The sequence below is a fragment of the Salmo salar genome, chromosome ssa12 (assembly GCF_905237065.1).
Source record: "Salmo salar chromosome ssa12, Ssal_v3.1, whole genome shotgun sequence".
NCBI lineage: Eukaryota > Metazoa > Chordata > Actinopteri > Salmoniformes > Salmonidae > Salmo > Salmo salar.
In genome coordinates this window covers 24,514,117-24,586,205 of record NC_059453.1, presented here as the reverse complement: position 1 = coordinate 24,586,205, position 72,089 = coordinate 24,514,117, and the positions used below count along the sequence as shown (strand labels likewise).

At 43.3% G+C, this 72,089-nt stretch overlaps 3 protein-coding genes across 11 annotated transcripts; all 3 read right to left on the bottom strand.

Annotated features, from left to right (window-relative positions):
• Positions 1–29,579: 29,579 nt before the first annotated feature.
• rs15a (40S ribosomal protein S15a) lies at positions 29,580–37,441 on the bottom strand. Of its 3 annotated transcripts, none has more exon segments than NM_001140687.1 (5): positions 29,580–29,893; positions 35,572–35,657; positions 35,903–35,982; positions 36,277–36,414; positions 37,430–37,441. In NM_001140687.1, coding segments are annotated over 4 exon segments (393 nt in total). In that variant the 5' UTR covers positions 36,410–36,414; positions 37,430–37,441; the 3' UTR covers positions 29,580–29,799.
• Positions 37,442–38,488: 1,047 nt separating this feature from the next.
• On the bottom strand, positions 38,489–47,641 carry LOC123725465 (carboxylesterase notum2). 3 transcript variants are annotated; one of them, XM_045691145.1, is made up of 13 exons: positions 47,528–47,641; positions 45,736–45,809; positions 45,157–45,473; positions 44,573–44,625; positions 43,667–43,762; positions 43,402–43,462; positions 43,017–43,114; positions 42,809–42,911; positions 42,176–42,364; positions 41,863–41,963; positions 41,363–41,510; positions 40,556–40,603; positions 38,489–39,585 (listed from the first exon to the last, which is right to left on the bottom strand). In XM_045691145.1, exons 3-13 carry the CDS (start codon positions 45,459–45,461, stop codon positions 39,279–39,281), a joined length of 1,509 nt encoding a protein of 502 aa, XP_045547101.1. In that variant the 5' UTR covers positions 45,462–45,473; positions 45,736–45,809; positions 47,528–47,641; the 3' UTR covers positions 38,489–39,278. The 3 variants fall into 3 exon arrangements, with proteins under 3 accessions (XP_045547101.1, XP_045547102.1, XP_045547100.1); XM_045691146.1 differs by having other exon boundaries at positions 45,736–45,806; positions 47,528–47,639; XM_045691144.1 differs by lacking the exon at positions 47,528–47,641 and having other exon boundaries at positions 38,490–39,585; positions 45,736–45,972.
• On the bottom strand, positions 47,621–65,668 carry LOC106564609 (5-demethoxyubiquinone hydroxylase, mitochondrial). Of its 5 annotated transcripts, none has more exons than XM_045691149.1 (8): positions 65,551–65,668; positions 61,610–61,791; positions 61,238–61,352; positions 60,840–60,979; positions 60,326–60,394; positions 59,701–59,779; positions 59,321–59,355; positions 47,621–47,647 (listed from the first exon to the last, which is right to left on the bottom strand). In XM_045691149.1, the coding sequence occupies exons 1-6, from the start codon at positions 65,651–65,653 to the stop codon at positions 59,702–59,704; spliced, it is 687 nt and encodes a 228-aa protein (XP_045547105.1). In that variant the 5' UTR covers positions 65,654–65,668; the 3' UTR covers positions 47,621–47,647; positions 59,321–59,355; position 59,701. The 5 variants fall into 5 exon arrangements, with proteins under 5 accessions (XP_045547105.1, XP_045547103.1, XP_045547104.1 ...); XM_045691147.1 differs by lacking the exon at positions 47,621–47,647 and adding an exon at positions 57,586–58,486; XM_045691148.1 differs by lacking the exon at positions 47,621–47,647 and having other exon boundaries at positions 59,125–59,355.
• Between the last annotated feature and the right edge of the window lie 6,421 nt (positions 65,669–72,089).

Genomic DNA, 72,089 nt, shown 5'->3' with positions numbered 1-72,089 from the left:
ATCCAAAACTCACATTTACACAATTTCCCCCTCTTATTAAATCATGCTTATAACATTCTGGGGAGCAAATAAAATGATAAGAAATATAATTGTCTGAGAATGAGGGAAAATGTGACAACACAATGGCCGGGGCAGCCAACACTGCAGGAGGTGTGTGTGTGTGTGTGTGCGTGCGTGCATAATGTTTTTTTCCATACACCACTCCAGCTCCAATGTCATGACATAAAGTGTACCCCATAACTCTATGTACGGACTTCCTACTCCCTCCTTGACAGGAAGTGACATCTCAAGGGCTTTGTATTCGTTTTTTAAAACACATGAAAAATGTCCTCTGGTTCAGGGAACATACATTATGTGGCCCGTATACAGGAGACAACAGGGAAAAACAACCTCCTCCCTGTCCTTACTGTGTACACACATCATATGTCACTTGGGGCTGCGTGTCATCTGGGCCCATCTAGTGCATCAACAATCATCCAGGGAGGGACTGTGTTCTAGAATGTACCGGTTGTATATCATTCCACATACCCTGAGTCGCTATTCACGTCATGAACAAGTAGTCCCCTGAGCAACGGCTACCGTTGGGGGAAAGCAACTGCGGTTAGCCATCTGCGCCCATTCAACACAGCCTAGACTTAAGTCGTTATTTCTTCTAAACAAAAACACTTTTGTGCGTCATCATACCCTTACAATGTTGTTTTTATTATTGCTTGAGTCGCTAACATTATATTTGATTGTGATCTTCGTAAAATACCTATTTTGGATGCAGGAGTTGCTAGCTATTATATTAAGCAGGACATTCATACACGTCTTACAATCCAAAAATGAGTGTGAAATGCATGTGCATGGAGGATTTTTCTGCTGGCGGTGTATGAGACCTTCCTCATGGTTTCAGCCTTTCATGTGAAAGAGAATAGTATCATCGGATGGGGCCACAGTGTCTTCTGATCCCTCCTGTCTCAGCCTCCAGTATTTATGCTGCAGTAGTTTATGTGTCGGGGGGCTAGGGTCAGTCTGTTACATCTGGAGTATTTCTCTTGTCTTATCCGGTGTCCTGTGTGTATTTAAATATGCTCTCTCTAATTCTCTCTTTCTCTCTTTCTGTCTTTCTCTCGGAGGACCTGAGCCCTAGGACCATGCCTCGGGACTACCTGGTATGATGACTCCTTGCTGTCCCCAGTCCACCTGGCCGTGCTGCTGCTCCAGTTTCAACTGTTCTGCCTGCGGCTATGGAACCCTGACCTGTTCACCGGACGTGCTTGTTGCACCCTCGACAACTACTATGATTATTATTATTTGACCATGCTGGTCATTTATGAACACTTTAACATTTTAACATTTTGACCATGTTCTGTTATAATATCCACCCTGCACAGCCAGAAGAGGACTGGCCACCCCTCATAGCCTGGTTCCTCTCTAGGTTTCTTCCTAGGTTTTTGGCCTTTCTAGGGAGTTTTTCCTAGGGAGTTTTTCCTAGCCACCGTGCTTCTTTCACATGCTTTGCTTGCTGTTTGGGGTTTTAGGCTGGGTTTCTGTACAGCACTTTGAGAATATCAGCTGATGTACGAAGGGCTATATAAAAATAAATTTGATTTAAATTTGAATAGTTATTCAATCAAACATTATGACATATGACATTGTCATAAAGTTGTTCTTACACGACAGAAAAATGGGTTATAGAGCTAGACCATTGACTGCCTAAAACAACACAAAACTAATTTCAATGTGTTTAAATGAATTACTCCACACTGACTCCTAGTTGGACCCTCCCAATAATATCTACTTATGAAGTTTACACTCGTTCACTACTTCCCACAAGTCTTAAAGCATTGGATTGGTGGTGGAATAGGCCTGAGGGAGTTTTCTTTTACCAGTCATTTCCTTTCAAATCGGTGAAAGGAAGTGAACAAGTGCACACTTAGGGAGGATAAGGGAGATAATGGGGAGACAACCCAGCCCAGGAGATGTGCGAGAGGGGAGCCCAGGAACAGGCTTAACCTGACAGAGAGATGGGGACATTCAGCGGAGCCTAATGATGGACTGTCTGTATTCCCTCAGTCACCATATTCTCTCAATAACCTTACCTGTCTCTCTGGCAGGCTCTCCTCCACAGTCCTCACCCTACACACTGACTGTGATGCCCAGCCCAGACAAACCTGTAGACAGGGCTGCGGTGGGTGACAGAGAGGGATGGGGACATTCCTGCGGGGTACCACTTAGTGCATACTGGCCTATTCTCTCCTCCACACCCTCTGAGTCCCACAATCCTAGCCCAGACAGCCTCGTCGACAGGAGACAGGTGGGTGACAGAGAGGGATGGGGACATTCAGCGGGGCCTGCTAGTTAATGAAGGACTGATAAGTCTCTATTCCCAGGGCCAGGGTTAATTGCTCCACAGCAGATAAAGGTAATAAATTATCAGGGGGGTAATGGCAGGATGCTCCGCTGTGTCCTGTTCCACATTCATCATGGCTGAGCACTTACACACCGAGACAGGACAGATCTGGCTGGGCCACACCGAGACAGGACAGATCTGGCTGGGCCACACAGAGACAGGACAGATCTGGCTGGGCCACACAGAGACAGGACAGATCTGGCTGGGCCACACAGAGACAGGACAGACCTGGCTGGGCCACACAGAGACAGGACAGACCTGGCTGGGCCACACAGAGACATGAACAGGCCAGGCTGGGCCACACAGAGACAGGAACAGGCCAGGCTGGGCCACACAGAGACAGGAACAGGCCAGGCTGGGCCACACAGAGACAGGAACAGGCCAGGCTGGGCCACACAGAGACAGGAACAGGCCAGGCTGGGCCACACAGAGACAGGAACATGACAGGCTGGGCCACACAGAGACAGGAACAGGCCAGGCTGGGCCACACAGAGACAGGAACATGCCAGGCTGGGCCACACAGAGACAGGAACATGCCAGGCTGGGCCACACAGAGACAGGAACAGGCCAGGCTGGGCCACACAGAGACAGGAACAGGCCAGGCTGGGCCACACAGAGACAGGAACAGGCCAGGCTGGGCCACACAGAGACAGGAACAGGCCAGGCTGGGCCACACAGAGACAGGTGCTTCATTCCGGTAGGGTTGATAAAGAGGTGGGATGGAGGCTAGTATTCTTGAATGTAGGATTTACGCATGTTTTAACATGACAAAGCTCTTTTCAGTCACTTCATGTTAACAATACAATACAATTTGAATACACAGAACATTCCATCTCAAAGAGCATTTCTCTCTCTGTCCCTCCATAGATACAAAGAGACAAATGCCTGCCTAGTCACAACAATGATGGGAACCAGGGTTGCCATTCACACTGTTGGATCAATGCAGTCCGGGTCTAATCACTACCAGCCAAATGAACGATGCCATTGGCACCAGCATCTGGCAACCCTGGCTGGGGGACTCTGTATGACGTTCCATTGCAGAATGGAGGATTCTTATAAAAGCCCACAATCAATCGGGACCCAAGCCAGACTTCTTATTTCCAAGCCCATGGCATACCAACACACATAAACATACACACAAACGGACATGTCTCCAGTATGGCAACTACTCGTGTAATAAACTGCTGCTTGTAAATATTATTTAAGAGTATGAAACAGGAAAATGAATGTAGCCCTCTGTCTCTGTCCGATCAGCCAAGATTCAGTTGGATGTTGACAGCATGACTGAACAGAGTGGACATTGAGGAGGCAGGTTTTATATGTATCCATAGAGGTTAAAGAGGTGGTCTTTACCTTTGGACGTGAGCTTTATTCCTTGGGAGTCGGAGAGCAAGTCATGTGAATTAGAGGGTGACGCGGGAGTGTAAATGACAACATCCCTTGGCCGTTGCCAACTCTATGTGAAACAGTACACAGTTCTGTCTTCCCAAGCTTAAATAGGAAATCCAAAATGTTTTACCCTCATAGCATCATACTGCTATGGTGCTGGAGGAATGGTGCTGGACATAATGAATATGAAGTTGAAAAGTGGTGGATTTCCCCTTTAAGATGAAGTGACTGCAAATAGAAGAGACATGGAATAGATACGGACTTATCTTCCAAGCAGAATGGGGACTTTCCTGTTGACTGTTCTTCATTTGAAGTAACAGCACTGTTGTAACTACCCATCGTCTTAGGGTAAGCTTGGACGATAAATCTGTATGCTGTAGAGTGAAAGAGTCAGAGTTGAATCACAGCATACCCATGTATATGCAAGACCTCTGTTTATCTTTCTTCTACTCTCTCCCTTGACATCCCCCCAAGCTGCTGTGTACAGCTGTGTGAGTCCTGTGTGAGCCCAAAGGAGTGTGTGCTTGTGTGTGTGTGTGTGTGTGTGTGTGTGTGTGTGTGTGTGTGTGTGTGTGTGTGTGTGTGTGTGTGTGTGTGTGTGTGTGTGTGTGTGTGTGTGTGTGTGTGTGTGTGTATGTGTATGAGAGAGCATGTGTGTGTGTGTGTGTGTGTGTGTGTGTGTGTGTGTGTGTGTGTGTGTGTGTGTGTGTGTGTGTGTGTGTGTGTGTGTGTGTGTGTGTGTGTGTGTCTTCCTCTGAGTGTTATCCTATGTGTGTGGGTATCCATCCACAACACTGCTATGTAAGACACCTATATAAATCCACTGTCACCAAGATACACTTCCCTGTTAGCGCTGATGCTAACACCTCCACGCAGCACCTGCTAAATAAAGTTTAATATCTGTAATATCCTGGACCAGGTGGGAAGTGCCCATGAAGATATGGTGTGCATCTCAAATGGCACCCTATTCCCTATGGTCGCCCATAGGGCTCTGGTAAAAGTAGTGCACTAAATAAGAAATAGTGTGCCATTTAGGATACAGCCTGGATATACATCCCAAAGGCACCCTATTCCCTATGTAGTGCACTACCTTTGATCAAGGCCCATATAATAATAAGACCATGGTGCACTATGTAGGGAATAGGGTGCCATTTGGGATGATATCATGGAGAAGCCAGGGGGTACAGGGATCAGGAAGAGACAGACTCCTGCTGCTATACTGATAACAAAATAAACAAATAGTTCCAGTCAAATATCCAGCCTCGGCGCTCGTATCCCTCCACCTTCTGTGCTCGTGTCCCTCCTCCCCAAAATGCAGCTTCACTCCATGTGGGCGACGATTAGGAATCGTTTTTAGACACGCACCACAGCCAACTGAAATGCTAACACTGACTTATGCATATATACACTGAGTTTACAAAACATTAAGAACACCTGCTCTTTCCATGACAGACTGACCAGGTGAATCCAGGTGAAAGCTATGATCCCTTATTGATGTCACTTGTTAAATGCAAATCAGTGCAGATGAAGGGGAGGATACAGGTTAAAGAAGGTTTTTAAGCCTTGAAACATTTGAGACATGGATTGTGTATGTGTGCCATTCAGAGGGTGAATGGGGTATGGTAATAGGTGCCCGGAGCATCGGTTTGTGTTAAGAACTGCAACGCTGCTGGATTTTTCACACTCAACAGTTTTGCGTGTATCAAGAATGGTTCACCACCCAAAGAACATCCAGCCCACTTAACACAACTGTGGGAAGCCATGGAGTCTGCATGTGCCAGCGTCCCTGTGGAACACATTCAACACCTTGTAGAGTCCATGCCCCGACGAATAGAGTATGTTCTGAGGGCATTCTAACTCAATATTAGAAAGGTGTTCTTAATGTTTTCTACACTCAGTGTTTATGTACAGTGCCTTCAGAAATTATTCACACCCCTTGACTTTCTCCACATTTTGTTGTGTTACAGCCTGAATTTAAAATGGATTACATTTAGATTTTTTTTGTCACTGGCCCACACACAATACTCCATAATGTCAAAGTGGAATTATGTTTCTCGAAATGTTTACAAATGAATTACAAATGAAAAGCTGAAATGTCTTTAGTCAATAAGTGTCCAACCCCTTTGTTATGGCAAGCCTAAATATGTTCAGGAGTAAAAATATGCTTAACAAGTCACATAATAAGTTGCATGGACTCACTCTGGGTGGAAAAATTGTGTTCATCGTGATTTTTGAATGACTACCTCATCTCTGTACGCCACAGATAAAATGACAGTGTATTCGGAAAGTATTCAGAACCCTTTGCTTTTTCCACATTTCGTTACGTTACAGCCTTATTCTAAAATGGATTACATCGTTTTTTTCCCTTATCAATCTGCACACAATACCCCATAATGATAAAAAATCAAAAACAGGTTTTTAGAAACATTTGCAAATGTATAAAAAAAAACCTGAAATATTACATTTACATAAGTATTCAAACCCTTTACCCAGTAAAGGCTGCAGAGATGGTAGTCCTTCTGGAAGGTTCTCCCATCTCCACAGAGGAACTCTGGAGCTCTGTCAGTGACCATCGGGTTCTTGGTCACTTCCCTGACCAAGGTCCTTCTCCCACGATTGCTTAGTTTGGCCGGGCGGCCAGCTCTAGTAAGAGTCTTGGTGGTTCCAAACTTCTTCCATTTAAGAATGATGGCGGTCACTGTGTTCTTGGGCCCCTCAATGATGTAGAAATGTTTTGGTACCCTTCCCAAGATCTGTGTCTCAACACAATCCTGTCTCGGCGCTCTACGGACAATTCCTTTGACCTCATGGCTTGGTTTTTGCTCTGACATTCACTGTCAACTGTGGGACCTTATATAAACAGGTGTGTGCCAGTCCAAATCATGTCCAATCAATTGAATTGACCACAGGTGGACTCCAATCAAGTTGTAGAAACATCTCAAGGATGATCAATGGAAACAGGATGCACCTGAGCTCAATTTAGAGTCTCATAGCAAAGGGTCTGAATACTCTGTTTTTTGTATTTTATAAATTTGCTAACATTTCTAAAAACCTGTTTTCGCATTGTCATTATGGGGTATTGTGTGTAGATTGATGAGGAAATGTTTTTATTTAATCCATTTTAGAATAAGGCTGTAACGTAACAACATGTGGAAAAAGGGAAGGGTTCTGAATACTTTCCGAATGGACTGTATCTGCAAGGTCCCTCAGTCGAGCAGTGAATTACAAACACAGATTCAACCACAATGACCAGGGAGGTTTTCCAATACCTCACAAAGGGCTCATATTGGTAGATGGGTAAAAAAAATAAAAGCTGACATTGAATATCCCTTTGTGCATGGTCAAGTTATTGATTACACTTTGGATGGTATATCAATACACTCAGTCACTACAAAGATACAGGTGTCCTTCTTAACTCAGTTGCCGGAGAGATAGGAAACCGCTCATGGATTTCACCATGAGACCAATGGTGACTGAAACAGTTACAGAGTTTAATGGCTGTGATAGTAGAAAATTCAGGATGGATCAACAACATTGTAGTTACTCCACAATACTAACCTAATTGACAGAGTGAAAAAAAGGAAGCCTGTACAGAATAAAAATATTCCAAAACATGCATCATGTTTGCAACAAGGCACTAAAGCAATATTGCAAAACATTTGGCAAAGTAATTAACTTTTTGTCCTGAATACAAAGTGTTATGTTTGGGGCAAATCACAAAAAACACATCACTGAGTACCACTCTCCATATTTTCAAGCATGGTGGTGGCTGCATCATGTTATGGGTATGCTTGTAATCATTAAGGACTGGGGAGTTATTCAAAATAAAAAATAAACGGAATGGAGCTAAGCACAGGCAAAATCCAAGAGGCAAACCTGGTTCAGTCAGCTTTCCACCAGACACTGGGAGATTAATTCACCTTTCAACAAGACAATAACTGTCACAGGTGTCATAGTGGAGAGAAGACCAAGGCGCAGCGGGTATGTGGATACTCATCTTTCTTTAATGAAAAAACACGCAAAGCATCCACAGTGAAAAAAACAATAAATGATACTCACGACAAGAACAGTTTTGCAGGCTAACAAACGCAGTGCAAAAACAACTACCCACAACCCCAAAGAAAAACACACACTACTATATAGGACTCCCAATCAAAGGCAACTCAACACACCTGCCTTCAATTGGGAGTCCAATCACCAACACAACACTTAACACACAAAAACCTGCCACGTCCTGACCAAAACTAATACAATTGCTCCCTCTGCTGGTCAGGATGTGACAGTACCCCCCCCCCCTCAAGGTGCAGACCCCGGAATGCACCTTAAAAAAGAAAACACAAAAAAAATCCCCAATACCCCAACAAAACCAATAAACAACAACCCCTAAACAATAAGGGAGGGAAGGGAGGGTGGCTGCCTTCAACGACGGCACTGTGCTACACCCTCCCTCCCCAACCCACCTATCCTGGAGGTGGCTCAGGTGCGGGACGTGGACCTCGCTCCACCTTTGGCGTCGCCCACTTCGGTCGCGCCGATAGCTGCGCCGGGCAGACGGGCCACTCGAGCTGACCCTGGCAGACGGGCCACTCGGGCTGGGCCGGAGGACAGGCGGGCCACTCGGGCTGGGCCGGGCAGTCGGGCCGCTCTGGCAGACCCGGGCAGTCGGGCCGCTCTGGCGGCTCCGGGCAGTCGGGCCGCTCTGGCGGCTCCGGGCAGTCGGGCCGCTCTGGCGGCTCCGGGCAGTCGGGCCGCTCTGGCGGCTCCGGGCAGTCGGGCCGCTCTGGCGGCTCCGGGCAGTCGGGCCGCTCTGGCGGCTCCGGGCAGTCGGGCAGCTCTGGCGGCTCATGACTGGCGGGCGGCTCTGGCGACTCATGACTGGCGGGCGGCTCTGGCGACTCATGACTGGCGGGCAGCTCTGGCGACTCATGACTGGCGGGCAGCTCTGGCGACTCATGACTGGCGGGCAGCTCTGGCGACTCATGACTGGCGGGCAGCTCTGGCGACTCATGACTGGCGGGCAGCTCTGGCGACTCATGACTGGCGGGCAGCTCTGGCGACTCATGACTGGCGGGCAGCTCTGGCGACTCATGACTGGCGGGCAGCTCTGGCGACTCATGACTGGCGGGCAGCTCTGGCGACTCTTGACTGGCGAGGCTGGGCTGACGCACTATACGCCTGATGCGTGGGGCTGGTACTGGACGTGCCAGCCTGGAGACACACACCTCCATGCTAGTGCGTATAGCGGGAAACACCGGACCGTAGAGGCGTACTGGCGGTCTTGAGCGCAGGGTTGGCATCACCCCTTCAGGCTCGATGCTTACTTCGCCCTGGCACATGCGGGGCGCTGGTACTGTGCCTACCGGCTTGAAAATCCCAGGCCTCACCACAGCCCCAACCCCAAAGCACGGGACCTGTCCAGTCTGTTTCAGCCTAAACAGGGTACGGGGAGCTGGCCTGGGGCTCCCTTCTCGCCCCGTCAAACAGCCCTTGTGCCCCCCCCAAAAAAAATTATTGGGGCTGCCTCTCGAGTTTACTAAACTTTTCCATAGCCCTGGAAACGCTCATCCTTATCTCCGCCCACGTCCATCCTTCTTCCTCGTTCGTCCGCTGCTTGGTCCTTTGGTGGTGGGTAGTTCTGTCACAGGTGTCATAGTGGAGAGAAGACCAAGGCGCAGCGGGTATGTGGATACTCATCTTTCTTTAATGAAAAAACACGCAAAGCATCCCCAGTGAAAAAACAATAAATGATACTCACGACAAGAACAGTTTTGCAGGCTAACAAACGCAGTGCAAAAACAACTACCCACAACCCCAAAGAAAAACACACACTACTATATAGGACTCCCAATCAAAGGCAACTCAACACACCTGCCTTCAATTGGGAGTCCAATCACCAACACAACACTTAACACACAAAAACCTGCCACGTCCTGACCAAAACTAATACATTTGCTCCCTCTGCTGGTCAGGACGTGACAATAACCTAAAACACAAGGCAAATCTACAGTAGTTGCCTGCCAAGAAGACAGTGAATGTTCCTGAATGGCAGAGTCACAGTTTTGACTTAAATCTACTTGAAAATCTATTTCAAGACCTGAAAATAGTTTAGCAATCATGACGATGTGGCCGGTCATTTTGAGTGGAGTTTCCTTATAAAATTGACTTCCTCGTCCGAAAACCTTTCAATAGGAAACCTTTCAATAGGAATCAAGTTACGGACGCTCCATCTCTCTCCTCTTATCATTGCTTCCCTCAGGGTACTTGGCAGACAGACAGACAGTCAACAGCAACAGCTAGCTAACAGAGAGAAAGGTGGATGTTCGCTTAAGCAAAGATTAGCTCAGGGATCATTGCTTTAGCCTCCTTGACGAGCACCGCCTCCACCTTCCTGGGGGTTTCTCTCTCTCTCTCTCTCTCTCTCTCTCTCTCTCTCTCTCTCCTCATTAGAGAGAAAGAAACAGGGGATGATGTGCGATAGAGCAGGATGAGAGGGGGAATTAGATTCTCTGACATCTTCGCTAATTGAGCCGTCTCCTTTGTGGCCGGCCCCGGCCTGCCAACTTTTAATTTGTCACTAATCAAATCAATATGATGCCTTTCTGCCTGACGATTTGCCCTACGACCAACCAGAGGAGAGGAGGCATGGATTTTGGGAGTTCTATCTGAATCATAGCAGCCAATGACCTATGACCTCTGAATGGTGCCTTTCTGCCAGACAACCACCCGGGAAAAGAGGAGAGGGGGCATCTCGATTGAATCCTGGGGTCCTGTATAAATCGTAACAGCCTACGACCTTTCAACTGCTTTGGGGCCGTATGGCGTAAGATGAAGGAAGACAAAAGTCTGACAACCAACCGGAGAGAGGAAAGGTGCATCTTGATTGGTTCGCAGGCGTCTGTATGAATCACAGCAGCCTGTAACCTCTGACCTATGAACCCTGAAGCGAGTCGTAAGGGAAAGGAAGATAAAGGGGCCCACTGTATCTAATGGAGGTGAGTGTAATGCATTGAGAGGTATAGACGGCGGCCGGCAGACAGAATCCCTCCGTATGACGATTGAATGTCTCCCGTTTCAGGCCCTCAGACAGATGAACTGAGCAATATTTGTTCACTACATGACCTAGCTTGGTTAAGTGCCTGCCTGGCGAGGAGACAGGACATTGAGACATCCATGGGAGGGAGGAGGGAGAGAGGCTGGAGAGGGCACCGCTGCTAAAGTGCTGGAGGAGAGGAGGGAGGCTGTCAACAACACTGACCCCCCCCCGAGGTGGTCCAGCTGGGGTTATCTACATGATGTCTCTCATGACGTCTGAGGCCCCCCTCTCCTCTCCTGCAGCTGCTGCCCCCTCGGCTCCTCTCCTCTCATATCAAATCCTTCCTGCTCTTCTTCTTCTCCTCTCTCTCTCCTCCTCCTTTCCTCTCCTCCAGCTGCTGCTCCCTCCGCTCTGCTCGCACCACAATGGCCTCCAGTCCAGATCACACTGAAATTCTCCTCTGCGTCACGCTCATCATCATCAACACACTCCCAGTTCCCTACTAACAACTCACTAACTCATCATCATCAACACACTCCCAGTTCCCTACTAACAACTCACTAACTCATCATCATCAACACACTCCCAGTTCCCTACTAACAACTCACTAACTCATCATCATCATCATCAACACACTCCCAGTCCCCTACTAACAACTCACTAACTCATCATCATCAACACACTCCCAGTTCCCTACTAACAACTCACTAACTCATCATCATCAACACACTCCCAGTTCCCTACTAACAACTCATTAACTCATCATCATCATCATCAACACACTCCCAGTTCCCTACTAACAAGTCATTTACTCATCATCATCAACACACTCCCAGTTCCCTACTAACAACTCATTAACTCATCATCATCATCATCAACACACTCCCAGTTCCCTACTAACAACTCATTAACTCATCATCATCATCATCAACACACTCCCAGTTCCCTACTAACAACTCACTAACTCATCATCATCATCATCAACACACTCCCAGTTCCCTACTAACAACTCACTAACTCATCATCATCATCAACACCCTCCCAGTTCCCTACTAACAACTCACTAACTCATCATCATCATCATCATCATCATCAACACACTCCCAGTTCCCTACTAACAACTCACTAACTCATCATCATCATCATCATCAACACACTCCCAGTTCCCTACTAACAACTCACTAACTCATCATCAACACACTCCCAGTTCCCTACTAACAACTCACTAACTCATCATCATCATCAACACACTCCCAGTTCCCTACTAACAACTCACTAACTCATCATCATCAACACACTCCCAGTTCCCTACCAACAACTCACTAACTCATCATCATCATCATCAACACACTCCCAGTTCCCTACTAACAACTCACTAACTCATCATCATCATCAACACACTCCCAGTTCCCTACTAACAACTCACTAACTCATCATCATCATCATCAACACACTCCCAGTTCCCTACTAACAACTCACTAACTCATCATCATCATCATCAACACACTCCCAATTCCCTACTAACAACTCACTAACTCATCATCATCAACACACTCCCAGTTCCCTACCAACAACTCACTAACTCATCATCATCATCATCAACACACTCCCAGTTCCCTACTAACAACTCACTAACTCATCATCATCATCAACACCCTCCCAGTTCCCTACTAACAACTCACTAACTCATCATCATCATCATCATCATCAACACACTCCCAGTTCCCTACTAACAACTCACTAACTCATCATCATCATCATCAACACACTCCCAGTTCCCTACTAACAACTCACTAACTCATCATCAACACACTCCCAGTTCCCTACTAACAACTCACTAACTCATCATCATCATCAACACACTCCCAGTTCCCTACTAACAACTCACTAACTCATCATCATCATCATCAACACACTCCCAGTTCCCTACTAACAACTCACTAACTCATCATCATCATCAACACACTCCCAGTTCCCTACTAACAACTCACTAACTCATCATCATCAACACACTCCCAGTTCCCTACTAACAACTCACTAACTCATCATCATCAACACACTCCCAGTTCCCTACTAACAACTCACTAACTCATCATCATCAACACACTCCCAGTTCCCTAGTAACAACTCACTAACTCATCATCATCAACATCAACACACTCCCAGTTCCCTACTAACAACTCACTAACTCATCATCATCATCAACACACTCCCAGTTCCCTACTAACAACTCACTAACTCATCATCATCATCAACACACTCCCAGTTCCCTACTAACAACTCACTAACTCATCATCATCATCAACACACTCCCAGTTCCCTACTAACAACTCACTAACTCATCATCATCATCATCAACACACTCCCAGTTCCCTACTAACAACTCACTAACTCATCATCATCATCAACACACTCCCAGTTCCCTACTAACAACTCACTAACTCATCATCATCATCATCAACACACTCCCAGTTCCCTACTAACAACTCACTAACTCATCATCATCATCAACACACTCCCAGTTCCCTACTAACAACTCACTAACTCATCATCATCATCATCAACACACTCCCAGTTCCCTACTAACAACTCACTAACTCATCATCATCATCATCAACACACTCCCAGTTCCCTACTAACAACTCACTAACTCATCATCATCATCATCATCAACACACTCCCAGTTCCCTACTAACAACTCACTAACTCATCATCATCAACACACTCCCAGTTCCCTACTAACAACTCACTAACTCATCATCATCATCAACATCAACACACTCCCAGTTCCCTACTAACAACTCACTAACTCATCATCATCAACACACTCCCAGTTCCCTACTAACAATTTTTTACATTTTTACATTTCACTAACTCATCATCATCATCATCATCAACACACTCCCAGTTCCCTACTAACAACTCACTAACTCATCATCATCATCAACACACTCCCAGTTCCCTACTAACAACTCACTAACTCATCATCATCATCATCATCATCAACACACTCCCAGTTCCCTACTAACAACTCACTAACTCATCATCATCATCATCATCATCAACACACTCCCAGTTCCCTACTAACAACTCACTAACTCATCATCATCAACACACTCCCAGTTCCCTACTAACAACTCACTAACTCATCATCATCAACATCAACACACTCCCAGTTCCCTACTAACAATTTTTTACATTTTTACATTTCACTAACTCATCATCATTATCATCAGCACACTCCCAGTTCCCTACTAACAACTCACTAACTCATCATCATCATCATCAACACACTCCCAGTTCCCTTCTAACAACTCATCATCATCATCATCAACACACTCCCAGTTCCCTACTAACAACTCACTAACTCATCATCATCAACACACTCCCAGTTCCCTACTAACAACTCACTAACTCATCATCATCATCAACACACTCCCAGTTCCCTACTAACAACTCATCATCATCAACACACTCCCAGTTCCCTACTAACAACTCACTAACTCATCATCATCATCATCAACACACTCCCAGTTCCCTACTAACAACTCACTAACTCATCAACACACTCCCAGTTCCCTACTAACAACTCACTAACTCATCATCATCATCATCAACACACTCCCAGTTCCCTACTAACAACTCACTAACTCATCATCATCATCAACACACTCCCAGTTCCCTACTAACAACTCACTAACTCATCATCATCATCATCAACACACTCCCAGTTCCCTACTAACAACTCACTAACTCATCATCATCATCAACACACTCCCAGTTCCCTACTAACAACTCACTAACTCATCATCATCAACACACTCCCAGTTCCCTACTAACAACTCACTAACTCATCATCATCATCAACACACTCCCAGTTCCCTACTAACAACTCACTAACTCATCATCATCAACACACTCCCAGTTCCCTACTAACAACTCATTAACTCATCATCATCATCATCAACACACTCCCAGTTCCCTACTAACAACTCACTAACTCATCATCATCATCATCAACACACTCCCAGTTCCCTACTAACAACTCACTAACTCATCATCATCATCATCAACACACTCCCAGTTCCCTACTAACAACTCACTAACTCATCATCATCATCAACACACTCCCAGTTCCCTACTAACAACTCACTAACTCATCATCATCAACACACTCCCAGTTCCCTACTAACAACTCACTAACTCATCATCATCATCATCATCAACACACTCCCAGTTCCCTACTAACAACTCACTAACTCATCATCATCAACATCAACACACTCCCAGTTCCCTACTAACAACTCACTAACTCATCATCATCATCAACACACTCCCAGTTCCCTACTAACAACTCACTAACTCATCATCATCATCATCAACACACTCCCAGTTCCCTACTAACAACTCACTAACTCATCATCATCAACACACTCCCAGTTCCCTACTAACAACTCACTAACTCATCATCATCATCATCAACACACTCCCAGTTCCCTACTAACAACTCACTAACTCATCATCATCATCAACACACTCCCAGTTCCCTACTAACAACTCACTAACTCATCATCATCATCATCAACACACTCCCAGTTCCCTACTAACAACTCACTAACTCATCATCATCATCAACACACTCCCAGTTCCCTACTAACAACTCACTAACTTATCATCATCATCAACACACTCCCAGTTCCCTACTAACAACTCACTAACTCATCATCATCATCATCAACACACTCCCAGTTCCCTACTAACAACTCACTAACTCATCATCATCATCATCATCATCAACACACTCCCAGTTCCCTACTAACAACTCACTAACTCATCATCATCATCATCAACACACTCCCAGTTCCCTACTAACAACTCACTAACTCATCATCATCAACACACTCCCAGTTCCCTACTAACAACTCACTAACTCATCATCATCATCATCATCAACACACTCCCAGTTCCCTACTAACAACTCACTAACTCATCATCATCATCATCAACACACTCCCAGTTCCCTACTAACAACTCACTAACTCATCATCATCAACACACTCCCAGTTCCCTACTAACAATTTTTTACATTTTTACATTTCACTAACTCATCATCATCATCATCAACACACTCCCAGTTCCCTACTAACAACTCACTAACTCATCATCAACACACTCCCAGTTCCCTACTAACAACTCACTAACTCATCATCATCATCATCAACACACTCCCAGTTCCCTACTAACAACTCACTAACTCATCATCATCATCATCATCAACACACTCCCAGTTCCCTACTAACAACTCACTAACTCATCATCATCATCATCATCAACACACTCCCAGTTCCCTACTAACAACTCACTAACTCATCATCATCAACACACTCCCAGTTCCCTACTAACAACTCACTAACTCATCATCATCAACATCAACACACTCCCAGTTCCCTACTAACAATTTTTTACATTTTTACATTTCACTAACTCATCATCATTATCATCAGCACACTCCCAGTTCCCTACTAACAACTCACTAACTCATCATCATCATCAGCACACTCCCAGTTCCCTACTAACAACTCACTAACTCATCATCATCATCATCAACACACTCCCAGTTCCCTACTAACAACTCATCATCATCATCATCAACACACTCCCAGTTCCCTACTAACAACTCACTAACTCATCATCATCATCATCATCAACACACTCCCAGTTCCCTACTAACAACTCACTAACTCATCATCATCATCAACACACTCCCAGTTCCCTACTAACAACTCATCATCATCAACACACTCCCAGTTCCCTACTAACAACTCACTAACTCATCATCATCATCATCAACACACTCCCAGTTCCCTACTAACAACTCACTAACTCATCATCATCATCATCAACACACTCCCAGTTCCCTACTAACAACTCACTAACTCATCATCATCATCATCAACACACTCCCAGTTCCCTACTAACAACTCACTAACTCATCATCATCAGCACACTCCCAGTTCCCTACTAACAACTCACTAACGCATCATCATCATCATCAACACACACCCAGTTCCCTACTAACAACTCACTAACTCATCATCATCATCATCATCATCATCAACACACTCCCAGTTCCCTACTAACAACTCACTAACTCATCAATAACTTCACTTTCCTTCCAGGTCTGCATGCAAACAGCAGACTAGGGTGATGTGAATGTTTAAAGATACTATAGATCTCTATTGACAGTTTCCATATTATAATCTAACTCCTTCCGATTCACCTTGATGAGTTAAGCATCATCAATGTTTCATATTTCCCCCATCAACTGTGAAAATAAGCCCAGGGCTGAATCACTTCTCAAACAGAAAGCCTAAGGCGACAGAGGCCCTAAAACCCTAAAGGTAGGACAATGGGTTGTTATGACGAGCTTGTCTTGATGGACACCCCGCCACAGTGCCACTGTTGAGCAGCATGTAACAGGTAATCAGATATAAGTAATTTAATTTAAGTGGCAATGGAGTGATTTTAACACCAATTGTAAAATATGTGAATTGTGTGACTTGATTTGTGTACGTGTTTCTTAATGTTTTAACACTGTATTAATTAATTAGTTTACTGCTGCACAGTACAGCACCTCTCATCTCAAGTAAGTAGAATTATAAACAGCTACTCTAATGCAAGGTGGTATATTATGTAGTGGCACAGTATTAATTTATGAACGGAATCGTTTCCCTCCATCTCTTGGCCTCCCCATTAATACATGGGCATTAACAGACTTTATTAACACCCTGTTAATTAATTGTTGTTTAACACGCTGCAGGGTGGCCACGGTGGCTTTTTACGGGGCAGAGACCCTGCATGTGTCCCAAGTGGTACACTATATCCTATAGGTCTCTGGTCAAATGTAGTGCACTATATAGGGAATGGCATGACATTTGGGATGCATAACCTGGATGTCCACTGGTGGCAGCGGTGGGATCCAATCCCCATAAGCCCCCTTCCAGATCATCGGGCCCTGGAAAGATGATGCCCTTGAGGACAGGACAAATGGATGGCCTGCATTCACATCCATAAATTCACAGCTTTTCTAACTATCTCATTCATCATACGCCACACACTCTCTCTCGGCAGCGGCCCAAAACCCCCATCTCTCTCCCAACTCCCACCCCCCAGGTTTGCTACCTAGCAAATGCAACAGACAGAGAGAGAGATATTGGGGACAGTGTATGACCGTATGATGACGCGAGACCTCCATTTCACCTTGGAATGCCTGAATCGCTTGGCTGAGGGAACAATATTGTCTCTACAATAGATGGATACATTTTATTCCTGAATCCCAAACGGCATCCTATTCCCCATGGGCTCTGGTCAAAAGAAGTGGACAGTATAGAGAATAGGGTACCATTTGGGAAGCTACAGTATACCTCCACACTTCTCCTAACGGGTTCTCTAGTCACCATATGTTTGAATTTATTCAGGTATTTAGAGAGATAGGCTAGAGAAGCAAACGGTGCCATATTGGGTGGTCAAATAATTCACTTTCTGCGTGTCTGAGGATTATCGGAGAGTTCAAAGGCAATTCAGAATACATTATGTCTTCATCCCAAATGGCATCGCATTTCCTAAATAGTGCACTACTTTCCACCAGAGCCTTATAGGCCCTGGTTAAAAGAAGTGCACTATGTAGGGGATAGGGTGCCATTTGGGATGAAATCTAAAGCAACACCTGGAGAGGGAATGTAAAGACACAAACAGGACAAGGTACAAAACACAGGTTTGGCGTCAAGGTGCAGGTTGGGATACATATGATGATTTCATTGCATAAATTGAATGTCTCTTTTTTTCTCCCTTGATCTCTTGTTCCTTCCTCTCCCTCTCTCTCTCTCTGACTGCAAATTAATTTATGGACAAAAGACAATAGCAGACGGTCTGAATAAAGTAAAATGTATTTCCAACGAATTTTACGTCATTTCAACCTATTCCACCATTTCAATATTAATTATGTTATCTCTGAAATCCATCTTAATTAGTCTTTGCAATACGGGTCTGGCAGCTGGCTCATAGAATATACTGAAAGAAAGGTCCAGCCTAGTGTTTAGTGAAAACGACAGAAGGACAATCGGCTGTCTCATGACCGCCCCCAAGTGGCCACTATGTGTATTGCAGCAAAGGGAAACGGACAAGTAAAACCGGTGGAAGAGGAGCATCAATAGCACAGACTGATTCACTACCCATTTATCATACGATACGAGTTGGACTGGAGACAACATGAATGCCAATTTCATACCCTCTGAATGCAACAGCAAACTAGATATTGTATATGAATATATTACCATGAATTTTTATATGTAGAATATTTGAATACATTGAATATGTGAATAACCTTCATAACTCTTCCTCAACCTGTACACAAATACAACTGACTTTGACCCTGATTAACGTTAACATTTGACCCTGATTAAGATGACTGACAGGCCAAATGGTAGGAAGGTTTACTAAAGCTTCCCTCACTTCATTTATATGTGTTAAGTTGAATGTTTTTCTCGCTAATGCCTCCAGGTTAAAATAAATCTGCAGGATTTAATACCACCATTGTATTACGACGCACAAGCACATTTTAGTCCCCTAGGCCGCGCTGCGATGATGACATGTACAGGTCCTTTGGTATATTGTCAGAGGAATAAGAATTAAGGCGTGGTGGTGCAGTAGACAATTTTTCATAGATAATGCTTTGACACTACTATGATGAACTGTTTTATGATAACCATGTTTGTTGAGAATGTGGAAGTAGCTTACTGTCATTTCTGGTTAACTTCCTTTAGTAAATAATACCATAGAGAATACCATAGAGAACTCCCAAAATACTTTCTAGAACTCTCAAACTTTCAGATCCATATTCATATCCATACAGAACAGACATCACAAACCCAGGCACGGAAACATCTCAGTGCTGAGTCTCTTTTATACGTAGATAAAGGAGGCCAAGATAGCAGACTTTTTGTTACAGTATTAATGTATTCCATTTGTTGCTAGTATGAGTGCAAATCCCTCTACTGGCATTCTTATGGGAGCTGCTCCCCACGACATACGGTGCTGTGTGTGTCTGCCATCAGGGGTTTCCGACCTCTGGTACCCAAACCCAGCATGTGGTTGCAGGGGCGTCATGGACACCAAACATCTGAAGGGTCACAAAGCTGTGGCCCCCGTCCATAAATTGGGGAATTTTGTATTTTTCAAACACTTGAAACAGCTTTTTCCTGCCATCTAGAGCCATAATCATTATGCTTAATTCTACGTAAAAAAATATGCATATTTTTCTGCATATCGAAGCATGCCTCTTGAGCGGTCTATGTTTCTTTTTTAAAGAAACTAAATTTGCATCTCTGCTAAAATCTGGGTAAAAGATTGAAAGGAATTTCATTTGGAGTTTCTCCTATTCTTCTCTGCAGATTCCCTCAAGCTCTGTCAGGTTGGATGAGGAGCGTTGCTGCACAGCTATTTTCAGGTCTATCCAGAGATATTCGATCGGGTTGAAGTCCGGGATCTGGTTGGGCCACTCAAGGACATTCAGAGACTTGTCCCGAAGCCACTCCTGAGTTGTCTTGGCTCTGTGCTTATGGTCGTTGTCCTGTTGGAAGGTGAACCTTCACCCAGTCTGAGATACTGAGTGCTCTGGAGCAGGTTTTCATCAAGGATCTCTCCGTACTTTGCTCCATTCATCTTTCCCTCGATCCTAACTAGTCTCCCAGTCCCTTCCGCTGAAAAACATTCCCACAGTATGATGCTGCCATCACCATGCTTCACCGTAGGGATGGTATTGGCCAGGTAGTGAGCGGTGCCTGCTTTCCTCCAGACGTGACACTTGGCATTCAGGCCAAAGAGTTCAATGTTGGTTTCATCAGACCAAAGAATCTTGTTTCTCATGACCTGAGAGTCCTTTAGGTGATTTTTGGCAAACTCACCCGAATACGCAATTTGACCGGGCGGCCAGCCCTTGGAAGAGTCTTGGTTGTTCCAAACTTCTTCCATTTAATAATAATGAAGATCGCTGTGTTCTTGGGGACCTTCAATGCTACAGAAATGTTTTGGTACCCTTTCCAAGATCTGTGCCTCGACACAATCCTGTCTAGGAGCTCTATGGACAATTCCTTCGACCTCATGGCTTGGTTTTAGCTCTGATATGCACTGTCAACTGTGGGATCTTATATAGACAGGTGTATGCCTTTCCAAATCATGTCCAATGAATTGAATTTACCACAGGTGGACTCCAATCAAGTTGTAGAAACATCTCAAGGATGTTACATGCACCTGAGATCAATTTTCAGTCTCATAGCAAAAGGTCTGAATACTTATGTAAATAAGGTATTTCTGCTTTTTATCTTTCATAAATATGCTAACATTCCTAAAAACCTGTTTTCGCTTTGTCATTATGGGGTATTGTGTGTACATTGATGAGGGAAAATGTATTTAATTCATCCTAGAATAAGGCTGTAACATAACAAAATGTGGAAAAAGTGAATGGGTCTGAATACTTTTCGAATGCACTGTATATCCCTTTCATACTAAGATGTTTTTCTGCCAAGTTTACCATACCACCAACTTTCTTTATATCTGAAAGGTATTGCCGGTATCAAAGATGAAACTTTCATTGGTGCGCGCTAATAGCGGTTCAATCGGTGACGTCACTCGCTCTGAGACCTGAAGTGGTTGTTCCCCTTGCATTGCAAGGGCCGCGGCTTTTGTGGTGCGATGGGTAACGATGCTCCGTGGGTGTCAGTTGTTGATGTGTGCAAGGGTCCCTGGTTTGAGCCCAGGTTGGGGCGAAGAGAGGGACGGAACCTACACTGTTACACATGCACTACCCTCTTAAACTCCTGATGGTTGCTAGGCAGCTCAAGTTTTACCATCCTGGCAGTTCTAAACTTGCAAAGCATGTCACTTCGCCCATCTATTCACATAGCCCACCACTAAGCATGCACTGTTTTCTTTACCTCAACTTGATGGATCCATAAAGAACTGAAGACGAAAATATTGGAATATAGTAGGCTAATGCAATTGAAGGCACGTATTAATTTTTTTGCTTAGTGAAACTCCCAGTCATCCAATCCACACAGTGTGTGTGGTCAACTAGATTATCATTTCAGAACCGTTTTGATTGGGACAGAGTCATTATGCTGATTTGTGACAAGCGTGAATATAGGTTTGGATATTAGCTAGGCTACAATTAGGCCGGGAAAATGTTACTTCCTGATTATCTTGTCTAGTTGGCTCATTTATTAGAACATTTTGCCACGTTATGTATTTTAACATGTATTCTTTCTCTTTACTCGAAGTCGCTTAGTAGCCTAGGCCTACTCCCAACCAAAAGCCTGTGACTTCATTGACTTGTCTGATAATCAATCAATATGATTTTGTTTCACTGAATCTCTGTCTGTATAGGCTATTTGGTTAAATGGTTTCTGTCTGGGCAAATAAGTGGATGTGGTGTAGCTCATTTATTTGTTTGATCATCTATCACTGATCAGAAATATTTAGCATGTTACATACATACATTAGCAATAATCAGTGGTGACCCGTCATTCCGGGCTATTTTGAGGCCCACATTTTTAGGGGGCTTTCCTGTTTTGCATGTTATTTTGGCATTAATACGAGTCACATATCAGTTTGCAAACAGTGTAAAAATATATACATATACAAAATTGAGTTAATAAAGCTGTATACAAACATAGTCTCTTTTTTGATTTCTTGAGTAAGGCAGCTCCAAAATGCAGGTGTTTCAGAGTAGCTCAGTGCTTTCTGTGGTGGTGGGGCAAGCCAGCATTAAATACAGTGTTGCGCCGTGATTGGCTCAGTGTTCTGTCACTCATGGGGACATGGGGACATGGGTACGTCACTGCCAAGTCTAAGGGTAGACCTAAAAAATTCTAGCCCCTTGAGTGCTGCCATAGAGTTACATTATAAGTGCCCATCCAAGAAGGCTTAAGGTCATTGGCCACAGATAAAATGACATCAAATCATGTTATATCTACAGTAGCTTTGATTCGTACTGGTCATGTCAACATCATATTTTCAAAATCTTAGCTAGCATGCATCATCATGAACCAAGTCGACAATCTACTGGCAAATCCTTTTTAATCCTTGTCATATAAAGAGAAATAATGAAGAGAAATTATACATAAAACATATCGGTGCTTATCGGCCATTGGACATAAACATTACACAACAAGTTGGAAACCACAAATTCAACAATGAGTGGTTTGGAAGGAATCTTTGGCTAACTGCAAGCACTGCAAAGCAATCAGCCTGCTATTCAGTGGAGTGGCTGTGTGGTCCAAATCTAAGATTACGTGCCTCTTTTCCTAGTTTAAAATGATAAACATTCAACATTGGCCATGCTGTCAATGAAGAATGATTTGTGCCTCGCTCAAAATGACAGTTAACTCTGAACTGCAAAATCTGACTTTAGTGAGTTCAAGACAACTGGGAACTCGGGAAAAACTAGCTACGACTGGGAAAATAGCTTTTTGAACTTTCATCCAACGCTGAATTGTAAACTCGGAACTCGGGCCTCTTTATAGAGCTACGACGTGAAGATCATGAGTTCCCAGTTGTCTTGAAAGTATCATAAATCCAGAGAATGCCAGATTTGCCCACGAAGGACCGCCGTGCCACCTTCCTGTTCAAGTGAGCACAGCACAACAAGGTGAGTACAAAAATGTATTGTATGCTGCTGCATACAGTGGGGGAAAAAATATTTGATCCCCTGCTGATTTTGTACGTTTGCCCTCTTACAAAGAAATGATCAGTCTATAATTTTATTAGTAGGTTTATTTGAACAGTGAGAGACAGAATAACAACAAAAAAATCCAGAAAAACGCATGTCAAAAATGTTAGAAAATGATTTGCATTTTAATGAGGGAAATAAGTATTTGACCCCTCTGCAAAACATGACTTAGTACTTGGTGGCAAAACCCTTGTTGGCAATCACAGAGGTCAGACGTTTCTTGTAGTTGGCCACCAGGTTTGCACACATCTCAGGAGGGATTTTGTCTTCTCCAAGTCATTAAGGTTTCGAGGCTGATGTTTGGCAACTCGAACCTTCAGCTCCCTCCACAGGTTTTCTATGGGATTAAGGTCTGGAGACTGGCTAGGCCACTCCAGGACCTTAATGTGCTTCTTCTTGAGCCACTCCTTTGTTGCCTTGGCCGTGGGTTTTGGGTCATTGTCATGCTGGAATAGCCATCCACGACCCATTTTCAATGCCCTGACTGAGGGAAGGAGGTTCTCACCCAAGATTTGACGGTACATGGCCCCGTCCATCGTCCCTTTGATGCGGTGAAGTTGTCCTGTCCCCTTAGCAGAAAAACACCCCCAAAGCATAATGTTTCCACCTCCATGTTTGATGGTGGAGATGGTGTTCTTGGGGTCATAGGCAGCATTCCTCCTCCTCCAAACACGGCGAGTTGAGTTGATGCCAAAGAACTCCATTTTGGTCTCATCTGACCACAGCACTTTCACCAGTTGTCCTCTGAGTCATTCAGATGTTCATTGGCAAACTTCAGACGGGCATGTACATGTATTCTTGAGCAGGGGGACCTTGCGGGCGCTGCAGGATTTCAGTCCTTCACGGTGTAGTGTGTTACCAATTGTTTTCTTGGTGATTATGGTCCCAGCTGCCTTGAGATCATTGACAAGATCCTCCCGTGTAGTTCTGCGCTGATTCCTCACCGTTCTCATGATCATTGCAACTCCACGAGGTGAGATCTTGCATGGAGCCCCAGGCCGAGGGACATTGACAGTTCTTTTGTGTTTCTTCCATTTGCGAATAATCGCACCAAATGTTGTCACCTTCTCACCAAGCTGCTTGGCGATGATCTTGTAGCCCATTCCAGCCTTGTGTAGGTCTACAATCTTGTCCCTGACATCCTTGGAGAGCTCTTTGGTCTTGGCCATGGTGGAGAGTTTGGAATCTGATTGATTGCATCTGTGGACAGGTGTCTTTTTTACAGGTAACAAGCTGCAGTTAGGAGCACTCCCTTTAAGAGTGTGCTCCTAATCTCAGCTCGTTACCTGTATAAAAGACACCTGGGAGCCAGAAATCTTTCTGATTGAGAGGGGGTCAAATACTTATTTCCCTCATTAAAATGCAAATCAATTTATAACATTTCTGACATGCGTTTTTCTGGATATTTTTCTGTGATATTCTGTCTCTCACTGTTCAAATAAACCTGCCATTAAAATGATAGACTGATCCTTTCTTTGTCAGTGGGCAAACGTACAAAATCAGCAGGGGATCAAATACTTTTTCCCCCACTGTAAATGACATGATATGTATACAGTAGCTAAGTAATACTAAGTGTATGTTGTGTAGTAAGCTGTTAGTAGCCCATGTGCCTCACCCTAATAATTTGGTTTATTTTCACCTCTTACTTTCACCTACTGTTCTGACTTGGTGGTGCACATGTAGCCTTTAACCTGTTTTTGAGAAATGTAATCATTGAATATTGTAAGAGCTTTCATTGTCTGCTTATATGCCCCCTTTATTTATCCTACGGTTCTGACTTGGTGTACAGGGAGAACACTATAAGAATGGCCCATGTTCTGAATTACGTTGCTGTACATTTCAAAAGTGCTGAGAAAATAGTTATGACTACGTCCGTCCTAGCACGCTCATTAATATCTTAATCGAAATTACGGATTGCCTCTTATCCACTCTTCATCCCCTTATGCCATAGTTTGTACATCTCAACTGTCAGTAGAAAACACATTTGTTAAAGCAAATCAGCCATATCAGTAATTTTTTTTAAAGGCAGTAAATGAGGCTGAATGAACTGTTTCACTGCCAGACAAGACTCCGCTGATAGCCAGGTGTAGCAGTGGTAAGGAGTTGGGACTGCTGTTGAGACTGCTTTTGAGACAGCTTTATGTAGGCCCTAACAGTTTGTGGGCAGCGTTTGTCACTGTTATAGTGCAATTAATGTATTGTTCAGTGTTGTTTAGTGTTTAACCCAACCAAGATTTACATGCTAAAATCGTCATTGGAAATAATGTAGCCTAAATCAAGAGTAGACCTAGGCCTATTATTTTGCTCGACAGGCAACTCCAAAAGCCTGCAGAGGTTGTGAAATATGAACAAGACTCACATGCTTTTAAAAATAGGATTGCTATTATTTTCTATTGGTATCATGACAAATATATGACCAAACGCCTGCTCCCTAACAAAGTGGAGTGAGGGGAGGAAAAAGATGAAACGCGGATCAAAAAAGCATGGGCTTGGACTCCGTTTCAAAAGATAATTTATATGACAGCGATTCCAGACGTTGCAGCCAAAATACAGTAAATCCTATGTGAAAGCAGTTTTATTCAGTACATTTAGTTATTGCTTGCATTTCTAAAGTCTACCAAACTTACCAGCAGGCATGCCAGCTAAGATAGTTAGACAAGCAAGCTACACTAACTTGATTGATAGCCTGATATGACTTATTGGTAGCTAGTTATGAGGTTGAGAACCTATCTGGGTTAGCTAAAGCCAACTTCATAAAATTGCTAAGTGGCTAGTAATTTCTTTACTTTTTTTACAGGACAAATCTGAGGGGGCATGTGCCTCTGTGTGATTGGTTGCTATTGTGCTCAAACGGTGCCACCTTGGATCACAGCACAGACCAGCAGCTGGGGGTTTCATCATTCCTGATTTCATGGTTTCTATTGGTCCTGCCAAAACGTTGTGGAATTTAGCTTCCAGGTCAAGAGAGAACGAAGAGTTCATTGGGGGCAACTGATTATAATAATACACCCGATACTTTGATAAAGCCAGAAAGATAATGACTCTCTTTAGTTGGTTGATATTTACTGTGAGCAATAGGAGAACTGACCCTGTATCCCCCTCCAGGACGACCCTGAACTTCTCATCATGGCCTTGTCATGAACATGCACCCTTGCTAAGTGGTGTAAAACACATCTCTCCTCTCTCTTTATCTCGCTCTCTGAGCTTGGACACCCGTGTCCCAGCCCTCCCTGGGCTTCAAAGCAAAACAGCAACAAAGACTTTGGTTGTCCTCTTTACGCGGCCAGCGCAGTGTTGTGAACCCAGGAGGGAGCAAGACAGTCTCTGTGCACTTAGCCCATATAACATTGTCATAGTACACTGCGTGCTGCTACCCAGCACTTTGGCGCAGATGCATTAGCTGTACCCTTCTACACCAAGTCTGGCGTAGGCTGCTAGGTTCACAACAAGCGGGCTCTGGGGTAGGAGAGGTTGGGATGTCTGTGTCCCATCGGTGAGGTGCAGTGGACAGCGACAGATATCCCACATCGTGTAGTGGGAAAGTGCTGCTTTGGGTTGTAAAAATAGCCACCAAAGACCAAGCCACCAGACGATGCAGACAAATGTCAAAGATGTGTCCGTTAAGAAAATAATTTTATGGGTGCCTTTGCAGGAGACTGGATCTAGGACTTTTTGTTGTGCTCCACTTTCAATGAATCCAACACAAGTTAGAGCAGACTCATTACAGTACAGAAACATCCATTCCCACGGGGACACACCCTTCCAAACCATCCATGAATAGGATCACTCAATATTTCATGGAATGGCAGCATCGTGGGGCAACACACCATCTGCAGAAGGCATGAGGGACTTCCGTTGGAGCTGACTGTAAAAGACCTGCCATGATTGACACTTTCAGCCAGTTGCTTCCCATTTCCCTCTAAGTCTTCCTGCCTACACGGGCAATCGGGCAATTTTCTTGACATGACCAGACCAGGAAATCCTCCACCGAGTTACAGCGTATATAACCAAGGACCCATATACAAGCAATTCAGCCTCACTTGATGCTAGTGAATAAACGCTGGACTGAAAGTCTACTTTGCATTACAAAATAGGCCTTTTCTTGAAACTGTAGCTTAAAATGCTTTAGAAGAGATAGAAAGCTGCTACCTGCCTGCTCACACTAAGTAATTACTACAGTGCCCGAGGGCAAGAGAGAGGGAAGGTTTTAGACTTAATTTAGTGTGAATCCAGTAATTCATTACCCACATCTGGGGCAGCTAATTGGGGAGGTCAATCCTCCAGACGCATTTTCAGAATTCAGTAAAATAATTGTGGAGACCACAACTGAATCCTAGGAACACTGGCTCAAATTGCCATTTTGCATCTACGCAGCTTAACTTCAAGACTGATAACAGACATCTGAATACCACACTGGAAATATACTGAACAAAAATATAAACGCAACATGTAAAGTGTTGGTCCCATGTTTCAGGAGGTGAAATAAAAAATCCAAGAAATGTTCAATACGCACTAAAAGTGAGCATTTCTCCTTTGCCAAGATAATCCATCCACCTGACAGATGTGGCATATCAAGAAGCCGATTAAACAGCATGATCATTACACAGGTGCACCTTGTGCTGGGGACAATAAAAGGCCACTCTAAAATGTGCAGTTTTGTCACACACCACCACAGACGTCCAAAGTTTTGAGAGAGTGCAATTGGCACACCTACCACAGGAACGTCCACCAGAGCTGTTGCCAGATAATTGATCTGGCAACAGCAGGATCGTCTGAGACCAGCCACCTGGACAGCTGATGAAACTGAGGAGTATTTCTGCATGTAATATAGCCCTTCTTGGGGAAAAACTCATTCTGAGTGAGTGGGCCTTGGTCCCAAGTGGGGGTGGGGCTACACCCTTCCCAGTCATAGAAATCCATAGATTAGAGCCTAATTAAATGATTTCAATTGATTTCCTTATACGAACTAACTCAGTAAAATCATTGAAATGGTTGCATGTAGCATTTGCATTTATGTTCAGTATATAAAACACATGTAGTCTTGGTGAAATAAAGGATCCCAGAAATGTTCCATATGGACAAAAAGCTTCTCTCATTCTGTGCACAAATGTGTACATCCCTCTTAGTAAGAATTTCTCTTTTGCTAAGATAACCCATCCACCTGAAAAGGTGTGGCATATCAAGAAGCCGATTAAACAGGATGATCATTACACAGGTGCACCTTGTTCTGGGGACAATAAAAGGCCACTAAAAAGTGAAGCTTTGTCACAACACAATGCCAGATGTCTGAAGTTGAGGGAGTGTGCAATTGGACATTCCCGCAGACAGCATGCCACCAAAGCTGTTGCCAGAGAATGTAATGTTTATTTCTCTACCATTAGCTGCCTCCATTTTAGAGATTTTGGGGCCTCAACCGCAGACCACGAATATGGTGGCGTATGGCTCGTTGATGTCAACGTTGTGAAAAGTGACCCATGGTGGCAGTGGTGTTATGGTATGGGCAGGCATAAGCTACAGACAACGAACACAATCGCATTTTAAATCGCTGGCAATTTCAATGCAGATACCATTACAAGATCCTGAGGACCATTGTCGTGCCATTCATCTGCCGCAATCGCCTCATGTTTCAGCATAACGCACAGCCCCATGTCTCAAGGATTTGTACACAATTCCTGGAAGGTGAAAATGTCCCAGTTCTTCCATGGCCTGCATAGTCACCAGGCATGTCACCAATTGAGCATGTTTGGTATGCTCTGGATCAATGTGTACGACAGCATGTTCCAGTTCCCGGCAATATCCAGCAACGTCGCACAGCCATTGAGTGGGACACCATTCCACAATCAACAGCCTGATCAACTCTATGCAAAGGAGCTGTGTCGCACTCCATGCTACAAATGGTACTCACACCAGATACTGACTGGTTCTGAACCAGACCCCCACTTTTTTTTTTAAGGCATTTACCAACATATCCATAGGTTAGGGCCGAATGAATTTATTTCAATTCACTGATTTCCTTATATGAACTAACTCAGTAAAACCTTTGAAATAGTCATTTATATTTTTGTTCAGTATATATGTGACTCATTTGTCATTCTCATTGTACCAATACATAGAGCTTTTGACTGTAGCAATCTAATAAGACAAATTACAAAGTCCAGTCCACTGGATTTGGTGTTTTATTTTGCAGTTCTTTACATTTTAGAAAAAGAATCCAAGAATTTTCCCTCCTGTGTGTTTTCGTCTGGCTTCTTCGTGGTCCATGATGCCAGCTGAGGTGGTGAGCACAATGTATCTGAAGAAACAGACAAGGTGTGTAAGACATGAGTTTATATACATTCACAACAGGCAGAATTACATTAATGGAAAGACCATGAAACACCAGGAAAACAGTTAAGACAAACCCAGTTGTACCCCTTCTAAAGCAACAACAGTCGGTTCCATTGATGCCATACAACACTTAAGCATTTCCTAACCTCATCCTTCAAACACCTGCTATAAACCAACCAACTGAAAACTACGGAGGGGTTTTTACGGTACTGTATTGCTCTCCACTCCTGAACCAGGACCACTTTTCAGCAGTAACTATGTAGCCTCCATTTATATTGTATGGAGGCCAATATGATCCTAAACATTCAATGCTTTTCCAATCAAGCAATGTTAGCAATGCATGTGGATGTACAGAGTGAAGCCTAACACAACAAGCAATGTATGTGGATGTACAGAGTGAAGCCTATCATAACAAGAAATGCATCAAGGCGGTAAAACTATTCCTGATAGTGACTATCCAAATCACATTCAATCTTTACTTTTAGAGGCAACAAATGTTATGAAGTCATACAGGGGGACTGGAATAAAAGCCTGCACACCCATTAGCTCTCCTGGAGGATGGTCGACCACCCTTTATGAAAAACATTACAACCAAATATGTCTCATGCCTTTTGAAATAATTTGCTCATTCAATATATCAAATGGCTATGTAGGCTACTCATCGTTTTATTCATCTGAATCAACCCCACAAAATTTATTCAGGAAATGTAGCTTTTCGAGTTTAGTCATATTTATCTTAGAAGTGTAATTCTGATCCTGTCTGATGTAGATTTTTATTTAATTGATCAAATATTTATACCATTCCTAAACAAATTACATTAACAGAAATAAAACTCAAACTTGCCCTAAACTTTTGGGATCCTGGAAAACACCATTTTAAAATTCCATGACCTTTCCAGGATTTCCATGACCGTACGAACCCTGACCATGTTGCCAAAATTCAGTCCATCTTCAATAGCGCAAACCATATAAGTGTGCTAAGTCACATCAAATGAGCACCAACACAAACCTTCCACCCCCACCCCCACTGGCCTGGATATGGGGTAGTTTATAAATGCATTAGACTCATGCAGGACCTAGGTTGACATGCTTTCGCTCTATTTAGCTAGTAATAGGCTGCATTTGGTTATGATGGCATATAATAAAAAGCTGTGTAATATAATGTAGCAATGCAAGACATTCTATTCTTTAAAATTGCAGTAATTATATAAAATGTTGTTTCTAAAGTACATCAATTTAACCTGTTAGGGCTAGGGGGCAATATTTGCACGGCTGGATAAAAAAATGTACCCAATTTAATCTGGTTACTAATCCTACCCAGTAACTAGAATATGCATATACTTATTATATATGGATAGAAAACACCCTAAAGTTTCTAAAACTGTTTGAATGGTGTCTGTGAGTATAACAGAACTCATTTGGCAGGCAAAACCCTGAGACATTTTCTGACAGGAAGTGGATACCTGATGTGTTGTATTACCTTTAAACCTATGCCATTGAAAAACACAGGGGCTGAGGAATATTTTGGCACTTCCTATTGCTTCCACTAGATGTCACCAGCCTTTACAAAGTGTTTTGAGTCTTCTGGAGGGAGATCTGACCGAACAAGAGCCATGGAACGATGATGGCCCATTAGACACCTGGCGCGCGAGTTCATGTTGGGTACCCTAGTTCCAATAAGTTATAAGAGAGAATGCATTCGTCCACCTTGAATATTATTCATGTTCTGGTTAAAAAAGGCCCTAATGATTTATGCTATACAACGTTTGACATGTTTGAACGAACGTAAATATATTTTCCCCCCTCGTTCATGAAGTGAAGTCCGGCGGGCTTAGATCATGTGCTAACAAGACGGAGATTTTTGGACATAAATGATGAGCTTTTTTGAACAAAACTACATTCGTTATGGACCTGTGATACCTGGAAGTGACATCTGATGAAGAGAATCAAAGGTAATGGATTATTTACATAGTATTTTCGATTTTAGATCTCCCCAACATGAGGGCTAGTCTGTATCGCAACGCGTATTTTTCTGGGCGCAGTGCTCAGATTATTGCAAAGTGTGATTTCCCAGTAAGGTTATTTTTAAATCTGGCAAGTTGATTGCGTTCAAGAGATGTAAATCTATAATTCTTTAAATGACAATATAATATTTTACCAATGTTTTCTAATTTTAATTATTTAATTTGTGGTGCTGACTTGACTGCCGGTTATTGGAGGGAAACGATTTCCTCAACATCAATGCCATAGTAAAACGCTGTTTTTGGATATAAATATGAACTTGATAGAACTAAAAATGCATGCATTGTCTAACATAATGTCCTAGGAGTGTCATCTGATGGAGATTGTAAAAGGTTAGTGCATCATTTTAGCTGGTTTTATGGTTTTGGTGACCCTGTCTTTGAATTGACAAAACATTACACACAACTCTTGTAAATGTACTGTCCTAACATACTCTAAATTTATGCTTTCGCCGTAAAACCTTTTTGAAATCGTAAAACGTGGTTAGATTAAGGAGATGTTTATCTTTCAAAGGGTGTAAAATAGTTGTATGTTTGAAAAATTTGAATTTTGACATTTATTTGGATTCAAATTTGCCGCTCTTGAAATGCACCTGCTGTTGATGGAGTGCACCACGGGTGGGACGCAAGCTAGCCCATAGAGGTTAAGGAATAGGACGTTGCCCCTTTAAGATGAGGGCTTTTCAAAAGAGATATTGACATGGCTACAGCAGGCCAGCCAAGACGAATGCTAGGTGTCCTTTTGTAGCTTTCTTTTTGCAGACTATCAATAGTTGCCATTAGCCAACCTATTGCAATTTTCTCAGTATTGATGGTTTACTTTTGTAAATCACTTCCCCTAAAACAAATAAGCGCAGCGAGTGGCTTGATAAATGCTTATTTTTACTCTGGACAGTTTGTGTGCCACGTGAACGCCTCACGTGCGGCCGAGTTCAAGAAGTTGCGAGTTTAAGTTGAATGAACTGCCAATTATATTGCTCAAATACAAATAGCATGACTTTTCCGCCTGTAGCCTTCTAAGGTTTTCTATGGCACTGACACAGGTAAACGTCATAGATGGAATGCCAAAATGCGCCAACTATAGATGGGTTAGCTGACAATGGCAAGAAAACAATGCACATGCTTTTAATGGGGCAGAAGTCCAAGCATTGTTGTGGATGGCCAGATAGCTAGCAAGAATGATAAGAAACTGCCCTGTGGGGAATCGTGACTTGTTTCAGCTAGTTCATCTCATTCTTGATGCCATGTCTTGTTGAGGTGTTTTGACTGATTTCACGTCATTGCTAATGGCTAAAGTTCGCTACCTAGCAAACCAACCACTGTAACAATGTATTTGAGAGACAAGCGCTTATTGTGCAAATTTAGGTTTTCAAAAACGATTGGAGACGAAATACAGTCCACATGTGAACAACTTAACTTCATTGGGGTAGGGGGCAGTATTTTCACATCCGGATGAAAAGCGTGCCCAGAGTAAACTGCTTGCTACTCAGGCCCAGAAGCTTGGATATGCATATTATTAGTAGATTTGGATAGAACGTTTCTAAAACTGTTTGAATAATGTCTGTGAGTATAACAGAACTCATATGGCAGGCAAAAACCTGAGAAAAATCCAACCAGGAAGTGGGATATCTTAGGTTTGTAGTTTTTCAAGTGATTGCCTATCCAATATACAGTGTCTGTGGGATCACATTGCACTTCCTAAGGCTTCCACTAGATATCAACAGTCTTTAGAACCTTGTTTCATGCTTCTACTGTGAATGGGAAGAGAATAAGAGCTCTAGGAGTCAGGTGTCCCAAAATAAGGCATGAGCTCAGTCACACACGTAGCCGAGAGAGCCGAGTTCCTTTTAATTCATGAAGACAATGGAATTATCCGGTTGGAATATTATAGCAGATGTGATAAAAACATCCTAAAGATTGATTCTATACATCGTTTGACATGTTTCTACAAACTGTAATGCAACTTTTTTGACCTTTCGCCTGGACCCAGTGCATGCGCTTACTGCATTTGGAATAGTGAACTGAACGCACGAACAAAAAGGAGGTATTTGGACATAAATATGGACTTTATCGAAGCAAAAACAAACATTTATTGTGGAACTGGGATTCCTGGGAGTGCATTCCGATGAAGATCAAAGGTAAGTGAATATTTATGATGCTATTTCTGATTTTTTGTTGACTCCAACATGGTGGGTATCTGTATGGCTTGTTGTCTGAGCGCTGTACTCAGATTATTGCAAAGTGTGCTTTCGCCGCAAAACGTTTTTGAAATCTGACACAGCGGTTGCATTAAGGACAAGTTTATCTTTAATTCTTTGAATGACAGTTGTATATTTTATCAACGTTTATGATGAGTATTTCTGTAAATTGATGTGCTCATTCACTGGAAGTTTTGGAGGCAAAACATTTCTAAACATTACACACCAATGTAAAATGGGGTTTTTGGATAAAAATATCGACTTTATCGAACAAAACATACATGTATTGTGTAACATTGAGTCCTGGGAGTGTCATCTGATGAAGAGCATCAAAGGTTAGTGATTAATTTTAGCTGTATTTCTGTTTTTTGTGACACCTCTCCTTGCTTGGGAAATGGCTGTGTGGTTTTTCTTGTCTAGGTGCTGTCCTAACAATCTAATGCTATGCTTTTGCCGTAAAGCTTTTTTGAAATCGGACACTGTGGTTGGATTAACGAAAAGTTCATTTTTTAAAATGGCGTATAATACATATATGTGTGAGAAATTTGAATTATGAGATTTTTGTTGTTTTGAATTTGGCGCTCTGCTATTTCATTGGCTGTTGGCGAGTAGGACGCTAGCGTCCCACATACCCAAGAGGTTAAGCCAGCCCTGTCGGTTTTTCCACATAGTTGCGGACAAGTCATTGTGACACACCCATTGGATTTATCAGTCCACACATCACACAGATCAATAAATCTGTGACCGTGCCCTCACTACATCCGCCATTGGACTTATGTAAAGTTGAGAGCAATTTCATGCACATACTGATATTGACAGAACATACTCAAACATTCAACCATTCACCCCCTTTCCTACATGCAGGTCAAATCCTGTTCAAGAGGCTGCAGCAATCATATTTCCATGGATGCATTCAGTAGAAAGTGGGAGCACACAGAGGACACTCAGTCCCAGGGACTTAAGTTGCCCACCCCCAACTTATGATAAAGGTTTTAGTTCCCGTTGCCCAGGCTGCCCTCATCTTTTCAAAGAAAGTGCATTTCAAGGACCGTTCCAATCTCCAAACTAGCCAGCTCCCAGCATCAATAAATACTAGACTAATGCTGCATTTGCTTGCTCTCAATATTATCGGAAGCTGAACATTCAGACACGGAAATAAAAGGTTGCTTTGACAACCTTTTAGTTGCTTTGACATCCAAATAAACGTTCAGAGATTTAAAGCCTGTGAAACTCGGGGCACAATTTTATACACCCCAAAGGAGCACATTAACACAACATCAAGAGATGCATTCATACATGAAACACCGTAGCAAAAAAGTTGCCACTAATGAATACCTCCCTATTCACAAAGTTCCACTGCACAACCGTGATACGGCCACTCCAACATTCATGCCACCATTAGGGTGCTGCTGACTGAATCTCACCCGAACTGTCTTGAGGGCAGGAGGTTGTTCTGCCACTTCTCCAGATCCTTCAACTGGAGGTCAAAACGAGGGCTGATCACACCACACTGAAATGAGCAAAAGAAAGATTAGAAGTGACAGATTCAAATATACAATTACGCAGGTAGGCTGATAATGCCACAACGCAGAATATGAGCAGGGGAAAAAAACATGTCAGAGAAGATGAGCAAAACAGAGGGGCCAGATAGTCTATCAATCTACCCCAACACAAAAGACGAGTAAAATGAAGTAGAATGGCACTCAAAAGGTCTGATGGTAGTCCTTGTGATGCAGTATATTTAAAAAAAATTACCTTGTTCAGCCTGCCAGTGAGATTGACGACAATTTTCCCAGCTCTGTGGTCGTCGATGATCTCAAACTCACCAATGTAACCTGGGGAAACAAGGGAGGCAGGGAATCAAAACCAAGTACAGGGCTCAAATTCAGATCCCTCAACCAGGGGTAAGCAATTCCCCTCCTGGAGGGAAGCGGGTTATGCAGGCTCATGGTCCTACCTGTAACTGACACCTGCACATCTTGTTGACCTCCCCCTTGACTGGACCCATACCACTTACAAAACAGATTTTACATTTACATCATTTAGCAGACGCTCTTATCCAGAGCGACTTACAAATTGGTGCATTCACCTTATGATATCCAGTGGAATGATACATTTCAGTAACTCACCGTGCTTCATCATGACGGTCAGGAAACGTACAATGACCTTCGAACACGGCCGGATCAGAACCTGGCGTTTCCCACGTTTCTCGGCATTGTTGATGCTTTTGAGCGCATCCGCAAGAACGTTCATGCGCACCATGATGCCTGTCGATCAGAGATACATAAAAAAAGTTAATTAGTTTAGGAGTTGTAAGGCAACCAACTAGTTAATAGTAAACATTCAGTCTAACAGTGGTTTGTTCTCCTAGTAACATGCTGTGAAACTGGCAAGCTAACGTTAGCTTGCCAGTTTCACAGCATGTTATTAGGAGAACAAACCACTATTAGAGTAGCTAACTATTGACTTGACAAATAAGCCAGCCAACAAACTGATTGTAAGCTAGCTCAATTGTAGGTAGATGTACACCATTGAGTATGTAATGACAATTTGAGTATAGGCTTACCTAACGTTAGCCAAGATATTGCCTAGCAAAGTATTGCCCAACTAGCTGGTTAGCTAGCGTTACGTGGTTACTTTGGTGAAGAAAATAGAAGGCGACATACTAAGGTAGCAACCTCGATAGATATTATGCTAGCTATCCAAATTACCTGGTAAGAGCTAACCGTCTACATTTCACTGGCCAAGACATAACATTCGAATGGCTAACGCTAGCGCCAACAATTTCAAAACTGGGACAAACGTTGGGTGGGTCCTTTGATAAGAAATTAGAAGAGGTTTGCACGACCATGCAGACACGTTTAACCACCACCATCGTGACTGTCTACCACGCATGGAAGGTCTACATGTACGGGCCAAGCTAGCTAGAAGAGTTGGTTGGCCAACCAAACTGTACTATTAACATGTATACCGTATCTCGACAATAAAGCAAATGTGTCGACTACTTAAGAACACAACGTAATTAGCCTAGCAGTAATAATTGTCGGGTTTTATTCATATGCTCTAGCTACCGATACAACACACCAGCAAAATGGACAGTGATGGGAACTTTACCAATCACAAGGCAAAACACCAACATCTCACAACATATCGACACAATAACCATTTCATGACATTAGGACATTATTAAACGTTTATATAATTTCATAAATGGAGTTTTAGACGGCTGGATGGGTTAGATTTGGGAAAGATTGACAATGAGATTTTAGAGGGGGCCCTTACCGGTTCTGCAATATGGCGGAAAGAGGAAGTAGGAAGACCTAGCGATGCATTATGGGCAAAAACGAAGATTTTTTACGACTAGTTCACGCGATCACCAGCTGAAAACCTGATAAAAAATAAGGTTGATAATGAAATATATATATTATATTTATTCAGTGATTAAGATGCAAATGCATCCTTATTTTACAGTCTAATTACTTTATTTTCCCTTTAGTCTAATGCAAACAAACTTCCAAGTTGATAAAACAGAAGCATTCAATTCATATTGCCGATTATATTTCTGCAAGAAATAAAGATTTCTAAATTAAAGACAAATCTACCAAGATATTTTAAATGTGTCGGTAAGAAAATGTAAACGTCCAAAACATATTACAGTCTTTCTGAAACATCTCTGATGTCTCTTTTTTCATATTTACAGTAGTAGTTGGGGAGTCTGTAATCCCTTTTCAAACTATACTATCTTATGTGGGGTTTTGGTTTAAATCTAAACGATCGCCAACTAGTGGTTGGAGTGTGGGAAATAAATACAGTATGACGTTTTACCAGTAGGCCTACCGAGTAGATTATGCTTTATTGAAACCTGATGGAGGTTCAATCAAAGAAAAAGTAACAAAGCTCACTCTGAACAGGTTTTCAAGGATAATCCAACCTTTTATTTATTGTTATGTATTCAATTCAACATACATCCACTATATAATGCCTGTCAAGTTATAGTTCTGTTTACAAGTTAAATATTTCAATCAAAATAGGGTTCATTACATACAATTTAAAACGGTAGCAAATCAAACAATTCTGACTATAATTACCATACAATAGATTAGATATAATCACATTAAATGAACCTTTAATGATGTAAATGATGTAGATATTACAGTACATGACACACTAGCTGAGTAGTATCAACTACAGTGTTTTTGAAGAGGAAACATCACTTAAAAGGGCCCATGGGAAGATACATTAGGTTCAAACACACTTCACGGTAAACTCAAAGAAAGAAGAGATGGTCACGACCTTCTCTTGATAATATACAATATTATAAAGTATATATATATATATATATATATATATATATAAAGTCAATATTGTAATTGCAGCAGTAGTAGAAATGTGAGCAATATAAACTGTAGGCTGTGTGTGTGTGTGTGTGTGTGTGTGTGTGTGTGTGTGTGTGTGTGTGTGTGTGTGTGTGTGTACAACACATTCAATAAAAGCTAGAGAATGGTCTAGGCACTGCAAGTGTCCTTGCAAGACAGTCCTTCATTCTCTGGCAGTGTTTGAGCTTGGCCATGGATCTAAAATAGCAGACTCATATAATATATCCTTCCAGTCAACCATCTACATTAAAATGTACATTTCCTCTGAATACTGTACCAGTCCTATGTTGGCAAGATGATAAAATGTGCCAATAGCTTATTCAAAAATCCTCAAAAGCAGTACGATTCACTTCACAAAATGTTGTTGAAGTTTTGTATAGTACATGTAGTTGGGTGAAAGTGTGTTGCAGGTTTGGTGTCTGACTGGTTAGCTACAGGTATCTGGCACTCCTCGTTCTCCCTTGAATCAAATCAAATGTGAGACACAACCCAGGGATAAACTGGAATCACTCCCCTCCCCTCTTTAAACTGTCCAGGAGAGGGACCCTGGAGACAAACTGTAACGTTACAGACAGACATACTGTAAGCCCAGTGACATACCCACCGGTCAAGACGGCATGGTAACAGTGGAGCACAATGGAATGGCTGAGCGGCACAAGAGAAGTAACCAGATTCTGTACCTTTCATGGTTACGTCATAACTCATAAAAAATGACCCTTTACTAAGCCAGAGAGTGGGCTTCTATACTCCTTGTCTTAGCCACCGTTACTGACCATGCTAGTTATAGAGCTACTGTCCCTCCTGAGGTCCAGGCCTAGTTTCTGGAGGTCCAGGCCCATGCCCACTAACATCTGGAGCAGGGTGAGCTCCTGCTGGGTGGCCTGGTCCACCAAGGCTGGGCAGGTGGGGTTGCACTGGGGCCAGTGGCAGGTGTCGATCAGGTGGAAGGGACAGCCCTTCAGGGGGGTCTTGCTGTTACGGTTGGCTTCTTGGAAACTCTTATCCCAGCACTGCAGAGCCCGGGGCAGGGTGGTGCCTTTGACTTGAAACGTCATCCAGTTACTAATATAAAGAACGAGGGAGAGAAGGAGAGGGGGAGGGAGGGAGGGAGAGAGAGAGAGAGAGAGAGAGAGAGGGGAGGGAGAGAGAGAGAGAAGGGGAGGGAGATAGCAAGAGGGCAGGAGAAAGAGAGAGAGAGAGAGAGAGAGAGAGAGAGAGAGAGAGAGGAGAGGGAGTGAATGGATGCCAGAGAAAGGGGAGATGATTGAAGTAGGTAACTGTGAGAAGAGAGAGAGCATGTTGTGCCACTTGAGCCCTGTATCTTCTCACAAGCAGTTTGCCTTGGCAGGCTGCGTCTCAATTGGTTCCCCAGCTGTGCCCTCCTTGTGTCCAGCCTCCAACACCACCACCATAACTACCATCAACATAGCCCTGCATTAGATTACAAAACTGTGAAAATATGATCCACCTACCTCCCGCTAGTATGATTAGGCAACCAGCTCCTCCCCTACACCCTGAGCTAATCACTCCTCCCATCTCCAACCCTGCCCTTTACCGTAACATAGGCTCCACCTTCTGCCCTGTCACTGACCCTATGTCCAGCTGGAGAGGTGTGTGTGCTAAGTGTGTGTGATTTTATGAGTGTATGTGTGTGTGTGTGTGTGTTCCCTTTTAAGTGTGTATGTGTTTGCTTGCTTAAAGCGCTGAGTTTGTTTGTGCACGTTTGTGTGTATGTAGGTGGGTGGGTGGGTGCGTGTGTGTGTGTGTGTGTGCGTCCGTGCGGGTGTGGGTGGGTGGGTGCGTTTGTGTGTGTGTATGTGTGTGTGTGTGTGGGTGTGTGTGTAAAGTGTGCTGGGGGGGTTAGTGAAAGTGTGAAATGTCATTCAGTGACACGCAGAATGCGGTTTGATGAACGAGCTACACAAAAGGAGTAGCATGAGCTCACTGGGTAGAGATGGGTCAGGGTAGGGGTGAGGGGTAGAGGGGACAGTGGATGTGCTTTTCAGGCCCCCGGGGAGTCAGATGTCCTTACCTTTTAGTGATCAATGTGTGGGACAGGCAGGAGGGTGCGAACACAGCCCTGCAACACACATCACAGCATAACGTCAGCACTGAGCAGCGTGACATATTTGATAGTGTTGGGAACATATGGAGAATATTGCTGTTGATTCATTTTTGCTAATTTTCCATTTCAGCTGATCAATAGTATACACTGACAGTACAAAACATTAAGAACACCTCGTCTTTCCATGACAGACTGACCAGGTGAATCCAGGTGAAAGCTATGATCCCTTATTGATGTCACTTGTTAAATCCAGTTCAATCAGTGTTGATGAATGGGAGGAGACAGGTTAATTACTTTTTTTAAGCCTTAAGAAAATGTAAACATGGTTTGTGTAAGTGTGCCATTGAGGGTGAATGGGCAAGACAAAACATTTAAGTGCCTTTGAACAGGGTATGGTAGTAGGTGACAAAAAAACACACCGGTTTGAGTGTGTCAAGAACTGCAACACTGCTGGGTTTGCGTGTATCAAGAATGGTCCACCACCCAATGGACATCCAGCCAACTAGACATAACTGTGGGAAGCATTGGACTCAACATGGGCCAGCATCCCTGTGGAACGCTTTCGACACCTTGTAGAGTCCATGCCCTGACGAATTGAGGCTGTTCTGAGGGCAAGAGGTGAGGTGCAACTCAATATTAGGAAGGTGCTCTTACTTGTTTTGATCACGAAACGTAGGTTTTGTGAATTCTTGGCCTGTATGTCATGGATCATTCTCAATCTCAGCTGTCTACCACATTCCACAGTCACTTCCGTCGCTGCAGCTGCACACTTACGTGACATCTTTGAGTGAGTTCTTGATATCCTTTCCCAGGTTCTGCATGTAGGTCCACTGCTGTTCTGACAGGGTCTGACCCCCAAGGTAGATATTCTCCACCCTCAGCTGCTCCTCATCAAACAGCCACTGCACCACAAACAGAGGGGCTATGACACACACACACGCGCGCACACACACACACACACACACACACACACACACACACACACACACACACACACACACACACACACACACACACACACACACACACACACACACACACACACACACACACACACACACACACACACACACACACACACACACAGTATGAGAACAGAGTTAGGGTGTTGCTTGTGTTTTATTGAGTAACATGAGGGATGTAACATTTATTGGTATCTTGATGGGTAACATGATGGACATAAAGTTTACTAGCATTCTGATTCACGACCCTTCAACTTTGATAGATGAAAGATACATTCTTACAAGATGATGGTAGGTAGTAAAGACACTCACAGGTCAGGGAGGAGTAGAGTTTGTGGCTGAAGAAGCACTGCCACTCCTCTCCTTTCTTGTACTGCTGCCGACACTTGTCTGGGACCACCCCGTTCCACAGCCTAAGAAAACAGCCATTGGAAGAAAAATGGCTTCCAGTGCGCATTGAACATAGACAGGGCAACTGTTATATGCTTAAATGATTGGTGAACTTCAAGCCAATGGAAATAAAGCTACAAGTGTGATGAGATGCAATGCTTTGTTCAGGGCATCTGTCATTATAAGGTCATAGAGACATGGATAAGCTGAAGGGAGAGAGACAGATGTGCTTTACTTGAGTCCTCTCTTGATGGCATCTACAGGTGAGCAGGAGACACTGTCTGGGCAGTCAGGAACCCTCTGCTGTTTACTCTCCAGAAACCAGCCCGAATCCACCAGGCCTCGAACCTGGGCCTCTGCCCCCAGCTGCTCCAGCTGACTGGACACCCTCTCAATGTTCAGTAGCACTCCCGTCCCTCCAGCACTGCAGGGGAGCAAAGAAACTGGGTAAAAAGTCTGTCCGTGACCGTTTCCCCGCATTGGCACACTGCCAATTGGAGCCAAAATGGCCGACAGCTAGCCACAATAATGCTATGCTGTCACAGTCAGACTTAACTGTGTGTTCTTGTTTTAGTCCTCAGGGTGTCCCACCAAACATGTTGCTAACCTGGGAAGAATCTCCAGAACTGTGTCATCCTTTATGGAAGAGGCCCCTAATAGACATTATGTCATTGTCCCACACTCTACGGCCAATACAGGACAGCGGAGTTCGTAAACATCTTCATGGTAGACAACAGTTACAGGACGTCCTAAAATAGACTCACTCTGTCAATGTGTGTGAGTGTGTGGAGATGGGTAGCGGAGACAGACGGTGCCAGACAACGGGGCTAGATTGGGAACAGTCCCAAAGCAGAGGAGAGGAACTCACCTTGTGCCAGCCAGCATGACAACCTTGGCCTGTTTGATGCCTTTAGGGACTAGGTCTTTGATGACCTCACGGATGATCAGGGAACCCATGAATGTATACTCAACTGGAGGGAAACATAGATATGCAATCAATAGAACAAACCACCATATTGAAATGGCTTTGGTGTTGAGGAAAATAATGAGGATCTGCTGGTGGTGAGAGGACCTACTGGCATCTTTCTCCTTCTCTTTTCCCGGGCCTCTCTTCTCCTTGGTGGCTGTGGGCCCTGTGCCACTCCACACGTCGCTGGAGCAGTACGGGATGAATCTGCAGAAGAGGAGATACACAGCTGGGTCGGAGCCACACACTCACTCGCGCACACACACGTATTCATGTATATATGTAATAGTATTAATGGCATCTACATGAGAGGTCCATCCCTCATTGTGAAGCAACCTGTCATGTTTGATATTCATCATCTCAGCCTCCTGTTGGCTTCTTCAATCACACAGATCCTGAGAACTTCAGTTAGCAGTACAGTATGAGCAGTACAGTATGTAGGACAACATGTACCGGTAAAATACAATAACCAGCGTGTTAACAAGCATACTTACACAATATTAGTGTTATACCAATGAGGGTTTTCTTCCGCCTGGGCTGACAATATTCCACTTCCTGTAAAGCAAGCAATAGAAAGTCAAGCAGAGACAGTGGTGACCTCTCATTGGACATACAGTAGGACACAACACTGATGTCATATGACAATCAACAACCCATGACACAATGTATATTGGGAATGGGACCAAACATGGACGCCCATGTAAAACATGTATGATGGATGAGGAGGATGCATTCTAAAACAGAAGGACCCCTACCTACCTTTGCGCGTTTGGGGCCAGTCGGATGAGGTCATGAGTCGCGGGATATTTTTATATCTGGTATCGCAGGAGTCTTTGTTGTAGCAGCACCAACCGCCTAAAAATAAGACACTAATATTAGCTTCTCACATCCGGTTTCAGAAGCTCAGAAAGGGAGACCCCCTTGTTAGCCCATTTCAGAGGCCTGAGAGGAATGGGAGAGGGAGGGTAACTGAGGCATCCACCTGCAGCTCCATCTGCTAGCCTCTGGCCAGGCTTCAGAACTGACGGAGTGTCTGTGGGGTCTGATGCACATGTATGGCAATGGACTGTTGAATAGAAACGGCAGGGATATAAATTGGTAGCTATTATGTAACTTCTTCCTAAAATCCCACCTGGGGTCCATTAATGGTTGAGCTATAATCTTAACCATACCTATGCTTATATGCATATTTAAAATGTAAATAAAATGTATGTCAAGTCTTTTGGAGCCATACCACCTGCTGAGAAAATACGCAATTTAACAAACTGTGGCATTTGTGACCTAATCAGATACTTGCCGTATAAAAGAGTGGACATCTTGGTACTTGTTGACCTGTATCCAACAGCAAAGTACCTCTGATGTAGAATATGTACGTTGGGACATTTCAACCGGCTGAAATGTTTGTTCTTAGAGGATGTGACACATCCGGTTCTAGGTCTCAGAATACACGTGTGATGTCACAACGCAATCCTCATAAATATCCCATAGCGACGGAGGGGCGAATGCCAGAGGAGGCGTCCAATCAGAGTGACAGACAGCCGCCGAAAAAGACGAAAAAGGGAAAGGAGATGACCACCGGTCCAGATGCCGATGAGGGCGTCACGCAAACATGCCACACGCTGACCTCTCAAGATCAAATTAACCAGATGAGTTTAAAATACACACCTTCTAGAAATATCAGCCATCGCTTACTCCCTTTGAACTCCTTTAGGTAAAACCTGTGGACCACAAATAAACATGGATGAAGGGCTGTGAATGGTGAAACCAAGAGAACACTGCTATATAGGGTCATGTGTTGGCCGATCCTCCAACCATAATCACTCATCATTGTAACTCCTTATCAAAAAAATGATGCTAAGTACCATAAAGTATGTGACAATTCCTGAATTCTTTTATTTCTTCAAAGTTCAACCACAAACTCTAATTCAAAGTCCTTTGATAGTAATTAAAACCATTTACCACTTGCCGTCACCAACTTAGATAGCTGACAACTGAGGACTAGATTACTACTGTATCTAATATCAAAACACATTACAGTGTAATAACAGCTGTAATAGCACTGATAAATACAAAAACATGAACAACTGAATAGTTATTTCAGTGTTTCACGGCACTATATGATTCCTTATCACATCCATTTTTTCTAAAATTGATAGATTGTACTCAGGACATAAGACAATCTCTAGAGCTTTTTTATTATCTAAACAGCCATCATTTGCCTCCATAAATAGTTTTCCAGAGCATCTTACCCTGCCGCTGTTCCATCGTTGCACGTGACCTGAGTGTTCTTGAGGACATGCAGCTTCATATCATCTGAAGCCTTGTTGTTCTGTGAAGCTGACTGCTGGGCTGCCGCCCGACCTCCAGAGTTACCCTCCCTGCCCGACTCCACTGGACCAGGATGGGGCTCATCTTCTGGGGCCGACTGCGCTGCCTCGGCCCCCTGGTTCTGGTTCTTCTTAGATGACTTGCCACTAGGTTTGGCATTGCGGTTGTTCTGGCAACAAATCTCCCCTATCAGCAGCAGAAAAACCACATGGCCCAGGATCTTCATAGTCAATCCAGCCTAAGAGGAGAGCACAAAACACGCTACATAAAACACTCAACTTATAGACACTGAAACACGCCATCCTTACTCAATGGTATAGGCGAGAGATGCAGTTTGGTTTAGAGTAATTGGGCGCCAGCATTGCAAAATGAATGAAGGTTAATGATATGTTAGGCAAATTGACTTAAAATACCAAACATCCTTTTCAAAAGTTAAAATAGTATAAAGCAATGATCAATAACAATCAGGATCCATTCAATTCCACAGAAAATCAACATACCCCTCTCAGTATCCAGTCCTGAAGAAGGTCACGTGTGAGGAAGGATCCTTGGGTAAAACAGAGCAGCGGTGCTACTGAGGAGACAGGTGAGGAGAGACTGTAGGTGAATGGATGCTGGCGTTGAGGACGGCGTGGCCAGTTTTTGGTAAAGGCTCTGGGTTGGCGGTGCACTTTATAGCGCCACCATATGGATCCTATTTCCCAGCATTCCCATTGAGCTGCCGCCAGGTTCTGACTGTGAGATGTGACGACACGCTGAGGGTGTTGGATGGTTAGTGGCGAGGAGAAAAGATAACACACGCTCTGCTGGACATATTTCAAGCACCCCCACCCACACCCACACCCACACATCCACCCACCTGACCCAGTCCCACAACAAGAAAAAACTATACGTCCCTCACCCCTTACTCTCCCCTCCTCTCATCCACCCCTCTACCCTCTGTTCGCCTGTGCTTTGATTTAAACACCTACATGGCTGGCATATCTGCAGCATAATCCTTTTGGGTGCCATGTACACCGCAGGTCAGTAGAGCAGAAAGCTCAAACACACTCCGACAAGACCGCACAACCCCTGTGTGTTGACCTCATGTTGAAAGATCCAGAGGACATACACCAGGGTATAGAGTGGTTGATGCACGTGGCAAAAGCACGTTGTGGCTGTCTTGTTGAGCGATGGGTTTCCAGCTTAATGATATACATAGAAGCTCTAAATTAATGTTTATCAAGCTGCACTTTATCCTTTGGACCTCAAATGTTCAATTTGCCAACTGGAGGAAATGTGTTGGTAAACAAATGACAGCAATAACAGTTATGTGAAGTGGACTGTAGCTATGTATATGTGTTTTACTTTGCTTTCATAAAACTGCTAAATCAATCCACTACAGTAAAACGTTTCAACAGAACAATAAGAAAATAACATGTGTTGAATGAAGGCTATTAATGTTAATAGTATATAAAAGTATTTTATTGATTAAAAGTTTACAATCTGTGCAATTTAATATGTATATATTTTACTTTTAGTCAAACTCATCATCATTCTATGACAGAGAATTAAAATGCAAAGCATCGAGCTAAAGCCATCCAAAAAGCATTGCGTGCAAAACACTGCCATCAAAACCTTTTCTAATCGTGAAGGGTTATTCATCTTAAAACATTGTCTGGCTTGAAACACTCTGAAACAATGCTTGAAATATAACTGTCTAGAGTATAAATCACTGTTGCTGTTATTACTGCACCTGCTGGGGTAGCCTATATTGTGTGAGACTTGAATAGGATAAGTGACAGTTAAAAGCGTTACAAAATGACTCATACGAATGATAAAAGACCCACAATAACCCATATTACAACAAATATAAGGATAATCATCAGGAAATTGAGAGATAAAACAATTGAGGGTTGTGGATTATTTTACAGTGCATATATTATCTGGCTCTGTATTTAAATATAAATAACATAGGGTAAAGCTATAACATTATTGTTTACTAATAATAATAATTTGTTTCTTTGGGTTTCGTTAAAGCAAGAAACGTTATGTATAATTTGGTAGTTACCAAATCTGTTTACAGAAGCACCGAAAAGTACCCACTGTGACCGTAATATCTTCCTATATTATTTCCAGGCAAATATTTGTTGAAAAAATAAAGCATTAACCAGTAAAATTCCCAAATCCCCTTAAACCCTACGCAATATATTCTCAAGTCATATATTACAGATCTCAGCATACGCACAGTACAGAAGTAAATCCAAGTTCTACACGATATGGCGGTAGTCGACCGGCTGCGAGCTGCTTTACCTTTCGCTGTGCTCCTGTGGGGGCCAGGTTGGGCTGGGGGCTCCTGGACAGGACAGAAGGTTTGCCACTGAGGGAAGAGGCAGGGTATTTGAAACCGATCTCACGTCCTCCCTGGGATAGCTGTGGGGTGACGTACTGATCAGTACAGAAGAAGTTCACGAGCCTGACCTCTAAAATTCTCATCAATGAAATGCACACCATCCTGACGTGTCAATCAAGTCCCTTAATGAGGCCCTGGGACTGGGAGAGACAGCAGAGAGGCTGGGTTTAAGGGACTTTGATAGGGGCTGGGGATTTTGGGACTGGGGCTGGGGACTTGGAGAGAGGCATGGGATAGTTACATACGATATTTGACACAAAAGCATTGATCGCAGCACTAGGCAGCCTAGACCATTAGCGTTTCGACTACCTACAAAACACTCTCACTATTCCTTTAACTGAGTGCCGGGTACCTTCATCTAAATGGCTAAGGGTTGTGCTGTGTTTGCACACTATACACCAAACAGTTACAGCAGACAGTAATCCAGGTGTATCTACAACACAGAAACTATATCCAGAAATGTTGGTATTTTGGTACTTATTAGGATCCCATTAGCCGCTGCAAAAGCATCAGCTACTCTTCCTGGGGTCCACATAAACATGACATAATACATAGTACAGGACATTATTAGTCAAGGACATCAATTATATCCAGAAATGACATCAATTATATCCAGAAATGTTGGTGTGTCTCGTAAACTAAATGTTATGTATAAAATCAGACATTTATAGTTAGTCTTATTGCTTTGGCATGTTCTAGAAAGGTATTTTTTTTATCTCATTCTGATTCACATTCTCACTTCTCAATAGAAAGCTTCTTCTAAAGCATTTTCTTTACTTTCAAGTTATGCCAGAAGGAACATACGTGAAAATATGTCTGCGAGAACGTATGTGTCAAAACAATAAAATGAAATCTAATGACACCGCTATTCTGAACTTGATCTACTGAGCTGAACAATTTCTTCATTCCTTCGGTCGTCTTGAAAGCATGCACACAACCATCTGTCTTCCCAGAAATCAATGCAACAATCTGTTTAACAGATACCTCAAATAGCTGAGAAACGAAAGAAAAAACTTGTTGTAAATCTATCACCTTTTCGCTAGAACGCCTTGAGCAGAGTGCTCGAGATGGCATTGCTGCTATTTTGTTTTCTTTGATATGGGATTCGACAGATGATCATTTTTTTACACACGGACGGGCTTCAGATCAATAGCGAAAGCACATTCAATGTTCTCGGCTCCCCATGTTGGTTTCAACTCTCTGAACCAGCTAGAGGTCAGGGGCCAAGCCTCCCCAAACCACAGTGAGGACACACACACATGCACACACACACACACATCTCCGAGGTTCATTACCTACTCCATTACCTACTGCACTTTACTTGTAAAGAAAAACATTTAGCATAACCTCACACAGAATGTGCCGAGGCCGTAAAGACCTTGCTGAACTTAACACTAGCAGGGTTAGAAGCTTGACCCCTGAGCACATAAGAGGCATACTTTCTCCCTGTGTTGTTTTTTTCTCACGTACCCTACGCATCTTCAAGGTCAGGCTATAGACACCTAAAGCTTGGGTGGTCCAGGGCACTTTGTCTGCTGAGCATGTGTGTCATCACCAGTGTCAGTGAGCTGATGGCGAGCTAGAATATCTGTCGGCAGAGAGCATCAAAGAATTGACATACACCACATTTTATGGGGACACACCACAACACAGAAAAGGTTATGACCCACTGGTAACAACTTCAAAATCAAGCACACGGGCAGTAAATGCCCACCATATGCTGGCCACATGGGTGTCCGCCGGTGAACAGTATTCATAGCAGCTTGAAGTCAACTTGTAAGAGGACAGAATACAGAAGCTCTGTGGGTGTGAATACTAGCCGCAGTGACATACAAACCACACAGGAGCTTAAATTGGCAATCTGCTACCACATCATCCTGATATCAGTGTTGTCACCAGCGTTGTAGGGCATTGGTGAGGGGAGAGGCCCGTGACTGATGAGCCAGGAGAGCGGCATGTTTACGAGCTGCATGAAAGCCGGGCTCAGCGGAGAGCAATGGAGCCCAGTGAGAAACAGCATTGCCAGGACTCACCCTTCAATCAGCCCAGTCGACAGAAGGGACTTGACCGGGATTGGTGCAAAGTGTGAAACGGCCACTAAAGAGGACTAACAGGTGGAGTGGGCAACGCCCTCGACTAGAGCCAGGTGTTTAGAGGCCTTGCGTGGCAACCTTCTGCAAACTGTCAACCAGTCAGAGTGATGGATGGAGGGGACTGATAGCACTGAGAACGGGATCGGCTTCAGGAGCAGGGTAATGTAACGGCCATAGACATGGTGGCATGACATACTGTAGGCCCATAGGTATGGTGGGTCTGCGAGAGGCCACAGAGGGGTGCATCTAATGCACCCACCTCTCAGCCCATCGTCTGCGTGCCTAGCGCATCTTTGCCAGAACAGATTTCATCACTAGATGATGAACTGCACACCCCCTATCCTCCAGCTAGCAACTGTAGTGTGAGTAAAGAACGAGGCAAGACAGAGAGAGGGGGTATAACTCCATGACTTCAGAAGAACAGGCCTCTTTGGTCTCATGCAACATACCCTGGAACCTAAAGGTGTGAAAACAAATGTCATTTTGAAAGCAAATACTATTGTCAAAAAAAAGTTTCGAAAATGTATCAATTGGGTCTTGAACCGAGCCCTGTGGCCCACCGTTTACCAAAAAACACCCAATAAACCAAAACAAACTCAATGAAAACACAATAAAATACCAATTCTGTCTGACGCAACTTACACTGGACCCTAAAAGGGTCAAAACAAATGAAACTTTGAAAGCAAACACCATTGTCAAGGAATATTTTGTATTTATTAATTGGGTGAAGAACCGAGCCCTGTGGCACACCTAGTACCAAAAACACCACATTAATCAGAGAAATTGTATTTGTAAATTTACTAGCAGAGTATTGCCGAGACCATGAACGGTCTCCTGTTGCCCAGGTCATTGTCCTCTTGCCAGGGTCCCAGGGGGGCCTGGGGACATGCTTCAGTGAATAGCTTGAAGAGTCGTTGGGGCTCATGACACAGAGGAGCAGCAACGTGGCCTTGGAGTCATGCTTGAGCGGCCGAGCACCCAGCCTGTCACTGTGCTGATGTATGTGCCCGCAGGGTCACGCTACTCTCAGAGGCAAGCAGACAGCAGGGCCTTGGCCCTCACATAAGCCTCTCCCCAGCTGATCCACAACACAGGGTGCCAACTGCCAACACAGCTGCCCAGGCCTGGCTGCTAAGGACAAGCACACGTAATGATTGCTACCACCAATGAATTAGAGAGCTATCGGAGTCTTGGGAGTTAATGTTAATGTCCTGAATCTGTAAAAGTAGATTGATGTTAATATTAAACCTTCTAATTTCAACCATATTCTCAACTCTTGTCTGATGATGCTTGATAACAATAGTTCAAAGTCTATGTTCACCAGTAATAATCCTCACAGTGAAAGATTACTAGTAACTGATCTTAGAAAATGTAATATATATTGACAAATATGCAATGATGTCACACTATAAAGGAACCCTAAGCCAGAGTCAAATGTATTTTGACCCTGACCCCAGCATCCATCCACTATGACTATGTGACCCTGCTAAACGCTTCATAGGCAACATATAACCCAGATACAGAGCATGACCTTGGCTGGATTTCTCTGGAGCTGGTAGATGTCGGGGCGGTCGTAAACCAGGGATTTCTGCTGAGGTGATGTCAGTTCTGAGGTGATGTCAGCTCATGTCGGGGCGGTCGTAAATCAGGGATTTCTGCTGAGGTGATGTCAGTTCTTTACATCATGTGTTGTGGCTCCCCACTGTGTGGACACGTGGGCACAGCTTTTCTAGAGCCCCGCTTTCACAGGGAGAGGGAGGGGACCCACCAGTCTGACCATTTACTGGAAAGAGAAGTCAGTTTATGTATGAATGTACGGTATCTTTCAAAAAAACATGTGAGCCCCGCTTGTCATCTTTCACTCCCACGTCCAGCTAAAACAGGCAGTATAGATAAAAAAAAAAATTTTTTACTTTGTCAACCAAATTTGTGTACAGAATTGGCTACTGTCCAACAGCATTGTGTTCAGCGCTGCACTGGCTCAGATCAAGCTAATGGCCCCTCGCTTCTCAGAAGCTCTCATAAAGGTTGCAGGCATGAATGCTGTGACAAACAACAACAGAATTCGAACATACAAACACCGCGTAGGAATTCTGCTTGAATTTATGGTAACGTGACAGCTAGCATCTGTGCTAGTACGCTCTGATAATAAATGAGGGACTCTCCCATAAATGAGGGACTCTCCCATGACTGATGTTGTGATACAAACAAAACAAAATATGATTGGCTAGTTGCCCTTGTTATAGCCTTAATCTATCAATGCAACTGTTACAAGATGTGTAAAATATATGTTTAATTTTAAAGTCAGTCAGTCTTTGAAAATAATCGTGAATTATTTTCTTAGGCCAGTAAAACCCCCATTACAGTACCAAGACTGGCACCTGGTTTCGCAATGTTTAAAACAGATAAAACCCAATAACTTTACAAAGAATACGTAAATTAACCAGAAAAATGTAGACAAAGAAGACAGATAGGAGGTGCTACCTTTAATTTAACATCAGAAGCATAGGTTTGTTCGGCATAAAAGTCAATGTCCAAAAAGTATCAACATACAGCATAATGGGAAAGTTGAAAATGTTATTTTGATACAAAGTTGTTTTTGTTTCAAAGAATCTCAAAGAAACAACATTTTTATTTATTATTAAGGTAAATACCAAGTATATCACAGGCTGGAAAATACCAATCGCCTCAAAACTTCTACTACATTTTAGGAGCTTAAGATGGTCCATTGGGAAGCCTCTTGAATCCACAAATAAATTAACAGGGTCTTAACCTAACGAGTGGCTTCTTCATATCAAGAGACTCCGGTTATGTTCCAATATCCACACATTCTTAGTAGTATGATAGTGTGGATTTCAAAACTGAGCTCTACTGTGATCCTGCTGAGAGAATGGCACCGTATGATCAATGTCAGTCAGATTTTATCCCAAGGCAGGTGATGGACAACCCTGTAGATCTAGGTCAAGGAACAATATGCTCTGCATCCGAAAGCTTTTATGACTTATATGAATTTATATTGTCCACATGCACAAAATTTACAGCCTTGATTATTCACGGTCCCATTCGGGAGTTTTATTGCTATTTTCAAATTCTTGTTGCTGATTTCTCGGTCGATATATCAGCAGATTCCTTCTGAGGTGAATGTAGGCGAAGAAGCCGAACAATTCAACCACAGTTCTCCTGATTGCCATGTTTGGAAGCTAAAAATAGCTTCATAATATTATGTAAAATGTCAATGAAGAATGTTACGCCGCGTCATAAAAAAAAAATGTATTTCTGCTTGAGTCGTAGACTCGTAACGAAATCCCACTGCTTATCGAGTATCGTTGCTAATTTGGAAAACAGGTGCTAATTTAGACGTTGGGTTTTAGGGTTAACTGTAATTAACACCTGCATCATGACTGAGTCGTCACTCATGTTTTTATTTAACAGCAAGTTTGTCACCCAAAGCTGTGCCAAAAATGCAGTTGTGCACTTGTTGCTTTTTTTTAAAGACTTGCATTTTGGCTATAAAGCTGTCAACACTATTAATCTGGAACAGAAATAATATGAGACGATCAAACTTTAGTCGCAAAAAAGTCCCCCCCAGAGCCCCACCAAATGGGTCATGTATCTTATTGATAGAACCCAACTGTCTCATGCAGCTTATCTATAGGTGGTAACTTCCTGTTACAATAAATAGTATGCAACATACTTTTTATTTCTCGCTGTGACAAAGAGAAAATGTCATGTCTGTAAAAACCAAAATATCTTCTTTAATTTTGAAGCTAGTAAGCCTGGCAAGAATGTACAGGACGTAGACATGGGAAGAGTTAGGAACCATAATAGCAGGACATGCATTCTCGCTCCCTTTTTCAGGACCCTGTCTTTCAAAGATAATTTGTAAAAATCCAAATAACTTCACAGATCTTCATTGTAAAGGGTTTAAACACTGTTTCCCATGCTTGTTCAATGAACCATAAACAATTAATGAACATGCACCTGTGGAACGGTCGTTAAGACACTAACAGCTTACAGACAGTAGGCAATTAAGGTCACAGTTATGAAAACTTAGGACACTAAGGAGGCCTTTCTAATGACTCTGAAAAACAACAAAAGAAAGATGCCCAGGGTCCCTGCTCATCTGCGTGAACGTGCCATAGGTATGCTGCAAGGAGACATGAGGACTGCAGATGTGGCTAGGGCAATAAATTGCAATGTCCGTACTGTGAAACGCCTAAGATAGCGCTACAGGGAGACAGGACGGACAGCTGATCGTCCTCGCAGTGGCAGACCACGTGTAACAACACCTGCACAGGATCAGTACATCCGAACATAACACCTGCGGGACAGATACAGGATGGCAACAACTGCCCGAGTTACACCAGGAACACACAATCCCTCCATCAGTGCTCAGACTGTCCTCAATAGCCTGAGAAAGGCTGGACTGAGGGCTTGTAGGCCTGTTGTAAGGCAGGTCCTCACCAGACATCACCGGCAACAACGTCGCCTATGGGCACAAACCCACCATCGCTGGACCAGACAGGACTGGCAAAAATTGCTCTTCACTGATGAGTCGCGGTTTTGTCTCACCAGGGGTGATGGTCGGATTCGCGTTTATCGTCGAAGGAATAAGAGTTACACCGAGGTGGAGGGTCCGTCATGGTCTGGGGCGTTGTGTCACAACGTCATCGGACTGTGCTTGTTGTCATTGCAGGCAATCTTAACGCTGTGCGTTATAGGGAAGACATCCACCTCCCTCATGTGGTACCCTTCCTGCAGGCTCATCCCCCCCAGAAATGTCCGGAAACTTGCAGGTGCCTTGGTGGAAGAGTGGAGTAACATCTCACAGCAAGAACTAGCACATCTGGTGCAGTCCATGAGAAGGAGATGCACTGCAGTACTTAATGCAGCTGGTGGCCACACCAGATACTGTTACTTTTGATTTTGACCCCCCTTTGTTCAGAGACACATTATTCCATTTCTGTTAGTCACATGTCTGAGGAACTTGTTCAGTTTATGTCTCAGTTGTTGAATCTTATGTTCATACAAATATTTACACGTTAAGTTTGCTGAAAATAAACACAGTTGACAGTGAGAGGACGTTTCTTTTTTTGCTGAGTTTATTATCACTATTCCAATGACATTCAACTCCTAATTGTTGCACAAAAACATGAAACCATGTGCAAAGCTGCAAAGTCATAAACACATACACTAAACAAAAATATAAACCGCGACATTCAAGAATTTCAAAGATTTTACTGAGTTACAGTTCATATAAAGGAATTCAATCAATTGAAATAAAATAAATTAGACCGTAATTTATGGATTTTACATGACTGGGAATACAGATATGCATCTGTTGGTCACAGATACCTTAAAAATATCTAGTGTGACCACCATTTGCCTCCTTCGCATAGAGTCGATCATGCTGATGATTGTGGCCTGTGGAATGTTGTCCCACTCCTCTTCAATGGCTGTGCTAAGTTTCTGGATATTAGCGGGAACTTGAACATGCTGTGTACACGTCGATCCAGAGTATCCCAAACATGCTCAATGGGTGACATGTCTGGTGAGTATGCAGGCCATGGAAGAACATTTTCAGCTTCCAGGAATTGTGTACAGATCCCTGCGACATGGGGCCATGCATTATCATGCTGAAACATGAGGTGATTGCAGCGGATATATGGCATGACAATGGGCCTCAGGATCTCGTCACGTTATCTCTGTGCATTCAAATTAACATCAATAAAATGTCATTGTGTTTGTTGTCTGTAGCTTACACCTGCCCATACCATGACCCTACCACCACGGGGCACTGATAACGCTGACATCAGCAAACCGCTCGCCCCCACACAACGCCATACACAGCGTCCGCCATCTGCCTGGTACAGTTGAAATTCGGGATTCATCCATGAAGAGCACACTTCTCCAGTGTGCCAGTGACCATCGAAGGTGAGCATTTGCCCACTGAAGTCAGTTACGACGCCGAACTGCAGTCAGGTCTAGACCCTGGTGAGGACGACGAGCACGTAGATGAGCTTCCCTGAGACGGTTTCTGACAGTTTGGGCAGAAATTCTTCAGTTGTGCAAACCCAGTTTCATCAGCTGTCCGGGTGGCTGGTCTCAGACGATCCCGCAGGTGAAGAAGTTGCGTTTATAGTGTATTTTTGTTTGGTGTATATTAGTAGCTAATTAGCAATTCTCTTGCCAGATATCCGTAAGCCTATTAGCAGCGTTTGCCAAATGCACGACTTGCAGAGACGCTTTGTTTGTCCAGCCCTCACATTTATAGACTGTTTTGCAACAAGAGCTAAAGCAGGAACTTTATGATTGATGATGGGTAGCCTATTTGGGTATTTCAGTATTAATAATACTGAAAGAGACTCATTGGCGGTTCAGATAGGTACACTTGTATCTTTATGATGTCATATCATAAGGTATTAAAAGGTACATGAGAACATAGTACCAAGGAAGAGGGGGGGGGGGTATGGGACTAGGTCACAGAGCAAACCAATCCATGTCAGTTTGTGTATCCCATCATGCCAAAAAAAATACTTCACCTACATACATACAGTTGAAGTTGGAAGTTTACATACACTTAGGTTGGAGTCATTAAAACTCGTTTTTCAACCACTCCACACATTTCTTGTTAACAAACTATAGTTTTGGCAAGTCGGTTAGGACATCTACTTTGTGCATGACACAAGCAATTTTTCCAACAATTGTTTGCAGACAGATTATTTCACTTATAAATCACTGTATCACAATTCCAGTGGGTCAGAAGTTTACATACACTAAGTTGACTTGGCCTTTAAACAGCTTGGAAAATTCCAGAAAATGATGTCATGGCTTTAGAAGCTTCTGATAAATGATGTCAATTAGCCTGAGTCAATTGGAGGTGTACTGGTAGTCTGGTTCATCCTTGGGTGCAATTTCTAAACACCTGAAGGTACCACGTTCATCTGTACAAACAATAGTACGCAAGTATAAACACCATGGGACCACACAGCCGTCATACCGCTCAGGAAGGAGACGCATTCTGTCTCCTAGAGACGAACATACTTTGGTGAGAAAAGTGCAAATTAATCCCAGAACAACAGCAAAGGACCTTGTGAAGATGCTGCAGGAAACAGGTACAAAACTATCTATATCCACAGTAAAACGAATCCTATATCGACATAACCTGAAAAGCCGCTCAGCAAGGAAGAAGCCACTACTCCAAAACCGCTATAAAAAAAACAGACTACAGTTTGCAACTGCACATGGGGACAAAGATCGTACTTTTTGGAGAAATGTACTCTGGTCTGATGAAATAAAAATAGAACTGTTGGACATAATGACCATCGTTATGTTTGGAGGAAAAATGGGGAGGCTTGCAAGCCCGAAGAACACCATCCCAACCGTCAAGCACGGGGGTGGCAGCATCATGTTGTGGGGGTGCTTTGCTGCAGGAGGGACTGGTGCACTTCACAAAATAGATGACATCATGAGGGAGGAAAATTATGTGGATATATTGAAGCAACATCTCAAGACATCAGTCAGGAAGTTAAAGCTTGGTCGAAAATGGGTCTTCCAAATGGACAATGACCCCAAGCATACTTCCAAAGTTGTGGCAAAATGGCTTAAGGACAACAAAGTCAAGGTATTGAAGTGGCCATCACAAAGCCCTGACCTCAATCCTATAGAAGATTTGTGGGCAGAACTGAAAAAGCGTGTACAAGCAAGGAGGCCTACAAACCTGACTCAGTTACACCAGCTCTGTCAGGAGGAATGAGCCAAAATCCACCCAACTTATTGTGGGAAGCTTGTGGAAGGCTACCCGAAACGTTTGATCCAAGTTAAACAATTTAAATGCAATGCTACCAAATACTAATTGAGTGTATGTAAACTTCTGACCCACTGGGAATGTGATGAAAGAAATAAAAGCTGAAATAAATAATTCTCTCTACTATTATTCTGACATTTCACATTCTTAAAATAAAGTGGTGATCCTAACTGACCAAAGACAGGGATTTGTTACTAGGATTAAATGTCAGGAATTGTGAAAAACTGAGTTTCAATGTTTTTGGCTAAGGTGTATGTAAACGTCCATCTTCAACTGTACATACATGCGTGTCTCTGTGTCGTCATAAGTCATCGCGGACTGCTAATAGTACGCTGGGTGGACGGGTAAGGTTTAAAATGATTTAAAAATGTATGCACTCTACTGTAAGTCGCTCTGGATAAGAGCGTCTGCTAAATGACTAAAAATGTAAATGTAAAGTGTTCCCGGTATAGGACTCGTAATACGTTTGAGTAGTTTTGTCCATCTTGGGGTGTGTGCCAGCCGGCCCGCTCAGTGCATTACATGAGGGGAGGAGGGGCTATTTTTAAGGCAGAGGGGACAAAAAGAGCAGAGTTACAGCATGTTAACCTTTAGGGTCAGGTCTGATACATAAACCCACCCCATCTAAAAAAAACTCCTCTGAACTCATGCTGGGTAAAATAACTCCCTGCCTGAGAACCAGCGGCCTGGCCCCAGTGAGAAATGACTCCTCAGTGGGAAAAAAGCTGGGGTACAGGTGACGAAACACACACTGACACACACAATGCCTAGTGAAGTTTAAAGGGACATTACACTTCCAAATTAAAGTTAGTCAGATTTTTCCAGACATCTACAGTAGTCTCATGTCAAGACAAAAGCACGTCCCTCGACATTGGGGCAGAAAACAGTTCAGTGGGCTGTTCATGGGCCTTGGCTGGGGCGACAGGAGCAGAAACAGTTCAGCGGGCCGTTCATTGCGCCTGCAGGGGCAGAAAACACATAAGTGGGCTGTGGCTTGGATGCCAGAGACACCCTCGCATACAAGGCACAGAGCCAGAGTAGGATCGGTACTGTCCAAGAATAATATACGTCAAAAACAAGATATCACACTGTTCCTTTAGACCCTCTTTGTTGCACCAACAACAACGCAGCTACTTTGTATTCTCTCTTTGCTACTTTACATTCTATCGTAATTGCACGTGGAATGGAGGTCAATACATCTCTCTGTGCTAACTGATGTGTACTATACACTGCATCTGAAGTGGCTAGGGCAGATCTCAGGCACTAGGTCAGTACATAACATACTATAAGGACACTTCAATCCCTATAGTCAATACAGGGGTCTCTGGGGAGTAAACTGAACCACCGGAACACTTTTCTCTGCAGTGCTGAACAGCATAGATTAGCTAGACCCCCTGCCAGCACCCATCAGTTGTCAAGCCTTCTTTCACTCTGATCTAATGTACTGGAACAGCTGTGTAAGAGGCTTAACCATTCATCTGGACTGACAAGCCATTGTTCTTTGTGATTTATGACACATAATGTGTGAAAGAGGATAGTTTGTTGAAAGGTATGGTGATGGCGTGACAATGCCAATATCGATATGTCCTCGTTAGAGCTATGTTAGATATTTATCTTTCGGGGAATAACAAAGGCATGGGGGGGTGCAGTGGAAAGGTGATTAATCATTCAAACAATTCAACCTAACAGATAGGTAATTACAGTATGTAGTTCATTACTTAGTATCAATTATGTTAGAAAATGAAGTAGATAAGGAAGGTAGGTTCCAGCTCTGTCAGTGATGACCACAATACCTTAGTATAGCAGGATAACACACTATCTCCATCACCTAGACCAGACAGAGGGTAGAATTACACCAACTTTCCCACCAATATCTCTATGACAACTTGCTTATTCTAGGATGCCAATTCAGAGAGGTTTCAGCATTGAGCTGGTACCTATATGGTTTGGCTGTTAGTGCTAGCATTGAAGTAAATGACAACATCTAGGTTACAATTGGACAAAAAACACATCTATTTTTATGGGAGTCCTTTTTTTGGAAAAGTGCACTGACTATTACATTGTATAAAGTAGCCAGGTTCACTTTACTAATACAATTTACATATCCATTTACATCACTTAAATCATTATATTATTTTGAAAACCATCTTTGGGAAACTGAATTATTTATTACTTTATAGGCGCTGAGACGCGAATATTGCGGCTGTGCAGCCAAGTTGTATTGCACTCTTCAAAAGCTTGTATCCGGGTAGCTAAAACAAAAGAAAGAAAACACAAGAAAACCTTTATCAGAAGAGTTCAAAGTATATGACGTTTGACAGTAAACAGTGAAGGAATGTAACACCACAGTGTTCCCAAGCCGCAGACAATCTTTCCCACCATGACCCAGTTTTGGAGGAATCAAAGCATTTGAGTGGGAGATAATGAGACGGAATTCCTTGTTTTTATGGAACAAATTTAAAAGGAAAACCCATAATGATCTAGGGACAATAAACCACACCATAAAAAGACTGGGAAACACTGAGACATCCCTATGCAACAACAACAAAGCACAAAAACATCATTATTGACCAATCATGACATATTGCTTCCTTGATTTTTGCTCGAGGCGCTTTGAGATTCTATGGAAAGCGCTTTAGAAATGTAACAAATTTATGATTCATTATTATTAGAACTGAACTCAATTAAGATTCATTCCACCAGCCATAGCTGTTGTCAATAACAGAATAACAACTGAAGCTTAAGCAAAGGATTAAATGGAGTAAAACCTAAAGATCAAAGTGGGAAAGAGGGCTTACAGATTCAGCATCGTGCTCCAGTCCTGTATCATGATGTTCCATCTCATCATCTCGGAATTCCTTTATTAACTGTATGGAAAATAAATGGCCACATTCACTTCTCAGAAATCAAGACAAAGTACAGTATGCATTAGTAAATTATAGGGGTAGGGTTTTACCTGACCAGGAAAGTACGAGGGTCCTCACTTGCTTCTATAGCCACAAAGTCATAAATCCCACCCATTTCTACAATTTCTCTTCTTAAAATCTGATTTTAAAACTTACCCTAACCTTAACCACACTGCTAACCTTATGCCTAACCTTAAATGAAAGACCAAAAAGCCTACATTTTGACTTTGTGGCTGTGGGACCTGACTTTGTGGCTGTGGAATCTGACTTTGTGGCTATAGAAGCTACTGTAACCCAAGTAAGAGCCCTAGGTGGGGCACATCATTTTTCTTGATAGAACACAGAGTTGTTCCTGGTCAGGAAAAACTCCAGGGCCCATGGTATGAGGGATGGTTCCTTATCTTACTTTTAACAGCTCTACGTATCTGTCTGGGTCCTCCTCCATGAGGGCTCTGATCTGGCTGTTGTAGTGCTCTGAGATGCTCTCCTCCACAGCCACAGTACAGGCCATGGCCCCTTCTTTACCCAGCAGAGCGGTGCCCGCTCCTGGGGGGGACACACAACAGAATATGGTCTATCCCCCGAGTACCACATGTATCATACTGTTGTATAGGATTATTGTCTCATTGCAACAGAACTCACAGACACAGTATACATTACAATGGCACTTTTTAAGTACTTACCTACAGACCCATTTTAATTCATTAAATCTAGGCTACTTATTTTAGAATGTAAAATATACATCCATTCCCTGTGTTTATTTGTCAGGCATATGTGACAACTGTTGACTGTCTTGTTCCTTACCTAGTAAAAAACCTGCAACGTTCCAGAGGGGCAACAGCAACGTTGGGCGAACTCTGTTCTCTGCAAGGATCTCATTGAATTTGGCAAGATGCTTCTTCTCTTGATCCCACATTTCCTTGAAGCATAGTGAATATGAATATATAATTGAGGATGCTGGAATGTCAACATTTTGTTTTTGTGGGTCACCAAGCACTGACAACATGATTACATCCATTCACTTTAATTGTTGTCATAAAGTTAACTTTGGGGACACTGGAATGGTAGCCAATAGTGACTCATCTAAAAAAATAAATAATAATAAAGTAGTTAGGCTATTGTCGTCTGCAAGAAAAGTAGCTACATCTGTGCATGTGTAATGCAGACTACCTATACCTGAATAAGCGGTCCTGTCTGTGTCCTTCCCAACACTGCCATCTGGCCGGCGTAGATGCGGTTGGCACCGTATTCCCCTGCGTGGTCCACCCGCAACATACTGTGCAGCAAAGCCTTCTCTGCTTCGTCGCGCGGGGGCGGTATCACACTGTATGCCCGAGAACTGAGCTGTACTGGTAGTGCTTTAAACAGGACGAAAAAGTTTATTAAAATATGTAGCTATCTTACTTTGCAGTCGAACATGTCACCTGCATTACAGTTTTTTCTTCTTCTGCAGAACAACATAGCTATAACGACTGAAGTGTCTCACCCCTTACAAAAGCACCATGTAAACAAAAGGTGAAATTGCCAGCTAAGTTAGTTAACGTTACGTTAGCTAATAACTAGCTCTAGCTGCAAAGCTCACTTGAGCTGCTATGAGGATGCAAGCAAGACAGAAACTGACCACTGACAAATTATATATGACTGGCTAAGCCACTCGTAGGTCAGCAATCATGTATGAACACTGAACAGACTTGTTTTGAGCATTGAGTGCCTACCTCTGTGCGTCAAACAACATTGTCGTATCCTCAAAGGACTGAAAACATGCGTCCAGTCATGCAATGCAATATGTGCAAAAACGGCTCGCTGCATTGTTAAGTGAATAGTTATTTGGCTCTATTATTCTGTAATTAATATATGTTACATATGCAGGTTGTCATTGAAATGTGCCTGTTTGTGGAGATGGCGCGGTCAAATGACGTTTACTTCTTCCATGGTTTAGTAGCGGCCCGCAAATAAAGGTTTAAAGTGCATGCCGCCACCTACTGTCCTGGAATGTGTGGTCAATCACGGTTTACATTAACTCTACATTGTTATATACAGTGCATTCGAAAAGTATTCAGACCACTTGACTTTTTCTACACTTTGTTACGTTACAGCCTTATTCTAAACTGGATTAAATACATGTTTGTCCTCGTTAATCTACACACAATACCCCATAATGACAAAGCAAAAACAGGTTTTTAGAAATGTTTGCAAATTTATCAAAAAAAAAAAGAAAAACAGAAATACCCTATTTACATAAGTATTCAGATCCTTTGCTATGAGACTCGAAATTGAGCTCAGGTGCATCTGGTTTCCATTGATAATCCTACAGATGTTTCTATAGCTTGATTGGAGTCCACCTGTGGTCAATTAAATTGATTGGACATGATTTGGAAAGGCACACACCTGTCTTTATAAGGTCCCACAGTTGACAGTGCATGTCAGAGCAAAAACCAAGCCATGAGGTCGAAGGAATTATCCGTAGAGCTCCGAGACAGGATTGTGTCGAGGCACAGATCTGAGGAACGGTACCAAAACATTTCTGCAGCATTGAAGGTCCCCAATAACACATTGGATTCCATCATACTTCAAGTTTGGAACCACCAAGTCTCTTCCTAGAGCTGGCTGTCCAGCCAAACTGAGCAATCAGGGGAGAAGGGCCTTGGTCAGGGAGGTGACCAAAGAACCCGATGGTCACTCTGACAGAGCTCCAGAGTTCCTCTGTGGAAATGGGAGAACCTTCCAGAAGGACAACCATCTCTGCAGCACTCCACCAATCAGGCCTTTATGGTAGAGTGGCCAGACGGAAGCCACTCCACAGTAAAAGGCCCATGACAGCCCGCTTGGAGTTTGCCTAAAGACTCTCAGACCATGAGAAACAAGATTCTCTGGTCTAATGAAACCAAGGTTAAATTCTTTGGCCTGAATGCCAAGCGTCACGTCTGGAGGAAACCTGGCACCATCCCTATGGTCAAGCATGGTGGTGGCAGCATTGTGCTGTGGGAATGTTTTTCAGCGGCAGGGACTGGGTTACTAGTCAGGATCGAAGGAAAGATTAACGGTGCAAAGTAGAGAGAGTAACCTGCTCCAGAGCGCCCTAAGAACACAGCCAAGACAAGTGGCTTTCGGACAAGTCTCTGAATGTCCTTGAGTGGCCCAACCAGAGCCTGGACTTGAACCCTATCGAACATCTCTGGAGAGACCTGAAAATAGCTGTGCAGCGACGGGTCTGAATACTTATGCAAATGAAATATTTACGTTTTTGATTTTTAATACATTTGCAAAAGTTTTAAAAAACTATCAATAACTACTTAGTAGATAACTCCTATTACATTTTCCATAAGATAAATGAGTAAATACATACAGTATCTACACTGTGCTAACAAACCTCCAAACGAGCTTCAACACCATACAACACTCATTCCGTGGCCTCCAACTGCTTTTAAATGCTAGTAAAACTAAGTGCATGCTCTTCAACCGATTGCTGCCCGCACCCTCCCGCCCGACTAGCATCACTACTCTGGACGGTTCTAACCTAGAATATGTGGACAACTACAAATACTTAGGTGTCTGGTTAGACTGTAAACTCTCCTTCCAGACTCACATTAAGCATCTCCAATCCAAAATTAAATCTAGAATCGGCTTCCTATTTCGCAAACAAAGCCTCCTTCACTCATGCCGCCAAACATTTCCTTGTAAAACTGACTATCCTACCAATCCTTGACTTCGGTGATGTCATTTACAAAATGTAATCTATAAGTCTTTGCTAGGTAAAGCCCCGCCTTATCTCAGCTCACTGGTCACCACAGCAACACCCACCCGTAGCACACGCTCCAGCAGGTATATTGCACTGGTCATCCCCAAAGCCAACACTTCCTTTGGCCGCCTTTCCTTCCAGTTCTCTGCTGCCAATGACTGGAACGAATTGCAAAAATCTCTGAAGCTGCAGTCTTATATCTCCCTCTCTAACTTTAAGCATCAGCTGTCAGAGCAGCTCACCGATCACTGTACCTGTACACAGCCAATCTGTAAATAGCACACCTGACTACCTCATCCCCATATTATTACTTACCCTCTTGCTCTTTTGCACCCCAGTATCTCTACTTGCACATCATCATCTGCACATATCACTCCAGTATTAATGCTAAATTGTAATTATTTTCACCTCTATGACCTATTTATTGCCTTACCTCCCTACTCTTCTATGTTTGCACACACTGTACATAGATCTTTCTATTTTTCTTTTCTTTTGTGTTATGTACGTTTTGTTTATGTACGTTTGTCGTTTGTACGTTTGTTTATGTGTAACTGTGCTGTTGTTTTTGTCGCACTGCTATGCTTTATCTTGGCCAGGTCGCAGTTGTAAATGAGAACTTGTTCTCAACTGGGATAACTGGTTAAATAAAGATGAAATAAATAAAAATCTGAGCACAATTCGGACAGGTTGAACATCCTCCACTGCACTGGAGGGCAGCTACTATCTCCAACAGAGTATACAGCCAGTTCATCTGTTTGTCTTCTACATACTGTATCTGCACATCAAATACAGGAAAGTAAACACCTCCTCCTGTGCGACCACTATCTGGGTCCTTGGAGCCATCTGGGAAATGCGGTAAAAATGCATAACAGCGTCGACCAATGTAATTGTCAACCAGTTTCCCTATACCACTGACATCGGGCCAATCTTAATTTTTTCCCCCCCAAGGTTAGATCAACAATAAGAGCCAGTAGTAACCACGGAGGAACATCCCCCATCACCACAGAAGGGCCAAATTCCAACTCCCTCAGACCACTCTCCTCAGCAAGCTTTCTAACTGTTCATCCAAAGCCACTGCCTTGTCTACTAGTATTTTCCCAACATTCATCTGGAACAATAACAGTGGGCTGATCAACCTCACAACCTTTCAGTCTAATCAAATCAAATCAAAGTTTATTTGTCACGTGCGCTGAAAACAACAGGTATACAACACTGCCTTACAGTGAAATGCTTACTTACAAGCTCTAACCAATAGTGTAAAAAAGGTATTAGGTGAACAATAGGTAGGTAAAGAAATAAAACAACAGTAGAAAGACAGGCTATATACAGTAGTGAGGCTATAAAAGTAGCGAGGCATTGGGAATATAACTTAAACTACCTGTATGCCAGTGCAGGCTGCCGAGGGGAGGACGGCTCACAATTGTCACGCCTGCTCCCAATCGTCCCCCCCTGGAGCTCGAAGGCACCAGGCTCCCCAGCATTGCGCACTCCTGCCATCATCATTACGCACACCTGCCTTCCCCCGGCACACGCGTCAGCGATTATTGGACGCACCTGGACTCAATCACCTCTGTCATTACCTTCCCTATATCTGTCTGGTTCACCGCTCTGTTCCTTGCTTCTGCATTGATTGTCATATGTTCTTGTTTACCCGTGTGCTGACGCTGGTCCTGTCCTGTTACCTGTCTGTTCCTCATTAAATGTTCAACTCCCCGTACCTGCTTCTCATCCCCGGCGTCGGTCCTCGCAATAATAATGGCTGGAATGAGGTCAATGGAATGGTATCAAGCACATCAAACACGTGGTTTCCATGTGGTTGATACCATTCCACTGACTCCATTCCATCCGTTATTATAAACCATCCTCCCCTCAGCAGCCTCCACTGCTGTATGCTGTTATCAGGGACTCTCTTTGCTGTTATTGTTTCAGTTATGAAATAATAATCAGTATTTCCCTATGTGACCCATAGATGGCAGTCTTATACAAACATATTAGGCCACACAACTTGGGACAACTTCAGAAGCCTAGAAATATCCAATAACTTTCATTTGGTGTGGATCAACAATTCACAGTTTAGCCACAGTGAATGAACATCATATACAAACATCCAATAAATTGCATTGATATTTTATAGAGAACCCCACCAACCAACAGCACCTCACACATATGCAACTTCATGAATCGGGCCTTTTATGATTTACACGTAGACCGGCATGCAGCAGTCAGTCAGTCAGTCAGTCAGACAGTCAGTCAGACACTGTCATTATGCAGGTTTATAAAAGAATGTGCAGAGACATCTGAGGAATGGTGAGGCTGACTGCGATGGCACTGTGATGGCCCAGGGTAAACAGGGATGAGACTGGTGCAGTTAACGGAATAGCTGAGGCTGGCTGTGAGGCAGACTGAGGTTGGGGAAGTTAGAGCTGAGGCTGGCTGTGAGGCAGAGAGACTGGGGCAGTTAGAGCTGAGGCTGGCTGTGAGGCAGACTGAGGTTGGGGCAGTTAGAGCTGAAGCTGGCTGTGAGGCAGAGAGACTGGGGCAGTTGGAGCTGAGGCTGGCTGTGAGGCAGACTGGAAATGGGGAAGGCAGCGTGGTTGTGCGTGGGGCTGACAATGGATGTGGGGCAGACTTGGACTGAGGGGTTTGGGCTAGGGACGTGGGGTGTGGAGATGGGGCTGGAGCATGGGGCTAGGGTAGGCAGGGCTGCGGTGAGGGATGTGGGGCTGGGGAAGACGGATTGGGCAGGAACAGCGGGCTGGAGCTGCATGGGGTTAGGCTGTGGCGGTGGGAGGTGTAAGAGGTAGCAAGCACTTGGTTTGGAGTGAAGGAAGACTGCTGTCAGGCTGCCTGGCTGGTAGTGGTGTGGCATGGAGCCTCAGTCTAGTGCTGGAGGACCAATGTTCATTGTCCTGGCTAAATCCACATACAGTGGCAAGAAAAAATATGTGAACCCTTTGGAATTACCTGGATTTCTGCATAAATTAGTCATAAAATTTGATCTGATCTTTATCTGTGTCACAACAATGAACAAACACAGTGTGCTTAAACTAATAACTCACAAATTATTGTATTTTTCTTGTCTATATTGAATACATAATTTAAACTTTCACAGTGTAGGTTGGAAAAAGTATGTGAACCCCATAGGCTAATGACTTTTCAAAAAAATATTTGGAGTCAGGAGTCAGCTAACCTGGAGTCCAATCAATGAGATGAGATTGGAGATGTTGCTTTGCCCTATAAAAAAAACTCACCAAATTTGATTTTGCTATTCACAGAAGCATTGCCTGATGTGAACCATGCCTCAAACAAAAGAGATCTCAGAAGACCTAAGATTAATAATTGTTGACTTGCATAAAGCTGGAAAGGGTTACAAAAACATCTCTAAAAGCCTTGATGTTCATCAGTCCAAGGTAAGACAAATTGTCTATAAATGGAGAAAGTTCTGCACTGTTGCTACTCTCCCTAGGAGTGGCCGTCCTGCAAAGATGACTGCAAGAGCACAGTGCAAAATGCTCAATGAGGTTAAGAAGAATCCTAGAGTGTCCGCTATAGACTTAATAGAAATCTCTAGAACATGCTAACATCTCTGTTGACGAGTCTACAATACATAAAACACTAAACAAGAATGGTGTTCATGGGAGGACACCATGGAAGAAGCCACTGCTGTCCAAAATTAACATTTGTTGCACGTCTGAAGTTCGCAAAAGAGCACCTGGATGTTCCACAGCGCTTCTGGCAAAATATTCTGTGGATAGATTAAACTAAAGTTGAGTTGTTTGGAAGGAACACACAACACTATGTGTGGAGAAAAAAAGGCACAGCACACCAACATGAAAACCTCATCCCAACTGTAAAGTATAGTGGAGGGAGCATCATGGTTTGGGACTGCTTTGCTGCCTAAGGGCCTAGACAGCTTGCTATCATCGATGGAAAAATGAATTACCAAGTTTATCAAAACATTTTGCATGAGAATGTTAGGCTATTTGTCCACCAATTGAACCGCAACAGAAGTTGGGTGACGCAACAGGACAACGACCCAGAAGTAAATCCACAACAGAAGTAAATCGACAACAGAATGGCTTCAACAGAAGAAAATACGCCTTCTGGAGTGGCCCAGTCAGAGTACTGACCTCAACCTGATTTAAAATGCTGTGGCATGACCTCGAGAGCGGTTCACACCAGACATCCTAAGAATATTGCTGAACTGAAACAGTTTTGTAAAGAGGAATGGTCCAAAATTCCTCCTGACCGCTGTGCAGGTCTGATCTGCAACTACAGAAAACGTTTGGTTGAGGTTCTTGCTGCCAAAGGAGGGTCAACTAGTTATTAAATACAAGGGTTCACATACTTTTCCCACCCTGCACTATGAATGTTTACACAGTGTGTTCAATAAAGACATGAAAATGTATAATTGTTTGTGTGTTATTAGTTTAAGCAGACTGTTTGTCTATTGTTGTGACTTAGACGAAGATCAGATAAAATGTTATGACCAATTTATGGAGAAATCCAGGTTATTCCAAAGGGTTCACAAACTTTTTCTTGCCACTGTAGGTACAAGCCCCATCTAGCCTTATCTCCTGGTGGATTTGTAAAAAGGCTTTGAACTTTCGTTTGTGTCTCTGTGACTGTGAACCTGACCCGAGCATCAAAGGATTACAGGGCAGGTGGTCTCATTTCAATCATGACTGAATTAAATGTTATTTGTCACATGGTTGGTAAACAGGTGTAGACTAACAGCGAAATGCTTACTATCAGGTCCTTTTCCAACAATGCAGAGTTATATAAAAAAAATTATAGAAATAGTGACATGAGGTATAAATGCACAGTAAATAACGAGTACAAATAACATGACTATATACAGGGAGTACCAGTACCTAGTCAATGAGCAGGGGTACGAGGTAACTGAGGTAGCTATGTACCTATAGGTAGGGGTAAAGTGACTTGGCAACAGGATAGATAATAGACAGTAGCAGTAGCGTGTGTTGAGTGTGTGTGTGTGTGTGTGGCGTCAAAATACATGTGTGTGTGCATGCTGGGTGTGTGTGTTGGGGTGTCAGTGTAAGTATGTGTGAGTCCAGTGTGTGTGCATAGAGACAGTGCAAGAGAGTTAGTTAAAAAGGGTCAATGCAGGTGGTCTGGGTAACCATTTGATTAGCTATTTAGTAGCCTTGAGGGTAGAAGCTGCTCAGGGTCTTGATGGTTTCAGACTTGGTGAACTGGTAACGCTTGCCATCCGGTAACTGAGAGAACAGTCTATGGCATGTGCGGCTGGAGTCTTTGACACTTTTTTTGGGCCTTCCTCTGACACCGCCTGGTATAAAGCTCCTGGATGGCAGGGAGCTCGGCCCCAGTGATGTACTGGACCGTACTCACCACCCTCTGGAGCGCCTTGCGGTCGGGTGCCTTGCAGTTGCCGTACTGAGAGAAAGATTGAGAGAAAGCATGAAAGAGAGAGAGCAGTTGTTTTCCCCTTGTTGTCTGCAACTGGTGAGTGGATCAGGGCTGTGTGCAGGTGCATGTGTGTGTGTGTGTGCTTATGTACTACGCGCCTGCGTCTCTCTGTTTGTGTATGTTTGTATGTGTACACCCTTGCTCCAGGGTTCTGGTCAGACAGTGCATAGCTGTGGTGGGGCACAGGCTAAGGACCCTTAGGCTAGAGTGAGTCAACACGTCTGTACACAGAGGGGGGCCTGGAAGGCAGCACTGCCTGGCTGAAGGGCATGAAATGTTTTGTCTGGTCCTGGTACGACAGACACCCACTTTGTTTCCTAAATGGCATCCTATTCTCTATATAGTGCACTACTTTTGGTGAAAAGTACTGCTCTATTTAGGGAATGGGGCATCATTTGGGAAGCAACCCCCTGAGACTGTGTATGTATTTATGTATCCAAGTTGTGGGTCGTAACTCTGGTCACAGAGGGGGGCCAGGAAGGCAGCGTTGCCTGGCTGTGACATGACATGTCGTGCCTGATCTTGGTCCTCCCAGTCCTGTCAGGACACCCAAAAAAACAGAGTGTGTCATATGTTTATGTGTCCAAGCTGGAGAGCATAGATTTCAAAACCCCAAGTCAACCCCAAGTAAACAACAAACAAGTATAGTCAATTCAACAGCTTGTTAGTCAGCTTCTCCCTAGCTTGGGTTAAGATGTCAACATGTTGAGATTTTATATTGGTGGCACCTTAATTGGGGAGAATGGGCTCGTGGTAATGACTCGAGCTGAATAAGTGGAACGGTAACAAATACATCAAACACATGGTTTCCATGGTTTCCAGGTGTTTGATGACATTCCATTCGCTCCGTTCTGACCATTATTACGCTCCCTTCTCCCCTCAGCAGCCTCCTGTGCTAGACATAGTTGGATACTGATATTGTCCCAAAGTCAGGAGGTTACCGCCACTGCTCAATGCATAGAAACACCACAATTGCCCACAATGTTTGTTTCTATGTTATGGGGTTGTACCTATTTTGTTTGAAAGTGGCATGTGGTTTACATACTGTATATGTTTTGATTCCGCTGTGGATTTGAGTCTGTTTTTTCAATGTGTTGGCCTCTTGAAATCAATATCCAAAGGAACCGCAAACTGTACACACTGTACATGTGATTGTCTTCTTGCATACATAAATGCATGCGTGCTGTCATCTTGGATAACTGTAGGCACCCAGGTGTTCTGACATGTAGCCTTTGTGAAAGACAAAGTCTGTAAATGTTATTCACATGACAAGTGGACTAAGTCACCTATTCAGGAAACATGTCTTTCAGGGGTAATCATTATACAAAGAGGGCTGGAGCCGGTTTCTCAAAAGCATCTTACCTTCATCTTACCTTCATCGATTTTGATGGTTCTAACGATGAACCTAGCCTTCAGATGCTTTTGGGAAACCGGGTCACCGTTATAGAACGAATGGGTACTTTAATTTGCCCCAAATCCTCCTCCATTACCCTCCCCCAAACCTGGTAAGGAAAACTAGGTCGACAGACAGAAAAATCAAGGGTTACGCAACATCGTCCTCATATACAAAACTCTCAATAAGTCAACCATTTTTATTGCTGTAGCGGTATCCCTCTGGAAAAGGCTAAGTTGTCTCGTAAAAAGCTAACAATTCATTTTCAGATTTACATTTCTGTCTCCCCGAAGCCACCCAACCCTTTTTTATAGAGGCCTTTATAAGAATAAGAACTGGTGGAGAGTGATGTTTCTGGCATTATTGAAGTGTTGACACTCAAGAAATCACTTCTTTTTGCGTTCCTCGGCACTCAGACCTTGTTAAAGCACTGTAAACAGACTGTTTTCATGAACATTGGCGATCCAGTGTGTTTAATGTAGCTATGTCTACGGTTGAGCAAATAAGCCATTGCCTGTCTGAAAGTGTCGCTCAAGTTGGAATTTTCTCAGGAGAAATTCAGGGTCAAGGCCTTATCCCTCTGTAGAGGTAAGGTGTGTGTGTGTGTGAGCTGCACCTGTAGATTAATAAGTTAATGATTTTTCATGTCAGGACATATCTCACCCAGGTAGGACATTGGGTGTCTCAATGAAACCACCCTTATAATAACTACTATTACAGAGGAAATCGTTGGGCTAAAAAACGATTACTTGATTTGTCTTGGTATGGTTTCTATGGCACTCCTAAACAGATCACCAACTCTAGGGTTTACACAAGTGGAAGAGAGAGATAGTCGGAGTAAGTTGCAGAAAAGGGCAAGCGGGAACCTGTCAATGGTTTTACAGGAGAAACTAAAGTTCTTCATGAAAACATCAACCACATGCAATGCTCTTGAGGTTTGATAGACCTCAAGCTGATATAATATGAATTGTCAATGGAACACACATTAAAATACTTGTGTCAACAACCATGAGGTATTATTTTTTTATCTTAATTGTTTTGAAGACAGTTTTTTAAAGAAGAAATAACGATTG

What these genes read in the sequence shown, in the direction of transcription:
- LOC123725465 (XM_045691145.1), bottom strand. Translation starts at nt 45,461, where the DNA reads ATGAAGATCCTGGGCCATGTGGTTTTTCTGCTGCTGATAGGGGAGATT. An exon ending in CTGGCCCCAAACGCGCAAAG is followed by an intron (nt 43,463 to 43,666) that starts GTAGGTAGGGGT and finishes CTTGCTTTACAG; the next exon opens with GAAGTGGAATATTGTCAGCC. An exon ending in TGGTATAACACTAATATTGT is followed by an intron (nt 43,115 to 43,401) that starts GTAAGTATGCTT and finishes CCTCTTCTGCAG; the next exon opens with ATTCATCCCGTACTGCTCCA.
- LOC106564609 (XM_045691149.1), bottom strand. Translation starts at nt 65,653, where the DNA reads ATGCTGGGGAGCCTGGTGCCTTCGAGCTCCAGGGGGGGACGATTGGGA. An exon ending in CAGCCTGCACTGGCATACAG is followed by an intron (nt 61,792 to 65,550) that starts GTAGTTTAAGTT and finishes TCCTGTTTAAAG; the next exon opens with CACTACCAGTACAGCTCAGT. An exon ending in TGGAGCACGATGCTGAATCT is followed by an intron (nt 59,780 to 60,325) that starts GTAAGCCCTCTT and finishes CTTTTGTTTTAG; the next exon opens with CTACCCGGATACAAGCTTTT.
- rs15a (XM_045690435.1), bottom strand. Translation starts at nt 36,409, where the DNA reads ATGGTGCGCATGAACGTTCTTGCGGATGCGCTCAAAAGCATCAACAAT. An exon ending in GACCGTCATGATGAAGCACG is followed by an intron (nt 35,983 to 36,276) that starts GTGAGTTACTGA and finishes TTGTTTCCCCAG; the next exon opens with GTTACATTGGTGAGTTTGAG. An exon ending in TCACTGGCAGGCTGAACAAG is followed by an intron (nt 35,658 to 35,902) that starts GTAATTTTTTTT and finishes TGCTCATTTCAG; the next exon opens with TGTGGTGTGATCAGCCCTCG.